General features: G+C 38.4%; 4 protein-coding genes and 1 pseudogene across 8 annotated transcripts in view; 3 read left to right on the top strand and 2 right to left on the bottom strand.

The window, feature by feature from the left end:
* Positions 1-809: 809 nt before the first annotated feature.
* On the top strand, positions 810-39,363 carry LOC146455020 (uncharacterized; annotated as a pseudogene). The gene is made up of 4 exons (XR_014859095.1): positions 810-4,790; positions 6,947-7,061; positions 17,946-22,418; positions 39,267-39,363. The product of XR_014859095.1 is annotated as an uncharacterized LOC146455020 (transcript).
* On the top strand, positions 29,403-39,393 carry LOC146455021 (uncharacterized). Its single transcript, XM_085094648.1, has 3 exons — positions 29,403-29,483; positions 34,072-38,784; positions 39,267-39,393. Exon 2 carries the CDS (start codon positions 34,091-34,093, stop codon positions 38,780-38,782), a length of 4,692 nt encoding a protein of 1,563 aa, XP_084950774.1. The 5' UTR covers positions 29,403-29,483; positions 34,072-34,090; the 3' UTR covers positions 38,783-38,784; positions 39,267-39,393.
* Positions 39,394-54,441: 15,048 nt separating this feature from the next.
* LOC146455022 (uncharacterized) lies at positions 54,442-60,285 on the top strand. 2 transcript variants are annotated; one of them, XM_085094700.1, is made up of 4 exons: positions 54,442-54,782; positions 55,747-56,124; positions 56,495-56,554; positions 58,866-60,285. In XM_085094700.1, the coding sequence occupies exons 1-4, from the start codon at positions 54,477-54,479 to the stop codon at positions 59,259-59,261; spliced, it is 1,140 nt and encodes a 379-aa protein (XP_084950826.1). In that variant the 5' UTR covers positions 54,442-54,476; the 3' UTR covers positions 59,262-60,285. The 2 variants fall into 2 exon arrangements, with proteins under 2 accessions (XP_084950826.1, XP_084950827.1); XM_085094701.1 differs by lacking the exon at positions 56,495-56,554.
* A 1,476-nt stretch (positions 60,286-61,761) lies between these two features.
* On the bottom strand, positions 61,762-67,732 carry LOC146455023 (uncharacterized). 2 transcript variants are annotated; one of them, XM_085094707.1, is made up of 5 exons: positions 67,579-67,732; positions 66,006-66,091; positions 64,516-64,695; positions 63,233-63,364; positions 61,762-62,129 (listed from the first exon to the last, which is right to left on the bottom strand). In XM_085094707.1, the coding sequence occupies exons 2-5, from the start codon at positions 66,070-66,072 to the stop codon at positions 61,771-61,773; spliced, it is 738 nt and encodes a 245-aa protein (XP_084950833.1). In that variant the 5' UTR covers positions 66,073-66,091; positions 67,579-67,732; the 3' UTR covers positions 61,762-61,770. The 2 variants fall into 2 exon arrangements, with proteins under 2 accessions (XP_084950833.1, XP_084950832.1); XM_085094706.1 differs by lacking the exon at positions 67,579-67,732 and having other exon boundaries at positions 66,006-66,206.
* Positions 67,733-68,527: 795 nt separating this feature from the next.
* LOC146455024 (uncharacterized) overlaps positions 68,528-71,894 on the bottom strand; it is a 10,707-nt gene continuing 7,340 nt past the window's right edge. For both annotated transcript variants that reach the window (XM_085094713.1, XM_085094714.1), the window contains exon 2: positions 68,528-70,705. In XM_085094713.1, coding sequence (XP_084950839.1) covers positions 68,954-70,657 — 1,704 coding nt within the window. In that variant the 5' untranslated portion in view covers positions 70,658-70,705 and the 3' untranslated portion in view covers positions 68,528-68,953. The remainder of the gene's footprint in view (positions 70,706-71,894) is intronic.

The raw sequence follows: 71,894 nt of genomic DNA on the forward strand, positions 1-71,894 counted from the left end.
GGGTAATTTTTTTAAACGAGCTCTTTTTTTTTGGGGGGGGGGGGGGGTAATTTTTTACCGTGTACGAAAAGTGAGGGGGGTAAAATTACTAAATGTATTTAGCAATCATTCTTCTCATCAATCATAGAGTTTTTAAAATCGACTAGATACTTCTCCATATCGCTATTATTCTTCAGAGCGACAAAGATCTTGCACGTAATAGGTTGAGTAATGACATAGACAGGCAAACCGTGTATTTCATCAAGCAGTTTATCTCTGAAGGCTTGTTTATCTGGGCAAAAAAATTGACCAAAAGACGAATAAAGATGGTAGGCTTCTTCAAAATCTATAAATCCACACCCTTGATCCACATCCATGCATCAAATGCTCCTGTACTGCTCTCAAACCCCGAGCTGCCTTGACCTTCTGTGTACCTTCTTTTGACGACTGAAGAATAGACTCCAGCAATAACAAAACATCGTTATTATCAAGACATTGAAAAGATTGAAAAGATATTCTAACGTACGTTCCCTTACTTGAATTTCGCCTAACTTACGATTGTTTCTCTTGCCAGTTCAGATTCAGAGAGCTAACGATTTCCGCATGTAACCAAGCGTTGTGCCCAAGAACTTCTCAACAATTCAACCCCCAGGCCAACCATAGGGAGGGGGGGGAGTGGGGTAAAATTTTCAAACTGTCATTGCAGTGGGAGGTAAAACGTTTGTTTGAAAGAATTTTTGAGGGGGGGGGGGGGGGGTAAAATTTTCATACTCTCGATTTTTCAGAAAACTACTTTTGTTTTCTTTCTCAGGTTGTTACTTAAGACCGCCATGGACAACACAGACAAAATTATGTGGATCTTACTCGTCGGATATTTTTTACTTAATACAAGTCGAGTTCTACAAGCAACGGAGTTGTGCCTGGAATGTTTGATTCTTCTAAGCAACACAGCTACCCAGGAGCAAGTCATCGAATTTGCATACCCACGCATATACGCTGTGTTGTTTCAAGCGTATCGCCTTCTTAACGATCACACAAGTGCAATTAACTGCGGAAGAAAGGTTTTGGACTTTCTTTGCGGCTTTGGCTTAAGAGCCGAAGAAGGCAAACCAACCTTTCAACTTGCAGAATTATATCAACTTCAGAGCAAATATAAAGAAGCAAAAGAACTTTATGAGAAAGCAATAAGCATTATGATAGAAACAGGCAACAAAGAAGGAGAGGCCGCGTGTTATGGAAACCTGGGAAGTGTCTCTGAATCTCTTGGTGAATATGCAAAGGCTGAAGAATACCAAAGGAAAGCAAATGCAATAAGAAAAGAAATTGGCGGCAGAAAAGGGGAAGCTACATGTTATGGAAATCTGGGAACTGTGCATCATTCCCTCGGTTATTATACAAAGGCTGAAGAATATCTAAACAACGCACTTGCAATGCAAAGACAACTTGGCAACAAAGAATGGGAGGCTGCGTGTTATGTAAACCTGGGAAGAGTCTCTGAATCTCTTGGTGAATATGGAAAAGCTAAAGAATACCAAAGAAAAGCACTTGCAATAAGAAAAGATTTTGGCGACAGAGAAGGGGAAGCTACATGTTATGAAAATCTGGGAACTGTGTATTATTCCCGTGGTGAATATGCAAAGGCTGAAGAATATCTAAACAACGTACTTGCAATTCAAAGACAACTTGGCAACAAAGAATGGGAGGCTGCGTGTTATGGAAACCTGGGAATTGTCTCTCAATCTCTTGGTGAATATGGAAAAGCTAAAGAATACCAAAGAAAAGCGCTTGCAATAAGAAAAGATTTTGGCGACAGAGAAGGGGAAGCTACATGTTATGAAAATCTGGGAACTGTGTATTATTCCCGTGGTGAATATGCAAAGGCTGAAGAATACCAAAGGAAAGCACTTGCAATAAGAAAAGAAATTGGCGATAAAAGAGGAGAAGCTACATGTTATGGAAATCTTGGAACTGTGTTTCTTTCCCTCGGTGAATATGCAAAGGCTGAAAAATATCTAAACAATGCACTTGCAATGAAAAAACAAATTGGTGAAAGAAATGGGGAAGCTACATGTTATGGAAATCTGGGAAATGTGTATCATTTCCTCGGTGAATATACAAAGGCCGAAGAATATCTAAACAACGCGCTTGCAATACAAAGACAACTTGGCAACAAAGAAGGAGAAGCCGCGTGTTATGGAAACCTGGGAAGTGTCTCTGAATCTCTTGGTGAATATGGAAAAGCAGAAGAATACCAAAGGAAAGCACTTGCTATAAGAAAAGAAATTGGCGACAGAAGAGGAGAAGCTTCATGTTATGGAAACTTGGGAACTGTGTATCATTACCTCGGTGAATATGCAAAGGCTGAAGAATATCTAAACAACGCACTTGCAATACAAAAACAACTTGGCAACAAAGAAGGAGAGGCCACGTGTTATGGAAACCTGGGAAGTGTATCTGAATTTCTTGGTGAATATGGAAAAGCAGAAGAATATCAAAGGAAAGCACTTGCAATAAGAAAAGAAATTGGCGACAAAAACGGAGAGGCCGCGTGTTATGGAAACCTGGGAAGTGTCTCTAAATCCCTTGGTGAATATGGAAAAGCCGAAGAATACCAATGGAAGGCACTTGCAATAAGAAAAGAAATTGGCGACAGAGAAGGAGAAGCTGGATGTTATGGAAACCTGGGAACTGTGTATCTTTTCCTCGGTGAATATGCAAAGGCTGAAGAATATCTAAACAGCGCACTTGCAAAACAAAGACAACTTGGTAGCAAAAAAGGAGAGGCCACGTGTTATGGAAACCTGGGAAGTGTCTCTCAATCTCTTGGTGAACATGGAAAAGCTGTAGAATACCAAAGGAAAGCACTTGCAATAAGAAAAGAAATTGGCGACAAAAGAGGAAAAGCTGCATGTTATGGAAACCTGGGAGCTGTGTATGATTCCCTCGGTGAATATGCAAAGGCTAAAGAATATCTAAACAACGCACTTGCAATACAAAAAGAACTTGGCAACAAAGATGGAGAGGCCGCGTGTTATGGAAACCTGGGAAATGTCTCTGAATCTCTTGGTGAATATGGAAAAGCAGAAGAATACCAAAGGAAAGCACTTGCAATAACAAAAGAAATTGGCGACAGAAGAGGAGAAGCTGGATGTTATGGAAACCTGGGAACTTTGCTTCTTTCTCTTGGTAAACATCCTGAGGCTAAACAGTATCATGAGAAGGCACTTGCCATGAGTAAAGAGATCAATGACATAAGTGCAGAGGCTACGTGGCACCTTCAACTTGCGTACGATGTCATTTCAGAAGGAAATAAAGGTTCACAACATGAAATATTTTCCAATCTCTTTGAAAGCATTAACAAGTGCGAGAAAATGCGAAGTTTTCTCGGACGCAATGACCAATTCAAGATATCGCTTTTAGAACACCGAAGTGGTCCCTATCATTTACTCACCGAAATACTTTGTGCTGAGGGAAGGGACAGAGATGCAGTTTGTGTTCTAGAACTTTCACGAGCTAGAGCTCTGGCAGACTTAATCTCAGTGCAGCATTCTGCTCAACAACAATTATCAGTTAATCCGCAGTCATGGGCTGATATTGAAAGGATCCTGAAGAAAGAAAGCAACTGTAGTTGTCTATACATTTCATATCTTGATGAAATGATGTTTTTGTGGGTCCTGAAAGGAAACAAACCAATTCATTTTCGTAAAATAGACGTCAACGAATGTTTTGTTAACAAGGGATTGAGGAGAAATGCCGATCAGGTTTTTAGTGAGGAAAGCTTTAGAAGGTTGAATGTTCTTTCTCAAGAGCAGTGCGAAGATCGATCATTGTCGTTTATAAAAGCGAACGGCTCAGCACGAGAACTAGCCGAGGAAGGAAGCTTGACAGTTTACCGCCCAGTAGAGGAGGAAGAAGAGGAAAACCTGGAACCCCTTCCTAGCCTAGCCGAACGTTACAAAATGATTATCGCTCCTGTGGCTGACTTTCTCGACCAACCTGAACTTGTGATTGTTCCCGATCGCGTCTTGTACAAAGTTCCATTTGCAGCTTTAATGGATGAAAGTGGAAATTACTTATCAGAGGATTACAGGATCCGCATTGTTCCATCTTTGACGACTCTCGGGCTCATTCAGGACAGTCCAGCAGATTATCACAGTCAGACCGGAGCCCTGATAGTGGGCGATCCAGACGTTAGGGACGTGTATTACAAGGGACGCTTTGGGGAACTTTCCCGTTTGCCATCTGCCAAAGAGGAAGCGGAGATGATCGGACAACTGATCGGAGCTGAGCCTTTGTTAAGGAAGCAAGCAACTAAGGAAGCGGTTCTTCAGAAAATACACTCTGTAAGTCTTATTCATTTTGCTGCTCATGGTGATGCCGAAAGAGGAGAAATTGCTCTTGCTCCTAAAAGCTCAATTAAGCCGGGGACTGCGACCGAGAAGGACTACCTGTTGACAATGGCTGACATTTCAAGAGTTCAACTGCGTGCAAAACTTGTAGTACTCAGCTGCTGTCACAGCGCTCAAGGGCATGTTAAAGCTGAGGGAGTTGTTGGAATCGCTCGAGCTTTCTTAGGAGCCGGTGCACGCTCAGTGTTGGTTGCCCTGTGGGCCATACCAGACGAAGCAACAAAGAAACTGATGAGTCGTTTTTATCAGCACCTTGTTCGTGGGGAAAGTGCTAGTGAGTCTCTTCACCAGGCCATGAAGTGGATGAAAAATAATGGCTATCCTGATATAAGGGACTGGGCGCCTTTCATGCTGATTGGAGATAACGTGACGTTTGATTTCCAAAAATAAAGGTAACTTTTGGTATGCAGTTATATTATTAGGGGGGCTGAATGAATTATTCTTTTTTATCCAACAATTATTTATTATTTATTGTCATTTACTCCAACAACGGAATTAATAAAAAAGAGTTGTGATTAAGTCATTTTGTGCTTAATAATGCGTGTGGGAGACCCAGGAAATAGTCAGGTTGTCGACTTCCTGATCATGTGATTACGCAGCAGTCTGTTGTAAGGCTGTTTGCTGGGTTCTGTGTCTCGATGTATACCAAGAAGAATTAATTTTGATTTTTATCAACCTGCAAGTCGACTAATGAACATGTTCATTAAGTTTGTGCTGTTGTTATCAGTCCAACTATTCGTTTAGGAAGGAACCTGGTCCTTTTAGCACGGTCTTGGCTTTGAGGGTGGGTGTCCTGTGACATTCGCACACCGGGGGGGAACTTGGTGTCCCCCCCGGTCTTGTTCAAGTCAACGGTACCTCCCCTTTCGTTAGTTAAGCGCAAGGGGGAAAATTTTGTCCAAGAAAGACTGCTTGTAATATTGACCCTAAAACCGATTACGTTTGTCATTTGCAGGTGTGACTTATCGTGACCGAGGAATACCTAACAAGTTGGAACTTTGCAAGAGGACATCAGTACATCTAACAGTAAACCAAAGAGGACTTTGAACACTCAATCACTTGAACTGAAGGCAATAACTATCAGACTCTTATTACTAAGAATTTAATTTTATTGATTGCTTGGAAATTTATGTAAGGTTGTCAGCAAGCAGCTTTAATTTGGCCAGCATGAAATAGATAACGTTCTCTCTAGATTCAAGAGCAGACTATTTTACAATGAGGTGATGGGTTTAGTGCTGTTGGGAAATTTTTTCCTTGAAGGGGGACCCATGTATAGTAAATCAAAATGGGTAATCGTCGTACCCTTTAGGAGTCTAAAATGGGTTTTTTAATTTGGTACCGTCACCACTTGGAGTTCTCAAAATTTGCACAGTCAAATTTGTTGTTTTTCTGTGTTAGAAGGTGTAAATAAGGTAGACACATTGGTTTTTCAAACCCTCACAAATGAATGTGTTTGTTAATCGTCAATTATGCAAAAACAAAAGGAGATGCTAATGGCTCTAAGTTTTGCTGCTCCTTTTTATATTTCCAACAGTTCGTCGTGTGTTTATTTGTAATTTTATTTAAAACGATGATGAAGATTAAGTTTGTACATATTGAGTATGACGGTTTTCATTTTCCAAAGAGGACTAATTATTGTAGATTTTCAGTGTTAGTCGATGGGTTATTTTTTAGCCGTTTTGTTTTTAGTAAAACGAAAGGATGTCACCTGTCACTATCAAATACAGGACGCAGAAGTATTTTACACTTCTGTGTTAAGTTTGATTTGATGATCCTTTGGAATTCCAACGTTGCCTCAGTCATCTTCAGGCTAGAGCTGTCTGATATATTCAGTTCGTCGTTAGTACATTTTGACGTTCTTTACCAAGATTTTTTGGTAAATTTTGAATATTGCAGTTTTTATTTCATAAAAAAACAGATTAGTGTAGATTTTCAGTGTTAGTGGATGGGTTATTTTTGGCCTTTTTCTTTTTTCAGTAAAACGAAAGGATGTCACCTGTCACTATCAAATACAGGAGGCACAAAAAGTATTTTATACTTTTGTGTTAAGTTTGATTTGATGATCTATTGGAATTCCAACGTTGGAGCAGTGATCAACAGACTAGAGTTGCCTCAGACTGATCTTTATTCAGTTTGTCATTAGTACATTTTAACGTTCTTTACTAAGATTTTTTGGTAAATGTTGAATAATGCAGTTTTTATTTCATAAAGGAAACAGATTTGTGTAGATTTTGCAGTAGATTGGTTTGCTTACATTTTGCTGAGCTTTTTAAAAAGAAAGGATGTGTAGCTCCTCTCTCAGAAACAGGGAGCACAAAAGCATTTTTTATAAATGCCAAGTTGCGTCATTAACGTTCTATGTTATGCTGTTTCCTTAAAAACCCTCTTTAGTGCTAGTCCGGAAAGTTTACATGAAGCATGTGTTGACCGTAACCAAATGTTGATCGTCGAAAACAATTATCTTTTTAAACCTTAGTCTTTTCACTGTAGACTGCGTGTCACTGTTTCCATTTTTAATGGACCGTTTATAAGCTGTTATGTAAATGGTCACATTGTAGACCCTAGCCGGAATCTTGCTGGGTTCGGCTGGAAGAAATACCCGGTGTTTCATGATGAAAAGCTTGTACTTGAGCTAAAGAAAGCAACAGGTTGTTTTCAAACAGCTGCTGTAAAGTAAGCAAAAGAGCGTTTTTCAATGACCTGTACGGATGTTAAAATGTAACATTTATAAATATTTTTGGCAACTCTGCGTGCAAAAGTTTATTAGAGAAAATGCGCAAACAAACGCGTTCGTAGTCTTCTCATAAGAATGCCTAAAATAATGTTTAATTTAGATTAACTGATAAAAATTACTGTAGCTAACAGAAGTAGTTGTTTGATAGGTTTATTTCATAATAAATATTTGTCAATTGTACGGCTGCCAGAAAACCAGTTTACTATGATTTTGCTGAATGAGGTAGAATCTCATGTGCTGCTTATCAAAGTTAAGGTATAGTAGGAAAATAAAAAAAGATCTTATTGACTGATTAACTGACTGGCTGTCTTTAATACACTTGAAAATATAGAACACTGAAGCCGGGGATGGGGGGAAAGCCATAAATCCTTCGGAGCACCAGTCCCCGCCCTTGACACTGCAAGCGGGCTTTTCCCCAATCATCACGATCATAGAGTAGCTTACAAAGTTGTATATGCTCTTGCCTTGTAAGCAAGGTGTTCACCGGAAACAAGGATCAATCAAAGGAAGTCTGGCACACCGCCGAGTCGGGTTTACCTAAAATCAGGAATCCGGAAACCGGAATCCGGAATCCGGAATAAAAGAACAAAAATGAAAATTTCAACGAAGGTTAAAGTCACTTGGGAAACAGTTTTTATAGCTCTTGAAAAATTGTAACATCAGTCAGGAGCCCAGTGAAATTTTCAAAAGTTTGCCTAAGATTTCGATTGCTGGAGTTAAGCCTATGGTGTTAGTATTCTGAGGCAGTCCCTTTAAAGCGTAAAACTTTAAAACACACCAGAACGAAACCTATCTATGTTTATAAAAACAAATATACGGAATCTGTAAATCAGGAAAGACTTCCTTTTCTTTTTATTTTTCTTTTTCTGTGTAACTTGCCGTATGCTGATTGGCTTGTGAGTAGGGGATTTTCGTTCTTTCGGAAGAGCTAGGGGCTAGAGATGTGTACGATTGGTGGTATTTTGACAGGTGCAGTAGGCAAATTAACGCATTCACGATGGTGACGATGCCGAATATATCTTTACACGTGTCATAACATTGCGACTAACGTATATTACGGCTCAACAAATTTTTGGGGCATAAGGGTGGGAATGGGGCTTAAAATATTTAGACTTATTACCTCTAAATTTAAATTCAATAGATCTACAGCTTCCAAGGTATCTGGAATTAGAGGATATAAAATAATTTGTTATCTACATCCTGCTATTGTGATTACTAAATTATGGGAAATCGTTCACAGACTCCTGAAGTTCTTACTGTATTTCAAAAAAGGCCATCGACATAAAGCGTTTCCTTTGTACCGGCTCGACATTCTTTTCTAAAAAGGTAGATAAATGAATACAAACATACATGACTGAACGTACGAATGTATGCCGGCAGGCATGACAGAACCAGGAGCAAGTGAGTGACTGAGTGAGTGAGCGAAGAAACGAATGAATGAATGAACGAACGAAAGAACGAACGGATGAGTTAATAAATGAATAAATAACTTTGCCCGCTGTCTATCCAGGGTCGATGCCAATTCGAAACTTTTTTTTTAGATGAAGTCTAAGCCAACCCCCCCTCCCCCCCTATACGGACTTGTTTCAAGACCTTTTATATTATGCAAAGGTAGTTAGTCTTGCGAAGAGTTGATGAGTGATAAACGCAGCACTGACTCTTTTCTCTAGTTACCTTTCATTGACTCTCTACGTGCTACGGCAGGAGGAAACGTTAACGAGTAGGAAGAGGTGTGGGGGTATTTAAGAGTACGTTTGAAGATTGGGAACTTTTATTTCAAATGAGTGGCTCCACTGGCTAAGCAATTGAAATCTAAGGCAAACGTCTGAAAATTTCACTGGGCTCCTGGCTCATCGTGATTGTGAGTGACTTTAACCTTCGTTGAAAGTTTTGTTCTTTGACAATGTATTTTATTTAATTTTAAGTAATATTATAATATCTGTGATTGAATTCTTATCGGTTGGCGACTGAAATCAATTGAAAGTTTCTCTATTAATATTCTCTCATCTTTCTGAAGTTGCCCATTTCTAACAGAAAATTTTTTTGTGACTTGGCTAAAAACAATCTAATTTTAAATGGATATTTAACCTTGACCCCATCCCCATTACAATCGATTACCCTTTCCCAGTCTTCGGGTAAATTACATCTTTCAAAATCACCCCTATCTAAAAAAAAATGACCCCTTTTCCCTTCCCTCTCTTCCTTTACCATAAAGCAAAAAACGAAAACAATCATGATTAAAGTCCAAAATGGCATTGCATCTACATTTGCTTTTTAACTTTGACAGAACTGATAATCTAAAGCTATCCGGCAACCTAACTCATTAACCTTTCTTGGTTTCGCTTGGCTTTTCATAGATTCTATAATGAAAGAACACTGCACGAAAAAACGCCTTTGCGCAACATCAAATGTGTGGTCAAAGAATGTCAAAGGCCACCTTTGATTTGAATCGCAGGTGACAAAGGCCGCATTTGATTCACGCGCGTCAAAGGTGGAGTCAAATTTGATTCGAATCAAAGATACTTGTAAAGATATCACATATTTGATCCACCTGTGATGCGCGTCATAGGCGGAGTCAAAGTTGTACTACATTTGACATCACCTATTTGATTTCAATTTGACGCGCGTCAAAGGTAGGGTCAAAGTTGTTAATACATTTGAACTCACTTCTGATTCGAGTCAAAGGTATATGCAAAGGCGTCACATATTTGACATATTTTTGATGCGCATCAAATGTTTTGTCAAAAATGTTATTATATTTGACCTCATCTTTGATACGAATCAAAAAAAGAGCAAATCCGATTTTTCGTGCAGTGGAAAAATTGACTCCGACGTGAAAACAGTGTGAGAGAGGTTGCACATAAACAAGTAATAGTAAATACTGGAAGCACTACAATTTCAAATAAAGAGAAAGTAGCAATTACTCCACATCGGATTAGAAAACAACTTAATTAGGCATATATTTATATATGTAAGTTTATACGAGTGTATCCTTTTTATTTAGTATTTGAGCAGCTTCAATTAGAATGGTAATTTAAGTACAGTCTTACCGGCTTAACTAAAATGGTTTAATAATAATACCTAACAAGACCCAACTATTATGAAACCCGCTATATCCTCTCCGTCTCACCAAATATTGAACCTGAAGATTGTTATTTCCAAACTTAAGCACGCAAGAAAATTGATAACACAAAGCGAGTCAGGCGAATCTGATAAGAGACTCAACGTTCCATGCCTCGTTTTCATCAATGGAAATATTCCAGATTTCCCCCAAACAGCTTCAGTAGTTCTCTAACGGGTTTCTCTATGGATGTATAAGCTAGAATAATACAATGTACTTGTGTAATAAAACTCTGCTACTGACATGCGTCTCTGAATCAATTTTTTACTTCACAGCCAGAGGCCCTACCATCAAAGTTATATCTTGGGGAACGGGGAGGAGGGAAGGGGGGGGGGGGGGGGGTGGGGGTTTATTTTAAGGTCGATTTTCCTCTTCTTTTTTTCTTTTTTTTTTTTTTTTAATTTCTCAGTACTTGTTACTTTGTTTGTGGGTTCATTTGTTTTTTGTCTTGTTTTGGCATCCTGTTGGAGCACCGTTGGCTAGTTTTGGAGCTGTAAAGTTACACTTGTAAGGCTTCATGGATCAGCATCATTAGGCTGATTCAGCAACAGAACGTCAGTTGACAACAGCGCGCGCATCAAGAATACCCATAAGAAAGTCGAAATAGACTCGCGTCCAGACTATTCCGCGCGCTCTTGCGTTCTAAAATGACCTTCCTGTTCTGTATAAACTTGAATGTATTTGTTCCTAAATTAGCGTATTGTTACTGTTGGTGTTACGGTGATTCCATTGGATTACAATGCGCATTATAACTGCGCATACTTTCTTCCGCCATTAGCACGTGCATATAGGAACATGTTGATGCTAAGCCCAACCAATTACTAATGTTTTTTTTTTTTTTTTCGTAAACGAAAACCTGATGACCCTTTTTTATCTCGTTATTTTATCTTGGCTATCCTCTGTTTTACGATAAAAATGATTCATTTTAAGAAACGCAAGTTTGTCCTTCACTTGCGGGCATTAATGTAAACAATCAGTGAAAGTTTGGGGAAAGTCTTAGGACAACTTTTATTTCGAGGAAATCACCTTAAGAACGGTGCCTACTAACACCAAATAATCTAAAAAAAGAGCAAGGCTGATTTCACGGTCAGGGAAGTTCATTTCCAATATTTCGAAAGGCACGGCCTTTCTTCTTCAGGGTATGTTTGAGACTGACCCTGTGGCAAGATTAACCTCGTTCCCAGGGTCGGAGAGGACCCTGGGAACGAGGTTGTGACAAGATACGTTACATTATTATTCCACTATTATGTCATTTCACCAAATAAGGTCAAGAGAACGCGCAAAATATGAGACCGTAATACACTGTAGTGTCCCGGTTTGACCGGTTTACAACAGAGCGAATACGGACGGAAAAGGCAGAAAAAAGGCGCAACAATGTCCGGACTGGACGAAGAATAGTTTTTGAAACGATGCAGACTCGAAAACAAGTTTTTAGCATGCCAATCACTTGTCATTTATCTTTTCATTTTATGTAATCAAATTAAAGACATTTAACTGGCTTTCTGTGTTGTTTACATCATTCGTACGCGCCATATATACCGATGGACAGTTAATGCCGGGTGTATTTGAAAACTGTTACCAAAACAGAGAAGCCAAAATAACAAAATCTTTTTATAGTGGAATAATAAATCTCTTATTCGATGGTTTTACATATAATACTCGCGGACATTTTGCTCATTGCTCGTATTTTTCCTCGCCCCTTCGGGGCTCGGAAAAATACTACGCAACTCGCAAAATATCCGCGCGTATTATATGTAAAACCATCGAATAAGATATATATATTAAACAGTTACAATAGATACCTGAAAAACATAGGCCAAAGTTACATAAATAAAAACGTTACAATTAGAAATTTGAAAATACAACTGGTAAATAGGTATAAGCAAAATAGCTAACGTTACAACGTGGAAGACGAAAACAAAATAAAGACGGGGAAAATGTACATGTCTCATCTCTCCTATTAAGGGCGTGAACGAAGCAACGTGTGGTACGCAAGACTGGGTCTGATAAAATGGCTGAAGTATAGCCCTCGGAAAGCGTTGAGAGGAAAACTTCTAGTCAGATACCAAGGTCTGACCTTGAGGCTTGCTGTAAATGTAGACTTTTCATTTTTGAACAAATTATATGGATTAAAAATTGACGATAAATAAGTGTAATTTTTGGTGTTGTTATTTGGCCAAAAAATTGGCATTTTCGGCTTTGTTGCCAGACGAACGGTAATATGCAGCGAAAATCGGGAGGTGTAGTCGGTTTGTTGGGTGTGATGATGGCAATATACATCAGCTGATGCGATTCCCAGATTATCATGACGTTGTAGCTTAAGTTTATCAAGAAGCAATTCATAGAAGAGAGAAAGGTGTTTTCCACGCAAATATGCGTTGTTAGGATCCAAAGGGTTGAGGTTACCCTATACCTTCAGAGGTGTCTTCAGAGGTGTCTCGCGTCCAAGCGATGTAGCGCGTTCGGTTTAAACTGTAGATCCTGCTTAACCCTTATATCAAATTAAAGCTTATAGAGCTGGCTATAAAACTAAACCAAGAATTTTGAAATAAAGTGAATTTGCTGAATTTTTAGCCCTGTTTTCTCGAGTCAATTTTTTCGCTTGGAGGAGCCACTTCAAAGAGCTAAAACTCAAAAGGAATTTGTTCTTTTGCCTTCAAATTTGGACAGTAGCTAGTTTAACATATAAACAACAAAAATGTGTCTGCGAATTTTTTCTTTCCAAATATTTTTTCTCCGAAAGCGATTTTTGTACGATCATTCCACATTTTTTTTATCCTATTTCGAAAATGCTCTATAACTTATCATTACGATTGAATATAGCAAAATGCAAACACGCTTAGCGCTTTGGGTCCGGAAACTGAGGAGCAAATTAAATTAGCCAAAAACAAAATTCGCTTTGACTTGTAGCTTTAAGAAGGTAATTCGGACGCTCGCATGTAGAGGTGGTGAAAAATCCGACAATTCATTTTATTTCAAAATTCTTGGTATAGTTTGATAGCCAGCTCTATAAACTTTAATTTGATATAGGCGTTCAGGTATCTACAGTTTAAACTGGACGCGCTACATCGCTTAAACGCGAGACACCTCTGAAGGTATAGTAACCTTAATTCATCTGTCTGCATTTAATCTGATCTGATATTAGTTGAACAACCCGAATAAACCAATGAACGTTTCATTTTCGAGTCTCAGTCGCTTCGTTTTCGAGCTTTCGTTTTTCGTACCTTTGTTTACGATCGTTAGCTGGTACTGCAGAAACTTGTTTATCCCGCTACTGTGTCAATTCCGCTCATTCACGATTGCGACCGTGATTTGATAAGTGCAAGCGGTATTAAGGTAAGGACAAATAATTTCTAAAGCTTGTTGTGTTGTATGTTTTGTATATATAACCTTAGCGTTACAGCGGTACAGCTGGTTTATTTTCAAGGTGCGCATATATCCTGGCTTAGTAGTTTCAGGGGTTAAGAATGTTTGTTATCCTTTTTAACTCGTGAATATGTGCGCAATGAACGAATTATTGCTGTGGGCTGAATGTCACTCGCTCGCTCGATAAGCTGTAAACTTTATATCAATTTAATCGGAATTTAATCAAAAGTCAAAAGAGCGTCTGCGAAAGAGGCTACACTTCGATAGGCGGAACTGCTCGTTTTAGCAAACATCAAATGCAAACATGAAAACCTAAAAATCCGAGAAAACGACTTAAGGATTCAAGGCAATTCCGTGGGTGAAAGGCTAAGGGTAACATAGGAAACTAAAACTTAAGCTTCGCAATAAATTTCATCTGGGGTCCAGTGTGAGCGATAAGATCTATTCACCAGAAAAAATGTGAACACTGAAAGTTTGCTAATGCACAGCGACAATCAGCGCAATGCTTGACGTATTTCCATATTTACGTTCATTTGGATAAAGCCTTTTTGAAACAAGATTGAAAGCTTCTTCCGATGTTATAAAACGTTGACAGAAGCCGCCGTTTGAACGTAGAAAGGAATATTACCATACTGAAAACAGCAAGATTTAAGTAACGTGCTTGGTAACCAAAATCATTCACATGTATCAAGTTTCATTCCGTTAAGAACACAACGCGAGGAAAAAACAGTTACGGAGATTCTTGAAAGAAAAACCGGACGCTTTTTTTTGTCGATTGACAACCACGTAAAACCACCAAGAGAACGTGTACGTCCACCTTTGCGTTGCATCGCGTGTGTAATTTAATTGTTTTGCGTGTTAAGCAAATAACATTATGTACATAATGCATCCCGCAATGCGGTATGGTGTCCACGAATTCTTGTAGCTTAGTTTCATGGGAGTACCGCTTTTAACACGGTTACCAGGCTATTCACATCTGCATTCACGAGTTGGCTCACAGGAGATTTAATTTGATGCTCTGTGTTTGTGTTTTGTTTGTTTGTCTTTAATACGTGAAATTCGCCCCACTAGTTACCCAGTAAAACATACTGAACATACTGTTCACGGAAATCACAATTTCAGTTTCAATGTTCTTCATGCAAACAAATAATAGCTTTTTCTAAATTTGAATACTGTGATTTTCCTTTTTCCTTCTTGTTTGTTCACACAACATATACAAAACCACTCGATTAAAGTTGATTATGATCAAGACGAAGCATCGAATAGTATAATATTAAAGTCTCAAAAACCTTTTTAACAACTGTTTCATTTTCGAGTTAAACAGCTGACTTTTCAGCTACTTCATTTTGTATTCGAATGTAATATATGTTCTTTGTCAAACTACAAAACAGACCGTATTTTTGTTTTGTCCGTCGTATGAACATCCGCAGTCTTCAAACGAAATTCTGATGCGAGTGGTGCTCCCACGCGAGAATCCACCCATTTGACGCCTTGCGCCTTCGGTCATTCGCGTCTACCGCCGGAAATTTCAAGAGAAAAAAACTATTTTTTTCAGCTTAGAGTACTTCGGTTTCAAGATACGCTTTACCACTGATTTTTGTCTCTCTTCTATTTTTAGTCATTTTTTTTAATAATTTCAAGGTGGAAGCTTTGTAAATAAATAAAATTATATATGATAAGTAAATTTCGTCTAGTATTTGTCAACCCTATCACTATTCCTTATTCTATAGGATGCCGATTAATGTGCGGCTAGGATGCTTTGTTTCTCGAGTTTTCGGTGCTTCGTTTTCGAGCCATTGATAGGCATTTCGTTTTTCCACTTTTAATGACATCATTTGCCATCATTGGGCTTTCCTTTTTGAGTTTACCGCGTTTTGTGTTTCGAGTTCTCAGTATTTACTGCCCACAATAATAAAATCCCCTTTTTCGCCACCACTGTTAACATTCCGACGACTTCGCAAGGCGACGCTTTATCACAGTAAGTGGCGTCGTGGTAAGTTTCAATATTTTAAACCCTCGTTTCCTTGTATGCCCTTTATTTATACCATTTGAATATTTAACTATAATTTCCATTCTATCGTTACCGTCAAATAGCAACGCATTTGTATCAAAATCTCTGATGTGTTTCTCTGCAGAGGGCGGTTTGGTCGTCATTTCTCGAAATTGTTAGTTAGCTTCCTTAAATTATTTTGTTATTGTAATTTGGTACTTTTTAACTCCTATATAATATATTCTTCTTAATTTTTTTTTTAAAATTGGTTTTTAGCTGTTGAAATACTTCAATTACCAAATACTTGTATAAGAAAACGTTGAAATGCGCAGAAATAGTATGGAACTACACAGTTTTTCGTGCCTTCCATTAATTAGAAATTTGGAAATCATAAGGTGAATATATATGCAATATAATTATTGTCAACCCTTAAGTAACGAAACTCGTGGTGACGTAATGTAACAAAATACTGGCGAAAAGGAACCGATGTTCAAATAATATATAGTTTCCTTTATTTTCGTTGCACTGAATTTCAATCTATATGATTTTGAAAAGTTCTTGCTCGATAAAAACCAGGGGGCTTGTAAAAATTTAAGCTCCCTCCCAGAGAAATAAAGAAGTTGTGACACAAACAAGATCAGACAGATAAGGAGATACCATGTTATGCAAAATCGTAAAAGTAATTAAAATAATCCGTTAAAAGTCAACATGATGCCTCAGAGGCAGCCACTTTAACTAAATCCTGTAGTATTGGCGTGACGTGGTAGAACCAGGGGTTGGAGCATACTCAAGGGAGCACGTAGGTATTTTGAGATCCCTGAAGCTTCCAGATGACACTTTTTGTAAAGTCGTAAGCAAGGAAAATGTAAATATTCCAAAGCTAGGTAAATTGGCCTCTAAGCCCGCCCTCCCTTTCTCTGAGAAAGATATTGCGTGACGAAGATTACGTAACCAGCCAAAAGAACGTCTGAGAAAGAGGCAAAATTAACGGGCAATCCAAAAATGCTTCAATAGGCCAGTAATGTAAAACCTTGGAATGCTTAAAGGGAGACATTTTTGAGTTTCATGATTTTAAGATTTTGACAGAAATTGACCATAACTAAAATTGCTATTTTAGGTCGATAAATAACAAATGGACATCTTTTCTGCCTGCTTCTAGGTCTGAAAAAGTCTTTTTCCCGATTAGTTTTTCTAAAAAATATTTTCCAACTACCCCAACAGCCGCACCCGACATTTTTTGAACGAAGGAGTTATGAGTCGGCATGCGTTTTATGGTGGATAAGGGGAAGATTCCCAATTCATACTTGAATCACACGACGATAATCATGGATCATGCCAAATTCAGATCATGATTTAGGAGATTGTATAATATTGACAAGCTGACAGTCTGGCTATTGAAGTCCAATTATTATCTACCGTAACCTGATCTGGTCGAGTCCTAAACCCTTTTAACCTCACCCATCTGCAACTGTCCATTCAGTTCGTTTCCAGCATAGCCTGGTGAGTTTCAAATTAGGTTCTTTAAGACTCTGCTCTCCAAAACATAGCAATATATTGGGCTTATACAAAACTGTTTCAGTCACGACTTCAACTATAGGATAACAAATAAAGTATCCACTTCTATGGTCTCTAATTCAAAAAAGTTCAGAAAAGTTCAAAATAAAATTTAAAAAGATGAATGAGCTAAGTTTGCCTTTCATCAGTTTAGTCTGAAGTTTACACAATCTGCTCCCACGCATCGCATGGAAAGAAGTTTCGACTCTTTTCCGTTTGAATACATAGAGCTTAGTATTTGAAGAAGTTCGAATTAATTTGTAAAAAAAGAAATTGTTAGTTCATTCCCAAAATGAAAGCCTTTCTTTAATACCTATAGCTTGAAAATCCTATCAAAATGTTTATCTTACAAGATGGAAGTGTAAATTTTGAACCGTTCGGTTGTACTTATCCTATATTCTGCATCAACCCATTGAATTAGCCTACACAAGCACATACCAGTGTGTTGTTTCAACCCTTTCTTTGACACCTATGGCTTCAAAATCATATAGAAATGTTCATGTTGCAAAATGGAAGTGGAAATTTTGTACCATTTGATTGTACTTATCCCATTTTGTACATCAACCGATTAAACTTCATTGACCGCCATGCAAGTTTTGACCCTCAGCACTCTTGAGCTCGCTCGACCCAATCTCACTCCGCATCAAAGCCCAGTTGCCGTTTCAACGCCCCTTCATTTGCCTTTATAAAACTCATGTCGTTACTATCCACTTTTAGAAAACATGATTACCGCTCAACACTGGTTTGCCGGTATAAGAAAAAACTCCAGACTACTTTTGTTTTCTTTCTCAGGTTGTTACTTAAGACCACCATGGACAAAACAGACAAAATTATGTGGATCTTACTCGTTGGATATTTTTTTCTCAATACAAGTCGAGTTCTACAAGCTACGGAGTTGTGCCAGGAATGTTTGATTCTTCTAAGCAACACAGCTACCCAGGAGCAAGTCATCGAATTTGCCTACCCATGCATATACCTTATGTTGTTTCAAGCGTATCGCCTTCTTAACGATCACACAAGTGCAATTAACTTCGGAAGAAAGGTTTTGGACTGTCTTTGCGGCGTTGGCTTAAGAGCCGAAGAAGGCAATCTAACCTTTCTACTGGCAGAATTATATCAACTTCAGAGCAAATATAAAGAAGCAAAAGAACTTTATAAGAAAGCAATGAGCATCATGATAGAAACAGGCGACAGTAAGGGAGAAGCTTTGTGTCATGGAAACCTAGGAACTGTGTATCGTTCCCTTGGTGAATATGCAAAGGCTGAAGAATACCAAAGCAAAGAACTTGCAATAAGGAAAGAAATTGGCGACAGAGAGGGGGAAGCTACTTGTTATGGAAATCTGGGAACTACATATTATTCCCGTGGTGAATATGCAAAGGCTGAAGAATACCAAAGGAAAGCACTTGCAATAAGAAAAGATATTGGCGACAGAAAAGGAGAAGCCACATGTTATGGAAATCTGGGAACTGTGTTTCTTTCCCTCGGTGAATATGCAAAGGCTGAAGAATATCTAAACAACGCACTTGCAATGCAAAAAGAAATTGGCGACAGAAAAGAGGAAGCTACATGTTGTGGAAATCTGGGAATTGTGTATCATTCCCTCGGAGAATATACAAAGGCTGAAGAATATCTAAACAACGCTCTTGCAATACAAAAACAACTTGGCAACAAAGAAGGAGAGGCCGCGTGTTATGGAAACCTGGGATGTGTCTCTGAATCTCTTGGTGAATATGGAAAAGCAGAAGAATACCAAAGGAAGGCACTACCAATAAGAAAAGAAATTGGCGACAGAAGAGGAGAAGCTGGATGTTATGGAAATCTGGGAACTGTGTTTCTTTCCCTCGGTAAATATACAAAGGCTGAAGAATATCTAAACAACGCACTTGCAATACAAAAACAACTTGGCAACAAAGAAGGAGAGGCCGCATGTTATGGAAACCTGGGAAATGTCTCTGAATCTCTTGGTGAATATGGAAAAGCAGAGGAATACCAAATGAAAGCACTTGCAATAAGCAAGGAAATTGGCGACAGAAGAGGAAAAGCTACATGTTATGGAAATCTGGGAGCTGTGTTTCTTTGCCTCGGTAAATATGCAAAGGCTGAAGAATATCTAAACAACGCACTTGCTATGAAAAAAGAAATTGGAGACAGAAAAGGAGAAGCTGGATGTTTTGAAAACCTGGGAGCTGTATATCATTCCTTCGGTGAATATGCAAAGGCTAAAGAATATCTAAACAGCGCACTTGCAATACGAAGACAACTTGGCAACAAAGAAGAAGAAGCCGCGTGTTATGAAAACCTGGGAAGTGTCTCTGAATCTCTTGGTGAATATGGAAAAGCAGAAGAATACCAAAGGGAAGCACTTACAATAAGAAAAGAAATTGGTGACAGAAAAGGGGAAGCTACATGTTGTGAAAATCTGGGAACTGTGCATTATTCCCGTGGTGAATATGCAAAGGCTGAAGAATACCAAAGGAAAGCACTTACAATAAGAAAAGAAATTGGCGACAGAGAAGGGGAAGCTACATGTTATATAAAACTTGGAACTGTGTTTCTTTGCCTCGGTGAATATGCAAAGGCTGAAGAATATCTAAACAACGAACTTGCAATACAAATACAACTTGGCAACAAAGAAGCAGAAGCCGCGTGTTATGAAAACCTGGGAAGTGTCTCTGAATCTCTTGGTGAATATGGAAAAGCAGAGGAATACCAAAGGAAAGCACTTACAATAAGAAAAGAAATTGGCGACAGAGAAGGGGAAGCTACATGTTATAAAAATCTGGGAATTGTGTATCATTCCCGTGGTGAATATGTAAAGGCTGAAGAATATCTAAACATCGCACTTGCAATGAAAAAAGAAATTGGCGACGGAAAAGAGGAAGCTACATGTTATGAAAATCTGGGATTTGTGTATCATTCCCTCTGTGAATATACAAAGGCTGAAGAATATCTAAACAACGCACTTGCAATACAAAGACAACTTGGCAACAAAGAAGAAGAAGCCGCGTGTTATGGAAACCTGGGAAGTGTCTCTGAATCTCTTGGTGAATATGGAAAAGCAGAAGAATACCAAAGGGAAGCACTTACAATAAGAAAACAAATTGGCGACAGAAAAGGAGAAGCTGGATGTTATAATAATCTGGGAACTGTGTATTATTACCGTAGTGAACACGCAAAGGCTGAAGAATACCAAAGCAAAGAACTTGCAATAAGGAAAGAAATTGGCGACAGAAAAGGGGAAGCTACATGTTATGGAAATCTGGGAGCTGTGTTTCTTTGCCTCGGTGAATATGCAAAGGCTGATGAATATCTAAACAACGCAGTTGCTATGAAAAAAGAAATTGGCGACAGAAAAGGAGAAGCTACATGTTATGGAAACCTGGGAGCTGTGTATCATGACCTCGGTGAATATGCAAAGGCTGAAGAATATCTAAACAGCGCACTTGCAATACAAAAACAACTTGGCAACAAAGAAGGAGAGGCCGCGTCCTATGGAAGCCTGGGAAGTGTCATTCAATCTCTTGGTGAATATGGAAAAGCAGAAGAATACCTAAGAAAAGCACTTGCAATAAGAAAAGAAATTGGCGACAGACAAGGAGAAGCTGGATGTTATGGAAACCTGGGAACTTTGTTTTTTTCTCTTGGTAAACATTCTAAGGCTAAACAGTATCATGAGAAGGCACTTGCCATGAGTAAAGAGATCAATGACATACGTGCAGAGGCTACGTGGCACCTTCAACTTGCGTACAACGTCATTTCTGAAGGAAATAAAGGTTCACAACATGAAATGTTTTCCCATCTCTCTGCAAGCATTAGCAAGTGCGAGAAAATGCGAAGTTTTCTCGGACGCAATGACCAATTTAAGATATCGCTTTTAGAACAACGAAGTCGTCCCTATCATTTACTCGCCGCAATGCTTTGTACTAGAGGAAAGGAGAGAGATGCAGTTTGTGTTTTAGAACTTTCACGAGCCAGAGCTCTGGCAGACTTAATCTCAGTTCAGCATTCTGCTGAACAACAATTATCAGTTAATCCACCTTCATGGGCTGATATTGAAAGGATCCTGAAGAAAGAAAGCAACTGTAGTTGTCTATACATTTCATATCTTGATAAATTGATGTTTTTGTGGGTCCTGAAAGGAAACAAACCAATACATTTTCGTAAAATAGACGTCAACGAATGTTTTGTTACCAAGGGATTGAAGAGAAATGCTGATCAGGTTTTTAGTGAGGAAAGCTTTAGAAGGTTGAATGTTCTTTCTGCTCAAGAGCAGTGCGAAGATCGATCATTGTTGTTTTTGAAAGCGAACGACTCAACACGAGAACCAGCCGAGGAAGGAAGCTTGACAGTTTACCGCTCAGTAGAGGAAGGAGAAGAAGAAAACTTGGAACTCCTTCCCACCCTAGCCGAGCGTTACAAAATGATCATCGCTCCTGTGGCTGACTTTATTGACCAACCTGAACTTGTGATTGTTCCCGATCGCGTCTTGTACAAAGTTCCATTTGCAGCTTTAATGGATGAAAGTGGAAATTACTTATCAGAGGCTTACAGGATCCGCATTGTTCCATCTTTGACGACTCTCAGGCTCATGCAGGACAGTCCAGCAGATTATCACAGTCAGATCGGAGCAATGATAGTGGGCGATCCAGACGTTAGGGACGTGTTTTACAAGGGACGCTTTGGGGAACTTTGCCGTTTGCCATCTGCCAAAGAGGAAGCGGAGATGATCGGACAACTGATCGGAGCTGAGCCTTTGTTAAGGAAGCAAGCAACTAAGGAAGCGGTTCTTCAGAAAATACACTCTGTAAGTCTTATTCATTTTGCTACTCATGGTGATGCCGAAAGAGGAGAAATTGCTCTTGCTCCTAAAAGCTCAATTAAGCCGGGGACTGCGACCGAGAAAGACTACCTGTTGACAATGGCTGACATTTCAAGAGTTCAACTGCGTGCAAAACTTGTAGTACTCAGCTGCTGTCACAGCGCTCAAGGGCATGTTAAAGCTGAGGGAGTTGTTGGAATCGCTCGAGCTTTCTTAGGAGCCGGTGCACGCTCAGTGTTGGTTGCCCTGTGGGCCATACCAGACGAAGCAACAAAGAAACTGATGAGTCGTTTTTATGAGCACCTTGTTCGTGGGGAAAGTGCTAGTGAATCTCTTCACCAGGCCATGAAGTGGATGAGAAATAATGGCTATCCTGATATAAGGGACTGGGCGCCATTTATGCTGATTGGAGATAACGTGACGTTTGATTTCCGAAAATAAAGGTAACTTTTACTATGCAGTTTTATTATTAGGGGTGCTGAATGAATTATTCACTTTTATCCAACAATTATTTATTATTTATTGTCATTTATTCCAACAACGGAATTAATAAAAAAGAGTTGTGATTAAGTCATTTTGTGCTTAATAATGCGTGTGGGAGACCCAGGAAATAGTCCAGTTGTCGACTTTCTGATCACGTGATTACGTAGCAGTCTGTTGTAAGGCTGTTTGCTGGGTTCTGTGTTTCGATGTATACCGAGAATAATTAGTTTTGATTTTTATCAACCTGAAAGTCGACTAATGGACATGTTCATTAAGTTTGTGGTGTTGTTATCAGTCCAACTATTCGTTTAGGAAACAACCTGGTCCCTTTAATCGCTATGCCCTGACCCCTTTCGTTAGTTACGCGCAAGAGGGAAAATTTTGTCCAAGAAAGGCAGCTTGTAATATTGACCCTAAAACCAATTACGTTTGTCATTTGCAGGTGTGACTTATCGTGACCGAGGAACTTGGCAAGAGGACATCAGTACATCTAACAGTAAACCAAAGAGGACTTTGAACACTCAATCACTTGAACTGAAGGCAATAACTATCAGACTCTTATTACTAAGAATTTAATATTATTGTCTGGTTGGAAAGTTATGTAACCTTGTCAGCAAGCAGTTTCAGCTTGGCCAGCATGGCAAACTATTTTAAAATCACGTGATGAGTTTAGTGCTGTTAGGAAATTTTTTCCTGGAAGGGGGACCATGTATATAGTAAATCAAAATGGGTCATCGTCCTACCCTTTAGGAGTCTAAAATGGGGTTGTAATTTGGTACCGTCACCACTACCAGTTCTCAAAATTTGCACAGTCAAATTTGTTGTTTTTCTGTCTTAGAAGGTGTAAATAAGGTCGAGACATTGGTTTTTCAAACTTTCACAAATGAATGTGTTTGTTACAATAATGCAAAAACAAAAGGAGATGCTAATCCCTCTAAGTTTTGCTGCTCCTTTTTATATTTCCAACAGCTCGTCGTGTGTTGATTTGTAGTTTTACTTAAAACGTTGATGAAGATTAAGTTTGTATATATCGAGTATTACAGTTTTCATTTTCCATAGAGGAGTAATTATTGTAGATTTTCAGTGTTAGTCGATGGGTTATTTTTTTAGCCCTTTTTTTTTTAGTAAAACGAAAGGATGTCACCTGTCACTTTCAAATAGAGGAGGCACAAAAAGTATTTTATACTATTGTGTTAAGTTTGATTTGATGATCCTTTGGAATTCCAACGTTGCTTCAGTCATCTTCAGACTAGAGCTGTCTGATATATTCAGTTCGTCGTTAGTACATTTTGACGTTCTTTACTAAGATTTTTTGGTAAATATTGAATATTGCAGTTTTTATTTCATAAAAGAAACAGATTAGTGCAGATTTTCGTGTTAGTCGATGGTTATTTTAAGCCTTTTTCTTTTTTAAGTAAAACGAAAGGATGTCACCTGTCACTATCAAATACAGGAGGCAAAAAAAGTGCTTTATACTTTTGTGTTAAGTTTGATTTGATGATTCTTTGGAATTCCAACGTTGGAGCAGTGATGAACAGACTACAGTTGCCTCGGACTGATCTATATTCAGTTTGTCGTTAGTACATTTTAACGTTCTTTACTAAAAGTTTTTGGTAAATATTGAATAATGCAGTTTTTATTTCATAAAGGAAACAGATTTGTGTAGATTTTTCCGTAGATTGCTTACATTTTGCTGAGTTTTTTAAAAAGAAAGGATGTGTAGCTCCGCTATCAGAAACAGGGAGCACAAAAGCATTTTTTATAAATGTCAAGTTGCGTCATTAACGTTCTATGTTATGCTGTTTCCTTAAAAACCCTCTTTAGTGCTAGTCTGGAAAGTTTACATGAAGCATGTGTTGGCCGTAACCAAATGTTAATCGTCGAAAAAAATCAAACCCTAGTCTTTTCACTGTAGACTGCGTGTCACTGTTTCCATTTTTAATGGACCGTTTATAAGCTGTTGTTTAAATGGTCACACTGTAGACCCCAGCCGGAATCGTCCTGGGTGCGGCTGGAAGAAATACTGGTGTTTCATGATGAGAAGCTTGTACTTGAGCTAAAGAAAGTAACAGGTTGTTTTCAAACAGCCTGCTGTAAAGTAAGCAGAAGAGTGTTTTTCAATGACCTGTACCGGGATGATAAAATCTACACATTTATAAATATTTTTGGGAACTCTGCGTGCAAAAATTTATTAGAGAAAATACGCAAACAAACGCGTTCACAGTCTTCTCATAAGAATGCCTAGTAAATTTGAAGTTTAATTTAGATTTACTGATAAAACTTACTGTAGCTAACAGAAATAGTTGTTTGATAGGTTTATTTCATAATAAATATTTGTCAATTGTACGGCTGCCAGAAAACCAGTTTACTATTAATTTGCTGAATGAGGTAGAATCTCATGTGCTGCTTATCAAAGTTAAGGTATAGTAGGAAAATAAAAAAAGTAGTTATTGACTGATTAACTGACTGGCTGTCTTTAATACACTTGAAAATATAGAACACGGAAGCCGGGGATGGGGGAAAGGGATAAATCCTTCGGAACACCAGTCCCTACCCTTGAAACCGCAAGCGGGCCTTGCCTCAATCATCACGGTCATAGAATAGCTTACAAAGTTTTATACGCTCTGGCCTTGTAACCAGGGTGTTCACCAGAAACAAGGATCAATCAAAGGAAGTCTGGCACACCGCCGAGTCGGGCTTACCTAAAATCTGGAATCCGGAATCCGGAATCCGGAATCCGGAATCCGGAATCCGGAATAAAAGAACAAAAATGTAAATTTCAACGAAGGTTAAAGTCACTTGGGACACAGTTGTTATAGCTCTTGAAAAATTGTAACATCAGTCAGGAGCCCAGTAAAATTTTCAAACGTTTGCCTAAGATTTCAATTGCTGCAGTTTAGCCAATGGTGTTAGTACTCTGAGGCAGTCCCTTTAAAGCGTAAAACTTTAAAACACACCAGAACGAAACCTATCTATGTTTATAAAAACAAATATATGGAATCCGTAAATCAGGAAACACTTTCTTTTCTTTCTATTTTTCTTTTTCTGTGTAACTTGCCGTATGCTGATTGGCTTGTGAGTAGGGCATTTTCGTTCTTTCGGAAGAGCTAGGGGCGAGAGATGTGTACGATTGGTGGTATTTTGACAGGTACAGTAGGCAAATTAACGCCTTCAAAATGGTGACGATGGAAATACATCTTTCCACGTGTCATAACATTGCGACTAACGTATATTACGGCTCAACAGATTTTTGGGGCATAAGGGTGGGAATGGGGCTTAAAATATTTAGACTTATTACCTCTAAATCCAACTTAATAGATCTACAGCTTCCAAGGTATCTGGAATTAGAGGATATAAAATAATTTGTTTTCTGCATCCTGCTATTGTAATTACTAAATTATGGGAAATCGTTCACAGGCCTCTGAAGTTCTTACTGTATTTCAAAAAAGGCCATCGACATAAAGCGTTTCCTTTGTACCGGCTCGACACTCTTTTCTAAAAAGGTACATAAATGAATACATGCATACATGACTAAACGTACGAATGTATGCCGGCAGGCATGGCAGAGCCAGGAGCGAGTGAGTGAGTGAGTGAGTGAGTGAGCGAAGAAACGAATGAATGAACGAACGAACGAACGAACGAACGGATGAGTTAAAAAATGAATTAATAACTTTGCCCGCTGTCTATCCAGGGTCGGTGCCAATTCGAAACTTTTTTTTTAGATGAAATCTAAGCCAACTCCCCCCCCCCCCCACCCATACCAACTTGATCGAAGAGTTGATGAGTGATAAACGCAGCACTGACTCTTTTCTCTAGTTACCTTTCTCTGACTCTCTACGTGCTATGGCAGGAGGAAACGTTAACGAGTAGGAAGAGGTATGGGGGTATTTAATAGTACGTTTGAAGATTGGGAACTTTTATTCCAAATGAGTGGCTCCACTGGCTAAGCAATTGAAATCTAAGGCAAACGTCTGAAAATTTCACTGGGCTCCTGGCTGATCGTGATCGTGAGTGACTTTAACCTTCGTTGAAATTTTTGTTCTTTGACAATGTATTTTATTTAATTTTTAGTAATATTATAATATCTGTGATTGAACTGTTCTTGGTTGGCGATTGAAATCAATTGGACGTTTCTCTATTAATATTCTCTGATCTTCCTGAAGTTGCCCATTTCTAACAGAATAAGTATTCGGTGACTTGGCTAAAAATAATCTAACTTTAAATGGATATTTAAGCTTGACCCCATCCCCATTACAATCGATTACCCTTTCCCAGTCTTCGGGGTAAATTACATCTTTCAAAATCACCCCTATCTAAAAAAAAATGACCCCTTCTCCCTTCCCTCTCTTCCTTCACCATAAAGCAAAAAACGAAAACAATCATGATTAAAGTCCAAAATGGCATTGCATCTACATTTGCTTTTTAACTTTGACAGAACTGATAATCTAAAGCTATCCGGCAACCTGCCTCATTAACCTTTCTTGGTTTCGCTTGGCTTTTCATAGATTCTATAATGAAAGAACACTGCACGAAAAAACGCCTTTGCGCAACATCAAATGTGTGGTCAAAGAATGTCAAAGGCCACCTTTGATTTGAATCGCAGGTGACAAAGGCCGCATTTGATTCACGCGCGTCAAAGGTGGAGTCAAATTTGATTCGAATCAAAGATATTTGCAAAGATATCACATATTTGATCCACCTTTGATGTGCGTCATAGGCGGAGTCAAAGTTGTACTACATTTGACATCACTTATTTGATTTCAATTTGACGCGCGTCAAAGGTAGGGTCAAAGTTGTTAATACATTTGAACTCACTTTTGATTCGAGTCAAAGGTATATGCAAAGGCGTCACATATTTGACGTATTTTTGATGTGCATCAAATGTGTTGTCAAAAATGTTATTATATTTGACCTCATCTTTGATACGAATCAAAAAAAGAGCAAATCCGATTTTTCATGCAGTGGAAAAATTGACTCCGATGTGAAAACAGTGTGAGAGAGGTTGTACATAAACAAGTAATAGTAAATACTGGAAGCACTGCGATTTCAAATAAAGAGAAAGTAGCAATTACCCCACATCTCATTAGAAAACAACTTAATTAGGCATATATTTATATGTGTAAGTTTATACGGTTGTATCCTTTTTATTTAGTATTTGGGCAGCTTCAATTAGAATGGTAATTTAAGTACAGTCTTACCGGCTTAAATAAAATGGTTTAATAATAATACCTGACAAGACCCAACTATTATGAAACCCGCTATATCCTCTCCACCCCACCAATATTGAACCTGAAGATTGTTATTTCCAAACTTAAGCACGCAAGAAAATTGATAACACAAAGCGAGTCAGGTGAATCTGATTAAAGACTCAATGTTCCATGCCACGTTTTTATCAATGGAAATATTCCAGATTTCCCTCAAACAGCTTCAGTAGTTCTCTAACGGGTTTCTCTGTGGATGTATAAGCTAGAATAATACAATGTACTTGTGTAATAAAACTCTGTGAATAAAGTTACATACAGAAAAACGTTACAATTTGAAATTTGAAAATACAACTGGTAAATAGGTATAAGCAAAATAGCTAACGTTATAACGTGGAAGACGAAAACAAAATAAAGACGGGAAAAATGTACATGTCTCATCTCTCCTATTAAGGGCGTGAACGAAGCAACGTGTGGTACGCAAGACTGGGTCTGATAAAATGGCTGAAGTGTAGCCCTCGGAAACCGTTGAGAGAAAAACTTCCAGTCAGATACCAAGGTATAACCGTGAGGCTTGCTGTAAATGTAGACTTTTCATTTTTGAACAAATTATATGGATTAAAAATTGACGATAAATAAGTGTAATTTTTGGTGTTGTTATTTGGCCAAAAAATTGGCATTTTCGGCTTTGTTGCCAGACGAACGGTGATATGCAGCGAAAATCGGGAGGTTTAGTCGGTTTGCTGGGTGTGATGATGGCAATATACATCAGCTGGTGCGATTCACATATTATCATGACGTTGTAGCTTAAGTTTATCAAGAAGCAATTCATAGAAGAGAGAAAGGTGTTTTCCACGCAAATATGCGTTGTTAGGATCCAAAGGGTTGAGGTTACCCTATACCTTCAGAGGTGTCTTCAGAGGTGTCTCGCGTCCAAGCGATGTAGCGCGTTCGGTTTAAACTGTAGATCCGGCTAAACCCTTATATCAAATTAAAGCTTATAGAGCTGGCTATAAAACTAAACCAAGAATTTTCAAATAAAGTGAATTTGCTGAATTTTTAGCGCTGTTTTCTCGAGTCAATTTTTTCACTTGGAGGAGCCACTTCAAAGAGTTAAAACTCAAAAGGAATTTGTTCGTTTGCCTTCAAATTTGGACTTTAGCTAGCAACAAAAACGTGTCTGCGAATTTTTTCTTTCGAAATATTTTTTCTCCGAAAACGATTTTTGTACGATCATTCCACATTTTTTTCATCCTCTTTCGAAAATGCTCTATAACTTGTCTTAACGATTGAATATAGCAAAACGCAGACACCTTTTTTTCGGCGCTTTGGGTCCGGAAACTGAGGAGCAAATTAAATTAGCGAAAAACAAAATTCGCTTTGACTTGTAGCTTTAAGAAGGTAATTCGGACGCTCGCATTTAGAGGTGGTGAAAAATCCGACAATTCATTTTATTTCAAAATTCATGGTATAGTTTGATAGCCAGCTCTATAAGCTTTAATTTGATATGGGGTTTAGGTATCTACAGTTTAAACTGGACGCGCTACATCGCTTAAACGCGAGACGCGTACCTCTGAAGGTATAGGGTAACCTTAATTCATCTGTGTGCATTTAATCTGATCTGATATTAGTTCAACGACCCGAATAAACCAATGAACGTTTCATTTTCGAGTCTCAGTCGCTTCGTTTTAAAGCTTTGACGTTTTTAGTACTTTTGTTTACGATCGTTAGCTGGCACTGCAGAAACTTGTTTATCCCGCTACTGTGTAAATTCCGCTCATTCACGATTGCGACCGTGATTTGTTAAGTGCAAGAGGTATCGAAGTAAGTACAAATAATTTCTAAAGCTTGTTGTGTTGTATGTTTTGTATATAGCACCTTAGCGTCACAGCGGTACAACTGGTTTATTCCCAAGGTGCGCATATATCCTGGCTTAGTAGTTTCAGGGATTAAGAATGTTGGTTATCCTTTTGTTTTTGATTCGTGAATGCGTGCGCAATGAACGAATTATTGCTGTGGGCTGAATGTCACTCGCTCGCTCGATGAGCTGTAAACTTTATATCAATTTAATCGGAATTTAATCAAAAGTCAAAAGAGCGTCTGCGAAAGAGGCGGGACTGCTCGTTTTAGCAAACATCAAATGCAAACATGAAAACCAAAAAATCCGAGAAAACGACTTAAAGATTCAAGGCAATTCCGTGGGTGAAAGGCTAAGGGTAACATAGGAAACTAAAACTGAGGCTTCGCAATAAATTTCATTTGTGGTCCAGTGTGAGCGATGAGATCTATTCACCAGAACAAATGTTAACACTGAAAGTTTGCTAATGCACAGCGACAATCATCGCAATGCTTGACGTATTTCCATATTTACGTTCATTTGGATAAAGCCTTTTTAAAAAAAGATCGAAAGCTTCTTCCGATGTTATAAAACGCTGACAGAAGCTGCCGTTTGAACGTAGAAAGGAATATTACCATACTGAAAACAGCAAGATTTAAGTAACGGGCTTGGTAACCAAAATCATTCACATGTATCAAGTCTCATTCGGTTAAGAACACAACGCGAAGAAAAAACAGTTACGGAGATTCTTGGAAGAAAAACCGGACGCTTTTTTTTGTCGATTGACAACCACGTAAAACCACCAAGAGAACGTGTACGTCCACCTTTGCGTTGCATCGCGTGTGTAATTTAATTGTTTTGCGTGTTAAGCAAATAACATTATGTACATAATGCATCCCGCAATACGGTATGGTGTCCACAAATCCTTGTAGCTTAGTTTCATGGGAGTACCGCTTTTAACACGGTTACAAGGCTATTCACATCTGCATTCACGAGTTGGCTCACAGGAGATTTAATTTGATGCTCTGTGTTTGTGTTTTGTTTGTTTGTCTTTAATACGTGATATTCGCCCCACAAGTTATCCGGTAAAACATACTGACTTCATGTTCACGGAAATCACAATTTCAGTTTCAATGTTATTCATGCAAACAAAAAATACCTTTTTCTAAATTTGAATACTGTGATTTTCCTTTTTCCTTCTTGTTTGTTCACACAACATATACAAAACCACTTGATTAAAGTTGATTATGATCATGACGAAGCATCGAATAGTATAATATTAAAGTCTCAAAAACCTTTTTAACAACTGTTTCATTTTCGAGTTAAACAGCTGACTTTTCACCTACTTCATTTTGTATTCGAATGTAATATATGTTCTTTGTCAAACTACAAAACAGACCGTATTTTTGTTTTGTCCGTCGTATGAACATCCGCAGTTTTCAAACGAAATTCTGATGCGAGTGATGCTCCCACGCGAGAATCCACGCATTTGACGCCTTGCGCCTTCGGTCATTCACGTCTACCGCCGGAAATTTCAAGAGAAAAAAACTATTTTTTTCAGCTTAGAGCACTTCGGTTTCAGGATACGCTTTACCACTGATTTTTGTCTCTCTTCTATGTTTAGTCATTTTTTTTTAATAATTTCAAGGTGGAAGCTTTGTAAATAAATAAAATGATATATGATAAGTAAATTTCGTCTAGTATTTGTCAACCCTATCACTATTCCTTATTCTATAGGATGCCGATTAATGTACGGCTAGGATGCTTTGTTTCTCGAGTTTTCGGTGCTTCGTTTTCGAGCCATTGATAAGCATTTCGTTTTTCCACTTTTAATGACATCATTTGCCATCATTGGACTTTCCTTTTTGAGTTTACCGCGTATTGTGTTTCGAGTTCTCAGTATTTACTGCCCACAATAATAAAATCCTCTTTTTCGCCACCACTGTTAACATTCCGACGACTGCGCAAGGCGACGCTTTTATATCGCAATAAGTGGCGTGCTAAGTTTCAACATTTTAAACCTTCGCTTTCTTGTATGCCCTTTAATTTTACCATTTGAATATTTCACTATAATTTCCATTCTATCGTTACCGTCAAATAGCAACGCAGTTGTATCAAAATCTTTGATGTGTTTCTCTGCAGAGAGCTGTTTCGTCGTCATTTCTCGAAATTGTTTGTTAGCTTCCTTAAATTATTTTGTTATTGTAATTTGGTACTTTTTAACTCCATTGTAATTAAGTTTTTTTTAAAATTGGTTTTTAGCTGTTGAAAGACTTTAATTACCAAATACTTGTATAAGAAAACGTTGAAATGCGCAGAGATAGTATGGAACTACACAGTTTTTCGTGCCTTCCATTTATAAGAAATTTGGAAATCTGAAGGTGAATATATATGCAATATAATTATTTTCAACCCTTACGTAACGAAACTCGTGGTGATGTAATATAACAAAATACTGGCGACAAGAACCTGATGTTCAAATAATGCATAATTTCACTTTACTCTCGTTGCACTGAATTTCAATCTATATGATTTTGAAAATTTCACTCTAGACATAGCAGATTCTAGCTTGCGTAGCAGTCGTTTCCGTTTCCTTCAAGCCAAGCGGGGCAAGCGCGCGAGGGCATTGCTCCTTTTTTGCCCAATGCCCTGGCGCGCTTACCCCGCTTGGCTTGAAGGAAACGGAAACGACTGCTACGCAGGCTAAGCAGATTCTTTCGGTTCTTGCTCGATAAAAACCTGGGGGCTTGTAAAAATTTAAGTTCCCTCCCAGAGAAATTAAGAAGTTGTGACACAAACAAGATCAGACAGATAAGGAGATACCATGTTGTGCAAAATCGTAAAAGTAATTAAAATAATCCGTTAAAAGTCAACATGATGCCTCAGAGCAGCCACTTTAACTGAATCCTGTAGTATTGGCTTGCTGTGGTAGAACCAGGGGTTGGAACATACTCAAGGGAGCACGTAGGTATTTTGAGATCCCTGAAGCTTCCAGATGACACTTTTTGGTAAGTCGTAAGAAAGGGAAATGTAAATATTCCATTACCTCGCCACCAGTAACTAAGCAAAGCTAGGTAGTTTGGCCTCTAAGCCCGCCCTTCCTTTCTCTGAGAAAGATATTGCGTGACGAAGATTACGTGACCAGCCAAAAGAACGTCTGAGAAAGAGGCAAAATTAACAGGCAATCCAAAAATGCTTCAATAGGCTAGTATGCAAGACCTTGGAATGTTTAAAGGGAGAAACGCGTAAAGGGAATGCTTAAAGGGAGACATTTTTGAGTTTCATGAATTTAAGATTTTGACATAACTGACCGTAACTAAAATTGCTATTTTAGGTCGATAATTAACAAATGGACATCTTTTCTGCCTGCTTCTAGGTCTGAAAAACTCTTTTTCCCGATTAGCTTTTCTAAAAAATATTTTCCAACTACCCCAACGGCCGCACCCGACATTTTTTGAACGAAGGGGTTATGAGTCGGCATGCGTTTTATGGTGGATTAGGGGAAGATTCCCAATTCAGACTTAAATCACACAACGATAATCATGGATCATGCCAAATTAATGATTTAGGAGATTGTATAAAATATTGACAAGCTGACAGTCTGGCCATTGAAGTCCAATTATTATCTACCGTAGCCTGATCTGTTCTAGTCCTAACTAAACCCTTTTAACCTCACCCATCTGCATATAAACACAACTGTCCATTCAGTTCGTTTCCCGCGTAGCCTGGTGAGTTTCAAATTAGGTTCTTTAAGACTCTGCTCTCTAAAACATAGCAATATATTGGGCTTATACAAAACTGTTTCAGTCACGACTTCAACTATAGGATAACAAATAAACTATCCACTTCTATGGTCTCTAATTCAAAAAGTTCAGAATAAGATTTAAAAAGACGAATGAGCTAAGTTTGCCTTTCATCAGTTTAGCCTAGCTGAAGTTTACATGTACACAATCTGCTCCCACGCATTGCATGGAAAGAATCTTCGACTTTTTCTCCGTTTAAATACATAGAGCTTAGTATTTGAAGAAGTTCGAATTAATTTGTAAAAAAAGAAACTGTTAGTTAATTCCCAAAATGAAACCCTTTCTTTAATACCTATAGCTTGAAAATCCTATCAAAATGTTTTTCTTACAAGATGGAAGTGTAAATTTTGAACCGTTCGGTTGTACTTATCCTATATTCTGCATCAACCCATTGAATTAGCCTACACAAGCATATACCAGTGTATTGTTTCAACCCTTTCTTTGACACCTATGGCTTCCAAATCATATAGAAATGTTCATGTTACAAAATGGAAGTGCAAGTTTTTTACCATTTGATTGTACTTATCCCATTTTCTACATCAACCGATTGAACTTGATTGACCGCCATGCAAGTTTTGAACCTCAGCACTCTTGAGCTCGCTCGACCCAATCTCGCTCCGCATCAAAGCCCAGTTGCCGTTTCAACGCCCCTTCATTTGCCGTTATAAAACTCATGTCGTTACTATCTACTTTTAGAAAACATGATTACCGCTCAACACTGGTTTGCCAGTATAAGAAAAAACCTCCAGACTACTTTTGTTTTCTTTCTCAGGTTGTTACTTAAGACCACCATGGACAACACAGACATAATTATGTGGATCTTACTAGTTGGATATTTTTTACTTAATACAAGTCGAGTTCTACAAGCTACGGAGTTGTGCCAGGAATGTTTGATTTATCTAAGCAACACAGCTACCCAGGAGCAAGTCATCAAATTAGCCCACCCAGGCATATACGCTGTGTTGTTTAAAGCGTATCGCCTTCTTAACAATCACACAAGTGCAATTAACTGCGGAAGAAAGGTTTTGGACTTTTTTTGCGGCTTTGGCTTAAGAGCCGAAGAAGGCAAACTAACCTCTCAACTTGCAGAATTATATCAACTTCAGAGCAAATATAAAGAAGCAAAAGAACTTTATAAGAAAGCAACGAGCATCATGATAGAAACAGGCGACAGTAAGGGAGAAGCTTTGTGTCATGGAAACCTAGGAACTGTGTATCGTTCCCTTGGTGAATATGCAAAGGCTGAAGAATACCAAAGCAAAGAACTTGCAATAAGGAAAGAAATTGGCGACAGAGAAGGGGAAGCTACTTGTTATGGAAATCTGGGAACTACATATTATTCCCGTGGTGAATATGCAAAGGCTGAAGAATACCAAAGGAAAGCACTTGCAATAAGAAAAGAGATTGGCGACAGAAAAGGAGAAGCTACATGTTATGGAAATCTGGGAACTGTGTTTCTTTCCCTCGGTGAATATGCAAAGGCTGAAGAATATCTAAACAACGCACTTGCAATGCAAAAACAAATTGGCGACAGAAAAGAGGAAGCTACATGTTGTGGAAATCTGGGAATTGTGTATCATTCCCTCGGTGAATATACAAAGGCTGAAGAATATCTAAACAACGCTCTTGCAATACAAAAACAACTTGGCAACAAAGAAGGAGAGGCCGCGTGTTATGGAAACCTGGGATGTGTCTCTGAATCTCCTGGTGAATATGGAAAAGCAGAAGAATACCAAAGGAAGGCACTACCAATAAGAAAAGAAATTGGCGACAGAAGAGGAGAAGCTGGATGTTATGGAAATCTGGGAACTGTGTTTCTTTCCCTCGGTAAATATACAAGGGCTAAAGAATATCTAAACAACGCACTTGCAATACAAAAACAACTTGGCAACAAAGAAGGAGAAGCCGCGTGTTATGGAAACCTGGGAAATGTCTCTGAATCTCTTGGTGAATATGGAAAAGCAGAGGAATACCAAAGGAAAGCACTTGCAATAAGCAAGGAAATTGGCGACAGAAGAGGAAAAGCTACATGTTATGGAAATCTGGGAGCTGTGTTTCTTTGCCTCGGTAAATATGCAAAGGCTGAAGAATATCTAAACAACGCACTTGCTATAAAAAAAGAAATTGGCGACAGAAAAGGAGAAGCTGGATGTTTTGAAAACCTGGGAGCTGTGTATCATTCCTTCGGTGAATATGCAAAGGCTAAAGAATATCTAAACAGCGCACTTGCAATACGAAGACAACTTGGCAACAAAGAAGAAGAAGCCGCGTGTTATGAAAACCTGGGAAGTGTCTCTGAATCTCTTGGTGAATATGGAAAAGCAGAAGAATACCAAAGGGAAGCACTTACAATAAGAAAACAAATTGGCGACAGAAAAGGAGAAGCTGGATGTTATAAAAACCTGGGAACTGTGTATCATAACCTCGGTGAATATACAAAGGCTGAAGAATATCTAAACAACGCACTTGCAATACAAAGACAACTTGGCAACAAAAAAGGAGAGGCCGCGTGTTATGGAAACCTGGGATGTGTCTCTGAATCTCTTGCTGAATATGGAAAAGCAGAGGAATACCAAAGGAAAGCACTTACAATAAGAAAAGAAATTGGTGACAGAAAAGGGGAAGCTACATGTTGTGAAAATCTGGGAACTGTGTATTATTCCCGTGGTGAATATGCAAAGGCTGAAGAATACCAAAGGAAAGCACTTACAATAAGAAAAGAAATTGGCGATAGAGAAGGGGAAGCTACATGTTATATAAAACTTGGAACTGTGTTTCTTTGCCTCGGTGAATATGCAAAGGCTGAAGAATATCTAAACAACGAACTTGCAATACAAATACAACTTGGCAACAAAGAAGCAGAAGCCGCGTGTTATGAAAACCTGGGAAGTGTCTCTGAATCTCTTGGTGAATATGGAAAAGCAGAGGAATACCAAAGGAAAGCACTTACAATAAGAAAAGAAATTGGCGACAGAGAAGGGGAAGCTACATGTTATAAAAATCTGGGAATTGTGTATCATTCCCGTGGTGAATATGCAAAGGCTGAAGAATATCTAAACATCGCACTTGCAATGAAAAAAGAAATTGGCGACGGAAAAGAGGAAGCTACATGTTATGAAAATCTGGGATTTGTGTATCATTCCCTCTGTGAATATACAAAGGCTGAAGAATATCTAAACAACGCACTTGCAATACAAAGACAACTTGGCAACAAAGAAGAAGAAGCCGCGTGTTATGGAAACCTGGGAAGTGTCTCTGAATCTCTTGGTGAATATGGAAAAGCAGAAGAATACCAAAGGGAAGCACTTACAATAAGAAAACAAATTGGCGACAGAAAAGGAGAAGCTGGATGTTATAATAATCTGGGAACTGTGTATTATTCCCGTGGTGAACATGCAAAGGCTGAAGAATACCAAAGCAAAGAACTTGCAATAAGGAAAGAAATTGGCGACAGAAAAGGGGAAGCTACATGTTATGGAAATCTGGGAGCTGTGTTTCTTTGCCTCGGTGAATATGCAAAGGCTGAGGAATATCTAAACAACGCACTTGCAATGAAAAAAGAAATTGGCGACAGAAAAGGAGAAGCTACATGTTATGGAAACCTGGGAGCTGTGTATCATGACCTCGGTGAATATGCAAAGGCTGAAGAATATCTAAACAGCGCACTTGGAATACAAAAACAACTTGGCAACAAAGAAGGAGAGGCCGCGTCCTATGGAAGCCTGGGAGGTGTCATTCAATCTCTTGGTGAATACGGAAAAGCAGAAGAATACCTAAGAAAAGCACTTGCAATAAGAAAAGAAATTGGCGACAGACAAGGAGAAGCTGGATGTTATGGAAACCTGGGAACTTTGTTTTCTACTCTTGGTAAACATTCTAAGGCTAAACAGTATCATGAGAAGGCACTTGCCATGAGTAAAGAGATCAATGACATAAGTGCAGAGGCTACGTGGCACCTTCAACTTGCGTACAACGTCATTTTTGAAGGAAATAAAGGTTCACAACATGAAATGTTTTCCCACCTCTCTGCAAGCATTAGCAAGTGCGAGAAAATGCGAAGTTTTCTCGGACGCAATGACCAATTTAAGATATCGCTTTTAGAACAACGAAGTCGTCCCTATCATTTACTCGCCGCAATGCTTTGTACTAGAGGAAAGGAGAGAGATGCAGTTTGTGTTTTAGAACTTTCACGAGCCAGAGCTCTGGCAGACTTAATCTCAGTTCAGCATTCTGCTCAACAACAATTATCAGTTAATCCGCCTTCATGGGCTGATATTGAAAGGATCCTGAAGAAAGAAAGCAACAGTAGTTGTCTATACATTTCATATCTCGAGCAATTGATGTTTGTGTGGGTCCTGAAAGGAAACAAACCAATACATTTTCGCAAAATAGACGTCAACGAATGTTTTGTTAACAAGGGATTGACGAGAAATGCTGATAAGGTTTTTAGTGAGGAAAGCTTTAGAAGGTTGAATGTTCTTTCTGCTCAAGAGCAGTGCGAAGATCGATCATTGTCGTTTTTAAAAGCCAACGACTCAACACGAGAACTAGCCGAGGAAGGAAGCTTGAAAATTTACCGCCCAGTAGAGGAGGAAGAAGAGGAAAACCTGGAACCCCTTCCCAGTTTAGCCAAGCGTTACAAAATGATCATCGCTCCTGTGGCTGACTTTCTCGACCAACCTGAACTTGTGATTGTTCCCGATCGCGTCTTGTACAAAGTTCTATTTGCAGCTTTAGTGGATGAAAATGGGAATTACTTATCAGAGGCTTACAGGATTCGCATTGTTCCATCTTTGACGACTCTCGGGCTCATGCAGGACAGTCCAGCAGATTATCACAGTCAGACCGGAGCACTGATAGTAGGTGATCCAGACGTTAGGGACGTGTATTACAGGGGATGCTTTGGGGAACTTTGCCGTTTGCCATCTGCCAAAGAGGAAGCGGAGATGATCGGACAACTGATCGGAGCTGAGCCTTTGTTAAGGAAGCAAGCAACTAAGGAAGCAGTTCTTCAGAGCATACACTCTGTAAGTCTGATTCATTTTGCTGCTCATGGTGATGCCGAAAGAGGAGAAATTGCTCTTGCTCCTAAAAGCTCAATTAAGCCGGGGACTGCGACCGAGAAAGACTACCTGTTGACAATGGCTGACATTTCAAGAGTTCAACTGCGTGCAAAACTTGTAGTACTCAGCTGCTGTCACAGCGCTCAAGGGCATGTCAAAGCTGAGGGAGTTGTTGGAATCGCTCGAGCTTTCTTAGGATCCGGTGCACGCTCAGTGTTGGTGGCCCTGTGGGCCATACCAGACGAAGCAACAAAGAAACTGATGAGTCGTTTTTATGAGCACCTTGTTCGTGGGGAAAGTGCTAATGAGTCTCTTCACCAGGCCATGAAGTGGATGAGAAATAATGGCTATCCTGATATAAGGGACTGGGCGCCATTCATGCTGATTGGAGATAACGTGACGTTTGATTTCCAAAAATAAAGGTAACTTTTACTATGGAGTTATATTATTAGGGGGGCTGAATGAATTATTCTTTTTTATCCAACAATTATTTATTATTTATTGTCATTTATTCCAACAACGGAATTAATAAAAAAGAGTTGTGATTAAGTCATTTTGTGCTTAATAATGCGCGTGGGAGACCCAGGAAATAGTCCAGTTGTCGACTTCCTGATCATGTGATTACGCAGCAGTCTGTTGTAAGGCTGTTTGCTGGGTTCTGTGTTTCGACGTATACCGAGAACAATTAGTTTTGATTTTTATCAACCTGAAAGTCGACTAATGGACATGTTCATTAAGTTTGTGCTGTTGTTATCAGTCCAACTATTCGTTTAGGAAACAACCTGGTCCCTTTAATCGCTATGCCCGGACCCTTTTCGTTAGTTACGCGCAAGGTGGAAAGTTTTGTCCAAGAAGGACAGCTTGTAATATTGACCCTAAAACCGATTACGTTTGTCATTTGCAGGTGTGACTTATCGTGACCAAGGAATACCTAACAAGTTGGAACTTGGCAAGAGGACATCAGTACATCTAACAGTAAACCAAAGAGGACTTTGAACACTCAATCACTTGAACTGAAGGCAATAACTATCAGACTCTTATTACTAAGAATTTAATTTTATTGTCTGGTTGGAGAGTTATGTAACCTTGTCAGCAAGCAGCTTTAGCTTGGCCAGCATGAAATAGATAACGGTCTCTCTAGATTCAAGAGTAGACTATTTTACAATCACTTGATGAGTTAGGTGCTGTTGGGAAATTTTTTCCTGGAAGGGGGACCCATGTATAGTAAATCAAAATGGGTAATCGCCCTACCCTTTAGGAGTCTAAAATGGGGTTGTAATTTGGTACCGTCACCACTAACAGTTCTCAAAATTTGCAGAGTTTGATCGTAGCACGAGTCAAGTTCGAGCCCGAGTCAAGTTCGAGTCACGAGTCAAGTGCGAGTCAATTTTTTTTTCACATTTTTTTTCCCAATAATATCGTTTCACTATACTGTAAATATTATCATATTGTCAAAAAAATGTCCGATAGTTAAAATAAACATCAGTAGTTGGGTTTTCAACAGGAGACAGTTTTCAAGTGGAGACAGATAGTTTCGCGCCATTTTTACATTTCAAGCATACACCCGCTGGCCCCCAGAGTTGCCGGATCGCTCGTTCGACAGGCATGGCTTTGAAAGGTAAGCAATATTTTTTCCTGTCGAATCCACATGCATCTAGTTAATCTGAGAATTAATCGTATCAATCATTCTAACCAAAAGCTTTTCAATAGTCTCAACGAATAATGCTTCGATTCTTAGGCATGTAATTTGGTTTGCTTTTGCAGGAAAAGACGAGTTGAAAAGTCTTGAGGTAGGAGCGCACACGAAATGTTTTGCAGTATAAGAATTTTGGTTCCTATAAAGTCTTCTGTTTTCGTTTCTCTTTGGATGTTTTGACGCCGAGAATGACTCAGGCAAACAACATGTCCTGGGCTAGAATTTTTATTTCTTTTGGATGGGATCCCTGTGGATGCAACAAGATGGCGTGCTGATATGATTTTTGTACTTGACGAAAACTTTCACGTTTTGTTGTTGACATGGAACCTCTGTCTCAGTTGTGTGTAATTAATACAGGTAGGAATCTGTGTGGAAAATTAATGGATGCCGAGGAATGTTTACTTCTTTGAAAAGCAGCTGCGAACCAAATTTATGCAGGAATAAACTGTCGTAATCGACAGTGAAAAATAAACAACAACAAAAAAAAAACAGTAGAATCTTGCTGTCCTTGTACCTCTGGTACATTATTTTCACACAGCAATTAAAAACAAAACTGCTAAAAAAAAAGGAAAATTTAACTTGACTCGAACTTGACTCGTGACTCGAACTTGACTCGGGCTCGAACTTGACTCGTGGTACGATCAAACTCAAATTTGCACAGTCAAATTTGTTGTTTTTCTGTCGTAGAAGGTGTAAATAAGGTCGAGACATTGGTTTTTCAAACTTTCACAAATGAATGTGTTTGTTACAATAATGCAAAAACAAAAGGAGATGCTAATCCCTCTAAGTTTTGCTGCTCCTTTTTATATTTCCAACAGTTCGTCGTGTGTTGATTTGTAATTTTACTTAAAACGTTGATGAAGATTAAGTTTGTATATATCGAGTATTACAGTTTTCATATTCTAAAGAGGACTAATTAGTGCAGATTTTCAGTGTTAGTCGATGGGTTATTTTTAGCCGTTTTTTTCTTCAGTAAAACGAAAGGATGTCACCTGTCACTATCAAATACAGGACGCAGAAGTATTTTATACTTATGTGTTAAGTTTGATTTGATGATCCTTTGGAATTCCAACGTTGCTTCAGTCATCTTCAGACTAGAGCTGTCTGATATATTCAGTTTGTCGTTAGGACATTTTGACGTTCTTTACTAAGATTTTTTGGTAAATATTGAATATTGCAGTTTTTATTTCATAAAAAAACAGATTAGTGTAGATTTTCAGTGTTAGTGGATGGGTTATTTTTAGCCTTTTTCTTTTTTCAGTAAAACGAAAGGATGTCACCTGTCACTATCAAATACAGGAGGCACAGAAAGTGTTTTATACTTTTGTGTTAAGTTTGATTTGATGATCCTTTGGAATTCCAACGTTGGAACAGTGATCAACAGACTACAGTTGCTTCGGACGGATCTATATTCAGTTTGTTGTTACAACAATTTAACGTTCTTTACTAAGATTTTTTGGTAAATATTGAATAACGCAGTTCTTTATTTAATAAAGGAAACAGATTTGTGTAGATTTTGCAGTAGATTGCTTACGTTTTGCTGAGCCTTTTAAAAAGAAAGGATGTTTAGCTCCACTATCAGAAACAGGGAGCACAAAAAGCAATTTTATATATGTCAAGTTGCGTCATTAACGTTCTATGTTATGTTGTTTCCTTAAAAACCCTCTTTAGTGCTAGTCTGGAAAGTTTACATGAAGCATGTGTTGGCCGTAACCAAATGTTGATCGTCGAAAAAAATCATTTTATTAAACCCTAGTCTTTTCACTGTAGACTGCGTGTCACTGTTTCCATTTTTAATGGACCGTTTATAAGCTGTTGTTTAAATGGTCACACTGTAGACCCCAGCCGGAATCGTCCTGGGTGCGGCTGGAAGAAATACCCGGTGTTTCATGATGAGAAGCTTGTACTTGAGTTAAAGAAAGTAACAGGTTGTTTTCAAACAGCTGCTGTAAAGTAAGCAGAAGAGCGTTTTTTAATGACCTGTACAAATGTTAAAATAAAAACATTTATAAATATTTTTGGCAACTCCGCGTGCAAAGGTTTATGAGAGAAAATGCGCAAACAAACGCGTTCATAAGCCTCTCATAAGAATGCCTAAAATAATGTTTAATTTAGATTTACTGATGAAACTTACTGGAGCTAACAGAAGTAGTTGATTGATGGCCTGTTTATTTCATAATAAATATTAGTCAATTGTACGGCTACCAGAAAACCAGTTTACTATGATTTTGCTGAATGAGGTAGAATCTCATGTGCTGCTTATCAAAGTTAGGGTATAGTAGGAAAATAAAAAAAGTAGTTATCGACTGATTAACTGACTGGCTGTCTTTAATACACTTGAAAATATAGAACACGGAAGCCGGGGATAGGGGAAAGCGATAAATCCTTCGGAGCACCGGTCCCCGCCCTTGATACTGCAAGCGGGCCTTGCCCCAATCATCACGGTGTTCACCAGAAACAAGGATCAATCAAAGGAAGTGTGGCACACCGACGACTCGGGTTTACCTAAAATCCGCAATCCGGAAAGCGGAATCCGGAATAAAAGAACAAAAATGAAAATTTCAAGGAAGGTTAAAGTCGCTTGGGAAACAGTTGTTATAGCTCTTGAAAAATTATAACATCAACCAGGAGCCCAGTGAAATTTTCAAAAGATTTCACTTGCTGGAGTTAAGCCTATGGTGTTAGTATTCTGAGGCAGTCCCTTTAAAGCGTAAAACTTTAAAACACACCAGAACGAAACCTATCTATGTTTATAAAAACAAATATACGGAATCCGTAAATCAGGAAAGACTTTCTTTTCTTTCTATTTTTCTTTTTCTGTGTAACTTGCCGTATGCTGATTGGCTTGTGATTAGGGGATTTTCGTTATTTCGGAAGAGCTAGGGGCTAGAGATGTGTACGATTGGTGGTATTTTGACAGGTACAGTAAGCAAATCAACGCATTCACGATGGTGACGATGGAAATATATCTTTACACGTGTCATAACATTTTCGCCCAGTTTCGCCCATATTTCATATTTGACGCACGAACAATAGTTCTGGCAAGCGAAGCGAGATAAGGGAATTTTCATGGAATATTTCAATTTTAAGCACTTTTGTAGCTAAATCTAATTTTGTTTGTTTGTGAAATGATCGACGACGTCCCACACCAATCGATCAAGAAAGAAATGGTTCGCATGGCTCGCTCGCACGGTGGCTCGCATGGTTCGCTGACTCGCAGATTTGGCAGACCCATAAAAAAAACAGGTAAAAATTCACTCGATGTAATCTGATGCAATGGCCCATGCGTGATAGGAATTTTCTTTGATTTGCAAGCGCTCATTTCAAACCGCTGATTGTCACGGATTTCTGGCCATCGGTGACTTAGAATCAAACTCTAAAGTTTGATTCAAAACTGCGTTGCCATCTAGCATCATCAAATCCTTTCTGGCTGTTAGGCAGACAGTAAATGCTCGCTCCCTCGCGACATACCCTTTATACCCTGGAACACGTGAGTTCGTTGTCAGGCTCCTTAGTAGTTGACATTCCAACAAATCTGATATGATTATCGTCAATTCACGTGTACGTGCACGTGTAAGGGATCGTACTGGAGATGTTGAAAGCTAACCCATAACCAAACCTTTCTGGCCTTTCTTATAGCCGTAGTAAATATTGCCATCTTATAGGCATCTTATAGCCAATTGTTAATATTGTAGTTTTCGTCTTTTTATTCCATAGTAATTGTAATGTTAACGTGTTCTTATTATTATTGTTATTTTTTTCTTTTGGATTTTATTGTAATGTCTGTAATGCGCATTTGATTATTTTTATAGAAAATTCGCAATATAAATATAAAATATTATTATTATTATTATTATTATTATTATTATTATTATTATTATAATATTATTATTATTATTATCAAAGTTCACTCCGAGTCAGGCTCGCAAAAAATCTATGCTCGCGGCATACACTTTATACCATATAATAATAATAATAATAATAATAATAATAATAATAATAATAATAATAATAATAATAATAATAATAATAATAATAATAATCTTTATTGAGGAAACTTTTTCACAAAATTTGGTTTTCGAAAAGGACCCTGGAACACGTGAGTTCTTTGTCAGGCTCCTTAGTAAGTTGACATTCCAACAAATCTGATATGATTATCGTCAATTCACGTGTACGTGCACGCGTAAGCTGAAAGGCGGGATCCTACAGGAGACGTTGAAAACTAGTTAACCCATAACCAAACCTCCATTCGTGAAGTGACACCTTGCTACGCGAGTATAGGATCATAACAGTGAATATTGTCGCTGACATAAACGCAGGTAAGGGTGAAACTGATAATTAACATCCCCATTCGACCCTTGTATATCCTGGGTTATGAGTTTTCGTTCCCGCAGTAAATGCCGAAGGATAGAAGAAAACAGTGAAGAAAAAATACCATGAATTTAGCTTTAGTGTCATTATTTAGTTTAGTAATACAGACTGCAAAAGTTTAATTAGTGAACAATATTGCATAGATGAAACTTTGCGGAGCTTATTAAAGAATTTTAAGCTGAGGAAGCTTAACTAAGCAGGAAAAGTCTGAAAACAATTCAAACTCCGGTTACGAAGAACAGCCTGCATTTCTAACTGCTTGGTGGCATTAAACCGTCCAACGATCGAGGTTAAAATATCTCTAGTGCAGTTCACAAAAGCATGTGGGGCGAAAGTCGGATCAGGCGAAAGATCCAGTTTTAAAGTTTCAAGTTTTGATTATGACGTGATTCTGTCCAATGCCGCTGATCCCAAAATGCTGGAAAATACTGCAAAACAGGTCCTTGGTACCTAAAGATGGTGCTGAGTGTTCCAAACCTTAGTCTGGACAGCCCCAGTTCATCCTCAAGAAAACGAAAATCTTTGTTTCCCGACCCTTTGTAAATGTTGATACTCATAAAAATATCTTTCTGCGCACTAGTGTAGGAAATATAGATTTGCACGTAGATTTAATATCCTTCCACAGGTCAACGAATACTACAAAGTAAAATCATATTGACACGGGTTAGCTGTTGAAACACAGTCGCTGGTGGAATAGCAAGTGAATGACATTAGATTTGAGATTTTTCTGGCATTTTCGTTGGAAAAGAAACGTTTTACATTGTAGATAGCAAAAACAATAAAGAGCCATATATATTCAGTGAAAAAACGCTGTTGTTCAAGATCACAGATAGAAATGACATAACAAAGTCCCATTATGCTCAGTCCACACAATTAAATCAGCTAACAGAAAAAAGAACTATTAAAAAAACGGGACTTTCTTAAATTTACAATCTAGTAACTCTGGCGGGAATGATTAATCCAGATTGTGGCCATAACTTAACGAGCATTCGTAAAATTTCTTCGTTTCCACTCCGCTTGTACTCTTGCGGAGGTCAGCGACTATAAGGTTAACATTTGCCGTTGTAAAATAATGCACACCAAATGCTACGTGGTTTTCTTCGATGAAACCAACTCAGTCAAAAACAAAGGCACCAACAGGAGCCTAGCAGGTTTTTAAGTTATCAAGGAAGTAGCTATTGTAGTTATGTTAAGATGCCCAACACATCTTCGAACATTTTGATCTTGTGAGGGAATTTTACATTCCAGTCTTGTCCTTACTCGATCTTGTCTGTACATGTTGGCTTCTTCAATGGTCGGAATAATCAAACCTTTTGAGATCCCGGCTACCAGTGACAACCATTTCCCGGTGACAGAGCTTTCAATTCTTAGCGCCAACAGTCCATAAATGTTGTTTCGGAGCCGAACCCCTGGCTTTCTTCTCAAACACCACTGTAGGCTCCACACAACGTTAAACGAAAGAATCGAATGAGACGATCAATTTTAGCGTGAATTGACCTTCGCGAAATTTTTAAACTTTACATCGTTAGTTCAAATTGGCGCAATCAACGTTTGTAGCGAGTTTTTTTTGCCAGTTGACTGGAATTATTATTCTTATTTGAACTTTGCTGTGCCTCATGATGTCAAGGATTGCGGAATAATAAATTATTTGTTATCCTTGAACCAGGCCTCACAAAGCTTAAAAAAATGCGACCCTTCTTCCTCCTCGTCCGTCCGTCGCTACAAAGGTGGCTGTATGTGGTACAGTTACGCAGCAGCACTGATTTTGTCCCTTCCTAAGTTCGGGCTGTTAAATTTTAATAGTGCACCGCCACCTAAAGTACAATAAAATATACTCTACTTAACCAACAATATCAAGGACTGAAAAAAAAAACCAAAAAAACGGCAACTAAAATAAATTAATTTAACCCCAGAAAAAAAGTTTCGACTTGCTTAATCACGCAAGCTAGAAAATGAAGATGCAATTATCCAGACAATCTTTCTCTACAAAAGGTGAGTTCGATTATCCCAGTTAACGTCGGGATTCAGATAGACTATTTGACTGTGCAAATTCTACAGGCTACAGAAGCTTCAGAACCGTGCCACTCGCGCTTTAACCTTTTCTAGCTATGATGCTGACGCTAACCGTTTAATTAAACAACTCGATTGGAAAGACTTGAGCACTCAATTTGAAATACAGAAAGCCATAATGGTATACAAGTCTTTAAATGTTCTTGTTCCTGAATATTTATCCTCTAAATTTGTTAAACGAAATGAAACGCGTTACTCCCTGAGGGACTCTGTTAACAAACTATTTGTCCCGTTTCCGCGAACTAATTTCATGAAAAACAGCTTTAGTTATAGCGGAGCAGTTCTCTGGAACAGCCTGCCCTGTGATGTGAGAGAAGCTAAATCTCTTAGTCAATTTAAAAGATTAGTTAATGTTCATTTTTAATGTTAGAGTACTAGTATACACGGCATTCATGAAAACCAGATTTTAGTTAGATTAGTTGTAGTTAGGTATTGAATTTTGTTTAGGATAGTTAGATTATTTCTAATTTTCATACTTCTGATGGATTTTACCGTGTTTAAATAAAGATTTATTGATTGATTGATTATTGATAGAAAAATATATATTCACATACAAGGGGGCAAGCTCACAGGCTGCGTCTACCAGATGATAAATCACTGAGGTTATTTGAACTACTTAAGATGTTCTGATTCAGCAATACCAACTGATCATCTTAAATAAACATAAAAATCGTGTCTCTTTCAGATCGTTTTCAAAAACTGGTTCTTCGGCATTAAACACATAAAGTCTGGTTTGTGTTATAAAACCTGGTGCTGTCTTAAAATTAAAATTAATTGTTGTCTGTATATAGAGTGAGGTTAATAACAAGAACAAACGGCACCCTTCTCAGCATTACAAAATGGTTATAAACCATCAATGAAAGTCTTGTAATTTCCATCAGGCTGCGAGAGTGGATATTGCTCTCAGTTGTTTTAGAAATATTTGCTCACCTTCGCGTAGGTTATATTTCGACGCCGGACATCTCAAGTGCTGTATTCAAAGCATCCACCATTTTAGTCTTCCTCTCTCTAATAAGAAAGAAAGAGCTTATTGAGTCGAGAAATCTGTCGTCTGTTGTAAAATTGAACTTTGTCCGTCGGATTACACACATGGGGATGAGACAAGTGACGTATTTTCTATCGTCAGGCTGTACCTACACAAAGGATATGGACACCAATAGGCTCACTAACCTAAAATCCAACCAAGTTTCCATCATGAATGGAGACGACATCACAGCTTCAGGGTTAAATAACGAATCTGTTTCATTGTTAATAACTGCACGTGCAATATCAAAAGAAAATAGTCAAGCGTAAAACAAACCAAAACCAAAATGCTAGAAAGTTTAAATAACCGTGAAAACAGCCTTCCAAGCTGATGCTTAATTTCAATGAATACTTCAATTATTGCTTAAATCCTTTCGAAGTCAGATTTTATTAAGTCAACACTTAATGGGCAATCAATGTAAAACATTGTAGTCTTACATCGGTTTGCTATATTACGGCAACATTCCGCAGATCGATCATCAAAGCAAAAATATAATGAACTAATATGGAATTCGTCAATGAAGCTAGCTATATCCTGAAAATCTAACACATGGAAAAAAACTCATAGAGAGCTTCACTGAATGGAATCCTGGTTGGTTCTCCATTTAAGATCTTCAACTTGAAATTCAACGATTGGAATACATGCCCCGTCCGCGGCGCCTTCACCTAAATCAAGTCGATTTAGCTACTCCAATAAACAAAGGAGAAACGAGTGATTGAAAGTACGAAATAATGAATACCGCCGCAAGGGAATTTCCACCCGAACATGAAGATTATAACCTAAGAAGAATCGTAATTACATCCTCCTTTTAGAGCCAGGTGATCCTGAGAAGAAAGTTTGCTTTTGAGATAAAAGAATCCTCTTTGTCCAACATCAATTGACATGAACTTTAAACCACGCAAGCGACAAATCGTATACCCAACAAACAGTCCTAATGAAAACTAGTTTTATAATATGTTTTCCTCTAATCCTGATTATATGTTGTCACTTCACGGCAGGCTCTTCACGCAGTATTCACTTACTTCTTAATATGAACGTTGCCAACCATCTCACTATCTATATAAACACCACTGAACAAGACCATGGGGCATAAACTACCTGTTTTCTTTGGGCCTTAATTTGTGTTACATGGAGCCCGTACAGCGACAACACTGTACTGAATATGAAGACCCGGAAATCCTTCTCGGGACCGTTTGAGAGAAAAATCTCGCTTCTACTCTGGAAACGTTTAAAGGTGTCCGTTTTTAAAATAATGTTGCGGCAAGGTTCAAGTCTTCGCATACTGGATATATCCTACATTATACGGAGCCCGGATACCTTTCACCGTGGTAGTGGATTCTAGGCCATAAATTGGCCCAATTCGGCAATGTATTATATAACAAGAATTAACGCTCCGCATTTTGCCGACAATATCATTGCTCTGGTGGTGTACGTTTACCGGACAGCCAAAGACATCTGACTTTGAAAATAACAGCAATATTTTATGCAGTCAAAGCCAGTGTGCTTTAATTCTGATCATTCTTAAATTCATCCAGTCATTGATACCAGAAGTCTGCAAAGAGCAAATAAACCTTGTACTTTAGATATTCCATTGCTTTACATAAAATCTGTCAGCTTAAAATCTAGCATAGCGGGCCTACAAAGTTTTAACATTTTAATGGTAACTAAGTCCAATCAATTTAAAACAACTCTTAAGTAGTCCTAATTACAACTCGCTGTTTTCTGCATGACATACGCCATGTTGTCCAAAAACTGTCCTCCGGCATTCCGGAAATAGAACTGCTCACCTACACTATCGATTTGTTATGTTGAGAACTTGGTCAACTGTTTCGAACTAAACTTCATTTTGCGGCGTCGCCTAGATCAATGTTGCTGTTGAGCTGCCAGCCCAGCAGCAGCAAATCAAGTTACGGCATTTGGAAACATTTCTGCCATGATACTGCACTGATTCAAGGGATTCGATGATAGATTACACTCTGCTATGATAACAATGTTAATGTTTCTACAGTTAGTCATAAAATCATGACTTTGTTTACATGCTATATAAAGAAAGCAGGACAGTTGTAGCCGATAGACCATGTTAAGTTTTCGATTGAGTGCAGAAGAAACCTGTTTGATTGTGATTCTTTTAGTAGTTGCTGCAGCTCACAATCATTTGACTGATTTGAAATTGGCAACACGGTCAGAAGGGTAAACACCATTGATTAGTACGAATTCTTCAAATGAAAATTACTATAAAACGAATAAAAGTTAGCAGTTGTAGACCGACATGAAATGTTTCAATCAAACATGCCAACACACCAGTGTGCAATCACACTTTTGAGAATCAGGTCTTGGTGTCCTAACTTTGGCATCACAATCCGTAAATATATAATATATAAGTCGATGCTAAAGTCTCAGGAGTATTCATGCTATACACTTCAGTACTAGCTTCTCAAAAAATATCCCAAAACATTTGTAGGAGTCACCCCGCCATTAGTCACTGAACGCTAGTACTTGTTCAACTGAATATTACCGAAAAATTCGGTGGTCTATGCTTTTCCTCCCAAATAATAAATACTGTTAATAAAAAGCCTATAAATACTGTCCTTGTGCTCATGACCCAAACGCTATTTGATAAAGTGCGCAAAACACAGTCATTTAAATAGAAGTCAACTGGCAAAAATTTATGAAGTCACACAACGAATGATAAAGTTTAACAAAGTCAAAAAGCGAGCAACAGTCGATACTACCGAAGCAAGCTCTCTATTCAATAATCTATCTATACTCCTACATTCAATTCATGGCATTTGATTTCTTGTAACAGTACTAGCTAATGAGATGTTTTCACCTCTGCAAAGTTATCTCGAATCGTCCTTCTTCTTCTATAAATCGTGACTTGTAAACATAGTTGCTGAAGTTTATTCACAAAAGACGACTGAGAATTCTACTGTAGCTATAATCGCCCGCGAAAAAAGGTGAGCAATAATACTACCCCCCAGGTTTATTTCCCCTTTTTATATAGACTTCCAACTCAACCTTGTACTGGCTGAAGAATCAAATTCAAGAATTCGATAATCAAACAGCTAATCATATCCTAGAAATAAATACCAGAAAAAATTTCTATAAATTTCCATCCATTTGTAAGCCTAATATGCAATTTTCATTTCAACGTCTTAGTCAATTTCCGGGGGAAGCCTTTATTGGAAATATCGCGCAAGTTTGAACTCTACACAAATCAAAACATGTCGCTTTTTTGTTACATAACTATCATTGTTACACGCATTTAATGGGATCAGTGCTTTAGTGAAGGCACAAACTCAATAATATAAGTAATCAGGGAAGGTTAGGGAATTACAGAAAATTATGATTCGGATCACCATACAACGTGAAAAGCTGTAAAGGAAAACAGAGGAACTTTTTTCTTTCAGAGCTCTGTAAATAGCCCTCTTGACCTGTCGTTCATGCCGGACCAACTCTGTATCAAATCCGCAAGCTGTCTTTGTGTCCCAGTCTTTGTCAGAAGAATTTTTAACGTCAAATTTCCGGCCTGTTTTTTCAGACTAAATTATAACAAAATCCTCATAAGTACAAACATGTCAATCACCACAGCTAATCAATGGCCAGCAAATGGAACCATTCTTCAACAACAACATTCCATTACAGATACAGAATGATTCCTAGATCCTAGCCGGGCTACCTTCGTTTTCAACTTCCACAAAACTTGATCTCGATGTGGTTACAATTTATCTCCAATACACACTTTTGTCCAGAAATGCACCTAACTCTGAATTTGGGTACTTAATATAAAACAGACCTTTTTGTCGTTTTCATATGACTTCATGTTTGACAGAATTATTTGTTTTTAAGTAGGAATTAAGGTTAGGGGACACTTTGTGATGTCTATCATACATTTCATGAATCACGCATATTCACCGGTTACTATTTGTTGTTCTGCGACTATCCAACAAAACATGCAGCAAAATTCATTTCAAGCCGAACGCTTCAGAACAACAATCTTCTGGGCTCTATTTATTAATTTTTTTCTACACAATTTCTTGCCTTAAAATATAACGTTTGCGAGAACTGTCAACTTCGAACGAGGTCTAAATTCTGCCGGAGTTCACGGCCTTCACTGAATCGGTCTAGAAGTCTGTGTCAGTCACGCCGTATAGCTTCAAAGAAAGTGGAGTAACCCGCAAAAAGATAAAAAAAAATTCTGGTCGATAATTTTGAAACCCTTATACAAGGTCTTTTAGTATTTTAATAGAACAAGTTGCAACTGCCAAAATGATCATAAACTCAGTATGTTTTAAACTTATCTTTACTTCATCTTTATCTTTTTTTTTATCATTTTTGTTTTATTTTCCTCTTGCGCTGTTGCTCTGTGAGGTAGATCTCTTCCCGTGAAGTCTGCTTTCGAGTTCAAAACACTTAGTTAATCCTGGTAAGCTTTTCTGTTTTGAAAGAAAAGTTTTGACAGGCAATAGTTAGAAGCTGAATAATTCAGAACTGTCTCTCTTACGAGGTCATTTCGGCATCAAGCAGTGATCAGTCACAAATTACTCAGTTGCATTTCTAATTTCGGCTTTGATTTTCGAATGAGGTCATTTGAGTAAATAAATCTGCAGCATTTTGTGAAAGTGTAATCAAAAAACCATAAAGTATGAATTAAAAACTGAGATGAAACAAATAAGTTCACCCATTAAAAACTACTATGGCCAGATGCATTTGAATGTTAACATTCAACAAAACGAGTACTGATTGCCGGTCTACAAGTGAGAAGAGAAGAAAACGTATATCTGCTTACTTTACAACAAAATGATGCCATGTGGTGACTGCAGCTTCTCTGCTAAGCTTTTTCCAAGTTGCATTTCTGTTGCTTTCGCTGTTCCAACTCTCGTATTCTGTTAACAGTGCCAAGCCAAGCCACGTGCATTGAATAAACTGATGTCAACCACAACTTTGGAAGGTTGCCCGACTCTTTCCACGCGATATCTTCAAAGCAGCCAAATTGTTCGTATCGACTAGCAACAAATGCTCCAAATGACGTTAAGCCATGTATTACTGGCTAGGTCGAGGCAACACCCGACTTCAGTTGCCATTTCGCTGGCAAGCAAGCTTCCAAAGTAGACATGTTACTTTAGTTAATATTCGATAGAGACAAGGTGACTGATTCAGTTGCCCGGCAACTGAAAATCAGTTAATTTGTGCTTTCTATTTGCACTCTTGTGGTTAGCTGGTCAAACCGGCATCAAGCTTACGGCGAGATATACTTGTGTGTATGGACGCCGGGCGTTAAAGTACTCCTTTCAGTTATCCGGAATACGAAATCCTGGTACAAGTCTATAAGATCCGTATATTTTCTTGCCCTTATGAATATGCCATGCCACGTCCTTATATTTTTCGTATATAACTTAAAGTAAGCGTATGATGATCATTTCAAGCAGAAGCAAGAACATGCTTTTTGTAGTGGTCCAACGACTGCTCATCGTTCTTTGCGTTCTCTGGGCTGGGCCGCAATAGTGATTAGCATCAGATTTCTCCCTAAGACATTACTACTTGATCAAACATGTATTTAGTGGGAATGAAAGGTATAATCAACAAAAACATGAAATGCATGGGTATTTAAGAAATTCTCCCAACTGGTACCAAAGGGAATATATGTGGAATATTAGGAGAATTTGGATGTTGATACTAAGAGTTTCACATGAATAGAGCGCACACAACTGATCCTTTTGTCTGATAATGTCAGTGCCAGAAATTCGCAGCCACGACCCGGTATCTTTTAAGTTTCCGTGAGACAAAACCTTGTTGACACGACCCTGCTTCGAATCACGAAACAAAACGGGACATCAATAATGTAGAAGGACCCTATTGGATGTTAGGAAATTGGAATTATCGGACTTTGACTTGTTTAGCCATCTATTAACCATTGCCGAAATCATATCACGTAGTGACATGAAATTTATTTTGAACTAAGCCGCTAACTTAACCTTGATCAGCTTTTGCTATCTTGGAAGCCTCGATTTCTTTAAAACTGGAGAAAACCATCCAAATTAATTCAAATTTCATGAAAATCAATAAATAAATGCTAGAAAGCTGGTAGGTAGATAACTAGGTAGGTCAAATAGCAAGAATCCAAATTTGTAAAACTGAACAGCAATCGTTGACAAAAAAAAAAAAAAAGGATACAACGAGGATTTAAATGAACCGCTGGAATATGTACATGTACCGGGACTCATATGAGGACTATCGGCCAGTGACTGAGCAAAATACGCTTCGGATAAGGAATTCTTCAGGTCAGCACACTGATGTACTTGTTTTATTTAATCCCTATTCAACAAACCAGATCTGATCATGACGACAGCACACAATTCGGTGGCCATTTTGACCATGTTTTTGACGCATGCGCTTTTAGTACCGGTCAAATAAAAATCTGGTTGATCAGATTTCATCATTCTCTTCCCAGAACGGCGACCCTTCTGGCCAGCGGAACAAATAGACGTTCGTGGCGCTGGCCAATCTCGTACCCAGGTTCCTCAGGCTCTTAGGCTAGCGGTTCGTCGCCAGGAGAGACCCTGAGGTGCTGGAATTTTATTACCGGATTTCTGCGGTAAAACAATGCAAGCTGTTACGGGACAGCCAATCAAAAACTTTATCTATTTATTCATTTTTTTATTTTCTTTCTTTCTTTCTTTCTTTCTTTATTTATTTATTTATTTATTTATTTATAGTTTTGATTCTCTCAAGTCTCTCCTGGAGACCAACCGCAAGCCAAAGAGCCTGAGGACTCTGGGTACGAGAATTGGCGCTGGCCAAAGCGATCGCGGTACTGGGGACGAAAATGATGACATGTTATGGATGGCTATTTGCAATTATGATTGATTGATTGATTGATTGTTTTTTAAATTATCTTTTACAGACTTTTGTATTTTTCAACACTTTAACGCTTTAAGGCACACCAGGTTGAGATGTTCTCTTTTAAAGAGTTACTTGATCGTAACTGGAAGATGGACGAAGACACTACTGAAAATAACCAGCACTACCCATTAATGTTTACAAGTGGGACGCCTGTGCAACAGAACAAAGGAGAGTCATTCTCCCAAGCAACCTCTCATCACACCGCTCCATTGCCACAGGATCCCAACCGCTATACAGACCCTTTGGGTTCTATAAAAATAACCAATAATGTCTTTGTTCAACTGCCACCGATGACAGAAGTTGGTACTAGGACCAGGAAGCGCATTTTCAGGTCAATGTACCCTGTAGAGATAAAGGTGAGAATCTTATTCAAGTGCTTATGTTTAGCTCAATGAAATCACCAGGAACAAGGTCCTGAGATGACAGTGGAGTCCGCCAATGCGTGGTTATTTCTCCAACTTTTGTAGCTACCATTTCATTGTAGATACTTTAGCTTAAACGTTTTTCTCTACAGTGAACAACGTATCATTACCGTTACGTTAGGGTGTTACTGCTCCTGGACAATATCTTCTCTCCGTGCTATGCAACCCACATCTATCTAAAGGAAGAGTCATTGCGCTTCAGCATTTTATGGAGCATGAAAATTGTTCCCGTACTTGATTGATTGGTTGGTCTATTGATTGATTGGTTGACTGGTTGATTTATTGATTGATTGGTTGGTTGGTTGATTGATTGATTGATTGGTTGGCTGGTTGATTGAATGATTGATTGGCTCTTTTAGTTACACTCCTAAGGCGTTCTCCTTCCATACAGAAATAGACTCGTATAATTTCTAAGAAAACAGCAAGTTATGTAATTCGGTAAGACATGTTATAACGACCTTCTGACACCTGTTTTAAAAATACAGTTAAATAGAAATTTCAGCAGCTTAACAAAAAAATGCAAAACGATAAGAGAAATATTTCCGACAGAATTAAAACTGTGGTTGTCTTTTTATGGAAAAACTGCGGTCAACTTTTTACTGGAAGGCAATATAACTTTATCAATTGAAGTTATCGTAACTTTTCACGAAAACCTCTAATTGCACAAATGTTACAAGAATGTGAATTTAAGGCAAGAAAACTTTGGGTGTGGACGATTTAATCCAGGAATAAAATTAGCAGGCCTGAACTGTATGATTATAATTTAATTACGGTTCAGTTGTAGTTGAACTGTATCAAGAGTACATGAGAAGAGTCTTGACAAATCAATCAGTCAATCAGTCAATCAATCAATCAATCAATCAATCTGGTTCCAACTATTTTATCGTTTCCTGTGTAGGAAATCGTGTCTAAAGATAAAGACGCTCCAGTAATTCATGTGACTTGTAAAGCCACATTGCCTCTCTACCACTTAAGTAACCAGATGCAAACAACAAGCTTCCAGATGCAAGGCATGGAAAACAGTGCAGCACAGGCGGTCTACCAACCCGTATATAATTACAGTGGTGGTTACCGTCCACAGGAATACCAACATGATCCACAGCAGTTGATTCACGTTCCAATCAGTAACGCTGAAGCCTACAGCTGTCCTGCCAATTGCCCCTGTGTTTGCCACATGCCAGACTTTGATGAGGAAAACCAGCGTCCCAATGTAATTATGGCACCCATGAACCGAGGAAATGAAGCCCCTTCGATTGTGACTCATGTCCCTTTACAGGTAAAGGAGCCTGAGAAATATTTCTTGTTAACTGTTCACAATGAAATAAAATTAAGGAACAAGAAGGAAGACTTGTAAGCCAGCACAAAAAATATCTCACCCTAAAAATGGTTGCGTGGAAGCCGGAAGGTAAACCTACAATCGTTTTTGTTTGTTTGTTGTGTTTTTAATTTCGAAAAACCAATGTTAAGGCCATAAGAAAGACCAGCAATAGCTGTTCAGTAGCTTCCAGCCAATGATCACGCTTAACGACTTTATGTACAGATCCGGCAAAAAAACACCGACTGCCTCAAAATTTGACTCTAAATGATTGACAGGATTGTAACAGTGCTAACTCAAATATATTTTAAAAAAACGTTATTTTAAACAGGTTGGTGACCACCTTGTCAAGCCCTCGAGAATCTACACGGAACGGAGAACTAACCAATTGGTAAGTACTGGAAAACTAGATTTTTCTGTTGTCTCCTCCACGGTGAGCCGCTGGAGCAGCGAGAAGCAACCCTGTGATAGACCAGCAGTTCCTCCAGGGCGATTAAGTACCTTAATCCTCCTAACTCTACAGAACCCTACGTTTACAGCTAGTTACGCCGGTTGCGTAGTCCTTGCGCGATTTTCCTTCTTTCTTGTTGTTTGTTTGTTTTGTTTCGTTGACTTTCCCGATGCAGGTTATTACCTCATCTATTGCTTTAAAAGTCGGAGGGAAGAAAACAAAACCAGTAATGACCAGATTTGCTTATTATCGATTGTCAAACACTTGGTATGAGCCCAGATCTCAGTATACCGGGGAAAACCCGACTTACGTTCTTAGTCAGGATACAAATAAGTCCCCATCCATACTAATGCGTTTTCAAAAGTGTCCGTTTTCTTCACGGCAAAAACGTCGAAGCAAACTAGTGTTTTCGTTTCGTTTTCACCTATCCACACTCAACGATTGAAAGCGGTGAAAACGACTGGGACCTGGGATTGCGCATGTGTTAACATCACAAGACCCTCCGCTACCTTGCATGGATAGATGCTCCGATTTGGACTGGAACCGATGGCATGTGACGCTTTTTGTGTCACCATTTTCAAAAGTATCCGTTTTCACCCGTCCACACTAGAAACGAAGCGTTTTCAAAACGGTGCGTTTTCAAAAGTCTCTACTATTGAAACCGTTTTTTAAAGTCTTCGTTTTCATCGGCGTTTTCGGTCGTTTTAGTTTGGTCGATAGGTGAAAACGCATGAAAAGGTATGCGTTTTAGGGTTAGGGTTAGCACCTACCACCGTTTGTACAACAACGGTGTAATCAATAACATGTGAATAATGAATCTAGAACCATGGGTTATAGGAAGCATGTAGTTCGAGTAAGTTAAGTTTAATTTTTCTCAAATAAAGTTAAATTAAACTCACGGTGAAGTAATGTGTTCTTTTTCGTCGTTTCTTCCCTATTCATTTCTTAAATAAACAGTCCTGTCTTGGTAACCAAGCGCTTTCTTCGGACACAAGGGGCGGTGGCTAAGCGCTTGGTGTTATCCCTCCAAAAAACGACTGGGTGGAAAACGGTTAAACTGTTGCTAGGAGATTATGGCTACTGGCCAATCACTGGGCGTAAAATACAATAGACATTGTTTTTCAAATTCGTCCCCAGCTGGTAAGAGCAACACTGAACTCCTTCCACCCCTTGTTAGTTGCAAAATGTGACAAAAAGATGACTCTCCCCACAGGGAAGGAGTCCAAAACAGTTTTATTAAATATTGAAAAAAATATGTATATATACAATTTTGAAATAACATACCTATGACTCGACTGATACATTTGGGCTTTGAAATATGCTTAGTTTATTGGATTGCTGTAGGGCTAACTGTTTTCTGAAATCAATGACAAATGTTTTCAGTCGGATGCAGTGGGTAGAAGCAAACAAACAAAGCAAAGGTTTGCATACATAACATTTTATTTAGAACTATCCCAAACATTACTTGTTGAATTTCCGTTTCTTCTCAGCTCGAGAGAGCGCCAACTCCGGCCTCTTCGGATGGCTTCAATGTCGGATGATGTTCGATTAAGCGGTTTGGTGACTGGCACCCAGATCTTAATCCAGTCTTTCTTTTAGAAACACAACTGTGGCAAGCGATCGCCAAAACCTTTCACTAACTGTGAAACAATAGAGCTGCGTGATAAACAGGTCCAATGAAACAAGAAATCCTAAAGAGTTGTGTGCTATCTCAAAGTCGCGCCTCTTCCCCAAGCCATGAGAAGAAAATTGAACCAAAACCAATCCCTATTCTCACTGTCTAAATAACCACGAAACTAGCCTGCGCGCAACGCTGGCATGTTTGTAACTCCTCGGTGTTTTAAAGTCAATGCCACCCGCGTCTCGTGATACTTCATCTGCCTATTCAAGGAAACTATTCCTGCTCTTTGGTCCTTCTCGCCAAGTTACGCTGTTCTGGGATTTCAGAATGCTTTTTTACCCACCCACCTCCCCCTCGCCGACGCGTCCTACCTTTCCTTTCTCTGTCTTACGACCCTCTATCTTTGCAAAATCTCGTCTCCCATATCTTAATTCAGCAAATGCGGTGAGTGGTTGTAATGACATTGAAAATGGTTTACGCTCTTGGCGTCAGTTACACGTGCTTGCTTCGAATTCTGATTGGTTTATTGCGTAGTAAGTGTCAAAGTAATTGTTTTGGCTTTGGTTTTACAACACTCAACTGAAAACTGCTCTGTACTTGATATTTATCAATTTGTGTTCTTTGCTATAGAACGAAGATGATCCAGACTCTGACTATTCTAAGGGAGAAAAATATTTCCGAGAAGTCATGAATGGGAAGCTGGCCCGATTCAAGCTCGCTAAGGAGGACTGGGATAGAATTTCCCTCAGTACTTTTCGCGGTGGGCGATTGCTGGCTGGGGACTGGACCCGAATCTTCTCCATCAAAGTGAAGAATAGTAACCCATGGTGCGATTTGCGCCTCAAGAACAACTACATGAGATCTACCAATCCTCGTAAGATGCACTCTGCACCGTTTTTCAGAGGGACTGGTGAATGCAAGCGTCCTGAATGTGGACTGAAAATTTCATTTGTCATTCAGGAAGAGAGAGGAAAATACGTGAATGTCAAGTACATCGGAAATATTTGCCACAAAATTCAGGAATGAAGTGACGTCACTGATGATAAGAAAGGAGCAAGCGAGATTTGTTGCCAAATCTTGAGATCGCACAACTGAATCGTAATCACAAACTTTTAGTGCGTTGATTCTTTTTTGCAATTTGTTATTTAGTGCATTTTTTTTTAGAAAAAAAAAAAAGGTTTAGTTACGCCATACTGACGTTCTAGTTTTTACTGTATTGTCCTTTAAGGCCATAAAGCAAAAAAAATGGTAAGTGTCTTTTGATTTTTAAGGAGAAAAATATACCAATAATTATAGCCAAGATGATAGCCCATTTAGGATAACGAAGACAGATGAGATATTGTCTGATCACAATATTTGTTTTAGCACAATATAAGGATCAGTTTTACTCAATCAACTGATGCACGCTTTACTAGAGCACAGTATGCTATGATAAGAGAATATTTCAATATAGAGAAAGTAAAGAAAATAGTGATAGCACGATTATTCAAAAATATATTCATTGTTACCAATTGTAGTATTTCATACAGAAATATTTGTTCAGATGGAAGATAACGCAAGATAATTTACTGTCGTCGAATGAGTTATTTTGTTTTTGTTTTGATTTCTGCTCTTAGCTACTTTGCACGGCAATGACAAAAATTTAAGGATAGTTTGAATTAGGCTCTAATTTCCATTTATATACTGGAAAAGACCATAGTTGCCATTGCTGAGCATAACAAGTGGAAGAATAAAGAGGCATACCTCATCGACAGAAGTCAAACTCTTGAACCCTTAGGTCTTAATAGGAGAGATGAGACGTGTACATTTTTCCCGTCTTTCGTCTTCCTAAGTTATGTAAAAAACTCATTGTGACGTATTTTGTTTTCGTCTTCCACGTTGTAACGTTAGCTATTTTGCTTATACCTATTTACCAGTTGTATTTTAAAATTTCAAATCGTAACGTTTTTGTTTATGTCTTTAGCCTATGTTTTTAAGGTATATATTGTAACTGTTTAAAATTGTAACGTATCTTGCCACACGGTCAGTCTTAACCATACCCTGAAGAAGAAAGGCCATACTTCCCTGATCGTGAAATCAGCCTTGCTCTTTTTTTAGATTATTTGCTTTACAATTTTTTTGCTGATTAGATCCTTCACTACAAGATCCGGTACTTTTATTTTGTCGTGGTGGTCCTTGAAAACACAGTTTATTACTGGTTCCTACTAACACCGAAGGATTTTTGCGTGGTTTATCACTTTCCGGGAAAAGCACAACAATTATTCTAAAAAGCGCCAAAATACGAAATAATGTTTAGAATTTTCTGTAGCAAATTGAAGCTTTTAAGCTAATTAGAATTATCTCTGAAAAATGCATGGTAACCCCCAATTTTCTTTTTGAGTTCCAATAACCCTTGCCGAGATCTGCTTTTCACTCGTAATTATAAACCGCGCAAGTACATCCCTGTTTTAGCTTCTTTCGACCGGCGCTAGATGCGCATAACGTATGCGCAGTGGCCGAGTAGGCAGGCGCATAGGTTCATTCTTTTGAGACGATTCTGGCTATTCTTATTCCGGTTCAGGAATAACAGAACAGACACTCGTCACTGCTGTATCCTCCCCACCTTCCCCCTTCCCCCCTTCCCCCCCCCCCCTCCGCTATGATACATCAATCCCGTTCCCAGGGTCTTCGCGAAATTCAAAATGGCGCCGCGGGACTGAGTGATCCACGCCAATGGTACGTAATGCAGGTTTTGGTGAAAGAAATTATGAAATCCGTTACGTAGCTGATTCACTTTGTGAAATTATTTTATATCCAAATTTTCTTCACCATTAGTACAGATAGTGGTCATGTCTGCAAGTCAAGTTTATGACTGATGAATCCATCCATCCGTGCCACTATTGGCACGCGGTCAAACGCGATGTTCTATTACGCGCTTTCAATCTCGTTCCCAGGGACAGTCGGCTGGGAACGAGGTTGACGCGCTTTGAGGCTGGGATGATCAAAGTTTGAAATCGACTGTGAAAAAATATTGCGACGCTGGTACGTTTTTCAGTACAATGAAAAAATGAGAAGAGTCTGCTTGTTCAGAGAATCATGTTTACAGTAAACAAAATACTTGCGTCTTCTTCTTTGGCTGGTACATGTACATACACTCAAAACATCCCATATGATTGTTTTAAACAGTTGAAACATCTCTCTCGATATTTAGGAGAAAAAAACAGAGAATCTTATTTAAAAAACAAATTAAAGGCGATTAACGAATGATTTCTTTGATTTTCTTTATTTCAAAAGGTGACTTATACTTATACTTCAAAAGGCGACCTTTGATGTCTAAACGTTGTCAGTGCTTTTAAGTCTGATTTTGAAATCTTCTTAAGTACAACAATATAACCGCATTAGCTTCCCTGTGTGTTAGTAAACGACAAAATATTTTGTTCACTTTTCAATAAAATTAAAATCGAGAAACCAAGAATTGGTCTTTTAGTCCAACCAAATTTGGAGTGAATAGTTAATGAGCTCTTTGGTAAAACGCAAACTGTACATATTAATGTATTTAGTCAACATCCTCGTCATCTTCGGAGCTGTCCGAGCTTTCCCAATCCCCTCCGTATTCAGAGAGGGTGGATTGCACTTTTTCAATCTTTTCTTCGTCCTCTTTCTCCTTTGATTTCCTCTTTCTCGCACAGCAACAGAACGCAACCAAAGCAATGATTAGGAGCGCGCCCCCTCCAGCTGCGCCCCCGATCATAATGATCAGCTTAATCTTCTTCTTCTGTTTATACACTTTGTCTACCACGCACTCAAAGCCGTCCCCAGCGAATCCCTCTGCGCATGAGCAGCTGTAGGATCCCCTCGTGTTTTTGCAAATGGCGTTCTCGTGGCATACTTCCCAAATATCACATTCATCAACATCTAAAATGGTTCCAACACAGACAGATTTAGATGTAAGCTGATCATCAAATACTTGATGCATAGATTGCTTTTAAAATGTATTAAGGACGGTGCCTACTAATACCGAATTATTTTTGCGCGGTTTATGACTATACGGAAAAAGCTGATCTCAGCAAGGGCTATGGAAATCCAAAAAGAAAATTTGGGGTAACCACACATTTTTTAGAGATAATTAAGCAACAATTATTCTAAAAAGCAGTAAAATACAAAGCAATGTATGTCTTTTTTTCCAAATTGAAGCTTTATTATCTCTGGAAAATGCATGGTTAACCCCAATTTTTTTTCTCCTCATAGTTTTAAACCGCACAAAAGTATCCCTGTATTAGTAGGCACCACCCATAGGAAACCCGAGTATCTCGAGATGCGCAGAACGTATGCGCAGTAACAATAGTAGGGTTCAAATACAGTCTTGCCTCGTTTCACCAGTTTTTAATAATAATCACCTCTCGTCGATTCTCGTTACCACTCGTCATTTCGGGCCGAGTCCTGTTGACTTTTGTCAATTCTTATCGAATGATCTTCAGCTTAGTTCATGCAGAATTCGCAACTCTTGCCTGCGTCCATGGACTGTCGTTAAGATTTGTCCACTCTGGTAATCTATCGTCAACTTTCATTAACTTCCGTCATGTTTCTTTCGGTATACGTCAAGTCTCGTTAGTTCTCGTCAACTCGTCGTCAATTTTCGTCAGCTCTTGTCGATTCTCGTCAACTTTAACTCTTGCCATGTCTTCAGTGTCAACTCCGGTCAATTCTAGTCATCTGTTATCATCTCTCATCAATTCCCGTCAGTTCTCGTCGACCGTCGTCAACTCTCGTCATCTCTCGTCATCTCTCGTCAACTCTCATCCATTCTCGTCCTCTCGTCAGCTCTCGCCAATTCTCATTGCTTAATCGTTTCGCTTAAAACGAGACGCTTTTCGGTGAGTTACCTAATGATTTCTTTAAAATAACACTTAAATTTTCTACAGAAAAATAATCTTAATCCCCAAATCTATAAAGTTCAGAAAAAGCAAAGTTCTTACCCCCCAAGCGACGTTAGTTTTTAATGTTCATAGATGCCTTACCTTCACAATGCTCCTCGCCCATCTCAAATCCTGTTTTACACTGGCATTTGTAAGATCCAGGGATATTTTCACACGTGGCCCCTTTCTGCTTACATTTATGTCGAATGTTTTTTTGCTTACATTCGTCTATCTCTAAATTGAAAGAGAACGAGTAATCCACAAATACAAGTGTTAGGACCCGAGGTACCCCCAACAAGTTTTAGAGTAAATGACTGAAATAATACCCAAAGGGTCAACTTTTTAATTTCATTTCGAAATATTGTTTTTCGCTCGTCACTTAAAAATACAAATTAACTTCAACTGAACAGCTTGCGATTTGTGGAACTCGTTTAAAGTGCGCAATGTAGTTGCTTTGAACCTCATTATGAAAGCGAGGCTAAGTGTATAGTTTATATTATGAAAGTTGGTTCAGTCATTCATATGCACACAATCAACAATTACTGGACTAGGTTAAGCAAAATATCGTGATTTGTCAGTGGCGAGCAGATCAAATTATTTGCTGAGGCCGAAGGCTGAGGTTAATAATTGATCTGCGAGACACTGGCAAATCACGATTCTTTGCGGCAACCGAGTTCAATAATTGTTTTATCATTCTTTGTTTTTCGTGATTATTTTGGGAAATCACTCCCTGACAGCTCAGGGAAGCGATCTGCCATTTTCATACAAGAGCGTGTTTTCAATTACGCATGAGCAGAATATTATTTGCAGCAAGAAACTTAAGCAAAACACAGTTGGACAGTATTGCGCATGAGCAGACCATTATTTGTAGGCAATTACTTGCAGGTCACGTGGTTTGCTCTCGGCCAATGAAAAAATACATCGAATGATAAAACTAATTGTCATATGAAAAGCTTTGCTCATAACGTGGTTCACAGCAACTCGGAAATGGCCCTGATGGCCGTACGCACAGCCTCATACATTAATAAAATGCATGCAGCACTGCCATACTAACCCTCTTAAAAAACACAGGGCATGAATAGAGTTTTTGTCGCAAAATGCATGCATAATTATGTATAGCGCTGTGCAGAAATCTTGCCGAATTAATTTATCAACGAATTGGGCAGGCAGAACGGCATTTAAGCTAAGAACGAGAAATAAAAAGTCACCATCGTGTGTTCAAATTCTCAAAAAAATAAAATAAAAAAAAAAACACCAAACTTTAATTTATCAGTTTTGCAATCACGTTGCTGTTATTGTTTTTCAAAGGACGGCAAGGCAAGGCAGTGTACCAATTAAAAATGCCGTACCACTCGTGAAGAGTCAGTTTTACTCATTCAATTTACCTTCACAAATATCGCCTTTAGAAACATATCCTGTGTCAGGACAGACACACAGAGCTTTGCTTCCTTTCATCTCACAATATTTGTTTCCCCCACACTGGTCATCTTTTCCACCCGGGGTGCAAGGAACGCTGTTGGCAGGCAGGGATTGGCTCGCTGAGGAACTAGTACTTGCGGCTAATACTTCAATGAAAGAAAAAAACATTCTCATTCTCTGTTAATTTCCAATACTCTCTATAACCTCTGCCTGTGACAGTACCCAATCATCGATCATTTACTTCAGTTTTTGTTTCACCACTCAGCAGCTTAAACTGTCATGCTACCTCATGGTGGATTTTTTAGAGAGTGAAACATATAGTTTGTTTTACGCAATATATTAAACATGAGGAAGAGGGCTAGTGTTTCATCCGATTTCCAAATACCAAAAAGTGGGTTGGAAGAACGAGGCGCAGCCGAGTTTCTTAACCAACATGTTCAAGTATTTCGGAAATCCTACGGATGAAACACTCTTTCGAGTGTTTGATATATTTTAAACCATGAATAATTCTTGGAGAAATTCAAAGCAAAAGAACAAAGATAACATTTGCGAACCTCCATCACCGTAGTGATTTCCCCTGTTAAACTGAGTATTTTACAAGCGAAACGGGAATATTTCTTTGCTTCTGATTTACCAGTAGACTATATTCGTAGTCTCGGCGGTATTGAACTGGATGTAGCTTGCAATCTGTGCAATAGAGGCTCTTGCGAGGGAATATTATTTAACAATTATTCCACGAGCACGCGTTGGATATGAGATGATAGATAGCCAACGAGGCGCTACGCGCCATGAATGGAATAATTGTTTATTAAAAACAACCAAGAAATATTGCTAGATCTTCGCTTTAATAACAATAACCAGAAGACAATTTAATGACCGCTATTTCTCGGGCATGGTATAATGGCTCATATACCATGGCCGCTAAGCCAATCAAATCCCTAGAATTGCATTATACAATGATCCAGCTGAGTAGTTTTGCTATCTGCTTCCGCAACTTTGCGCTACATCTAAAGATGCTAATCATTTTGTGTATATATTTGTTATATATTACTAGAAACTGGGCAATACGCCTTTCGAAATTTCCCTGGACCAAAAGAAGTACGGAGAAAATCTTTTTCGCCAATGAAATTTGAAACCACAGTTCCCAGATCGGATCACCGTCGTCTACTTTTTTGTTTAACAGCCCAGGAAAAGTTCACGAGGTTTCTTTTCAGTTCACCACTCACTGTTCCACAATCAAATAAAATGTCTTTACTTTACTGAAAAACTAGTACACGACTACAAACTTTGAAAACACAAGTATCCAGAGTGCTGGACTGCTCTAGCTGATGTAGTGGCTTTCAGTAACAAAATAAATAAGCAATAACTTTCGGGAAGGCTCGTTTTTGAATTTAAAATTCGGCAATCGACATTTACCCGTACGTGAAGTTATTTGGATCCATATTCAGTTACTTACCTTTAGAATCAGATTGAAGAAAAAGAAGATCAATTACAAGCAACGTCAACAACCAAGTCTTTCTCATATCTGCATTTTCAAAGTCTCTGTTTTGGAAGAGAAACATGAAAATAAAATATTGGTAACTTTCTTATTTTCTTCTTTTTCGTGATCGCTCGCTTTTAGAAAGAAAACCAAAAACCGTTTCAAAAGCCTTTTGTATACATTCGTCAGTCTGCGCGTGCGATAAAAGATGGCGGTTAATTTTTCGTCTCGTAGCGCGAGGAAGATTCGCAACTTCGAGAATGTGCGCGCGAAATTCGAAATTTGCCTGACTCAACAGAGTTTTGTAACATTTGCAAGTGTTGATATTCTATTTTTCTAATGTTTTTTCGTGTAACTTTGTAGCTAAGTATTGTAAAAACGTATATTGCGCGTTTCGTATTTTCCCTTTGCAAATGAACTTAAAAAAGTTTCGCCAATGTTACACCATCAGTCAAAATTTCCGGATACAAAAACCCTTCTCCATCATTCTACCTCGGAATTACTGTGGGCAAAAGTTTAGGGGAAGCCATTCGGCCAGAAAAAATTTAGAAGTTGCGAACGATGTAACATCAAGACCGGACCTGTCTACACAATCTCAAAGTGTACATCTGTGCACATCTTTTAAAATACGACTCTGCTGATCACCGAATTAAGTCTGCTCAAAATAATGAACATGAATCAGTGGTGGACACAACCTGAAATTTCAGTGAAACGTCAGTGCATAATGTTCCATTGTTCGCCTGTGTGGTCACCATTGGAATCATTGGAAATTCTTGGTCAAACGGAGTCAAAAGTGGACTTGGCCGCTTCTTGCGTGCACTTGCGAAAACTGCTTGTGTATACATTGATCCGTTAGACTCAAATTCGTAAGCAAGCTTGAACTGTTTTTTTTCACCCTTTTGCCAATCAGAGCAAACCAACCCAAGTTTCTCAGTTCCTGTACTGTTGCTGCTGCGCAAGGCTACACTGTCTTGCCTTTATTGAAACTAACACCTAAATCTTAAGCAATAATAACGTTTCCTCGTTGTACAAGGGCCTCTTTTTACTTTTGAGTCCATTTGACCACCCATCACAAGTCTGTATGCAAGTCACAAGATGATAGAGCGGTTTGCAAATGAGTGTTGAAAGTAATTTCGCGCTTGCTTTGGTTTTGCATTACTACACTCTGTGATTGGTTAACAAAGTTCGCGCCACTTTCTCATCCAATGGGAATCCAAACCAAAACCAATCGTGTTTTCGCCAAACGCGTCTTCCCGCGTTTGGCGCCATTAACATGTTTTTGCTTTGAATTCTGATTGGCTCGTTGTGTTGTTTACACCCGCTATACTGGCCAGAGTAATTACTTTGGCTTTGGTTTTGCGAGACTGAGTTGGAAACTGTTCTATCTTGCAAACTGAATGGCTTAGGCAAGGCTTTTTAAAATAATGATTGACCCTGCAACTAATGGTGGGTATGCGCGCTCTTCAATCTCACTGTGCGCGAGGCGTACCTGGGCAATAAATAAAAACTGATAGAGTTTGACAAAAATTAATTTTCGAAGCCACCATACCTTTGTTATCTTCTTTTGCCGTGAAATTAAAGATCAGAAGGTTTTCTTCTTTTTCTACAAACCACCTCATGTTCGTAAGAAAAACACGTCACAATAAATGATCATTAGCCATTAGAATGAGATTAAATATACTGTGCCAGTTCTAATGGCTTCAAAAGGATTAAACGCCATTGCGCTTATAAAACGAAGACACTTAAAATTTCGTTGAATTCGTGAATTATGCATGCGCAATGAACGAGTTATAGCAGTTGGGGGAAAATTCACTTGGTAGATCGATAGGTCGTAAACTTTATTAAAATGTTTCTCTTAGTCTATGCAATTACGTGTCCTTTTTACTTAATTGAAAATAGAAAAGGATGACGTCACAATCAAACATTTTTCTTCGAGAAAAGTGAAAAAGAATTGACCTTACTCCAAAATGACAACATTCTAACATTCTTTTGTTTGTATTTAAATTAGCCCCTATTACCTCGTTCTTGAACTCAAAAATCGAAAAAAAACCCATTTTATTTTGAACGAGGCAATACGGGATAATTTGGATGCAAACAACAGAATAGTAAAATGGAAACCATTTTGGAGTAATGCTTCGAGTTGACCGTATTTGTATTTTCGCTATTAAATTGGAAGTAGCTTGCCATGAGGATTAAGCTGGGGAATCATGATATTCCATGATATTCCCCCGCACGAGCCTCCATTGCAAGCTAGACCCAGTTCACTACCGCCAGAGAATACGAACACGTTCTGCTTGTGTCGGGGTAAAAAGTCACTCTCGTGCCCAGACTTGTAACCCCATTTTTTCTTTTCAATTTCTAATCACAAGACACCTGGAGGAGTTCACTCAGAGTAATTTGGTTGATGTAAGCATTAACTTTAAAATAACGCATGGCTTCCCACAAACACAATCTGTTTATACCTACAAATAAACAAAAATGTAAATGCAAACACTCAGTACAGTATCAAAAACTATGTTACTTTTACTGTCTCCAAAACATGATAACAGTATGGGGTTTGTATAACTGTCATGTATTAATTCTCTAAACTAGTTATAGCTATGGCATGGCAGCTAATGCGTACAATTTTCGCTTACCCAAACAATTTGAAATAATTTCTTATACAATTTGTAGAAGTTACAATAACACATTATTAACATCTAACATCAACATCACAGTAATCCTAAAATAATCCTTAGACTTTTAGTTAGAAAAAACCAAAAACAAAAAATAAAACAAAACCAATTATAACATAATTTCATGTTGCATAAACATTTTTAACTGGAAAAAAAATATGAAAAAATAATCATCATCACAGCAAAAACACTTCATTTAAAATGTAACAAAGTGTTAGTTATTCTTGACATCATCAACATAGAGAATAATCATTTTACTTTTAATTCAAGGAGAGCTTTGCTTCCTTTGCCGGCGTTTTTAAAATTATACTTTATATAATTAAGCTGGCTTTTATTAAAATAAGATTTATCCTTAGATAGTATTTCACATTCCAAAGCATCAAACAGAGCTTCAGCCTCCACAGGTGCCTTAGATAAACACCATGCTAAGTCACAAATTTCAACTTGAGTTAGATTACTAAAATCATTTGCTGAAAAGGAGCCAATTAAAAGTTTGAAGAAGTCTTCACTTCCACTCTTGGCCTCAAGAAACCCTCGCACGAGCAGACGTTTTTCTTTGGCAGTAAACACACTTGGGCCACGCTGAAATACTTCTGCTTCAATGATGTTGTAGAGCTTACTATCTGACCAACCTGCTCTTCCAAGAAACAAGGCAACTTGACACAAGTTATGATTATTAAACTGCTTGATATCCCTCAAACACAACTCACCATCAATTTCAGTAACTAAAATATCATCATGCCTTTCAGTGTAAACAAACGACCAGAGGATCAACACAAGTTCATCAGCTTTTAACTTACAAAGACCACGGTCTAAAACCTCTTTCTTAACAAGATCAAAAACTTTTGCTTTTCTCACTTGTCTCTTAGCAAAACACCAAACAATTTGAAACAACTCAAAGTTACTGAACCTGTTTACACCTCTAACAACAAGTTCGTTATCCAAAACATAGAAAAGTCGTTTGCTTCCTTTCTCAGCTTTGGCAAATGACCACAGTATGTGAATTGTCTCAGTGTTGTGAAAATTAGTTGTTTCACGCTCCAGAATTTCTGCTTCTATTCGGTCGAACAACTCGTCCACTTGGAACTTCATCATTGCAAATGGCCTCACAAATTGGGCCAAATCACGGATACCAACCCTTGACAAGTCGCGCGATAAAATTTCTTTCGAGACAACATTAAACATTTCAAGTGACCCATTTTCTGTCTTAGAAAATGACAACAACATTTCACACAGTCCACGATTGTCAAAATCTTTAATCTTTACCTGGCCATTTAAAATAGCTTCTTGCACGTTTCCAAATATGCCTGATGTTCTCAAGTTCAGGTTTGCACATGCATTCACAATCTGGCAGATGTGTGCATTGCTAAAGGCCAAGATACCAAGTGACAAAATCTCCCTTTCACATACTTCCATCAGCTTGTGTTTTTTCTCTTTGAGTTTTCCCAAAGCCCACAACACATTGGCAAGTTGCCGAGGCTGGCATTTGGAAATGACTGCTGTGATACTTTCCAGCAATTCCAAGTATGGACTGTTTTCCCTTTGTTGTTCCATTTTCAACATTTCCTTTTGTGTTTCATCTCTTTCAGTGATCTTGGCGATGCGGTAAAGCATGGTAACCCTGTTCACTACGTTTGCTGAATTCTTAAAACTGTGAAACAGTTCAAGCTGATCTTCAACTGTCTTCAGTGATACTATTTTCTTGCTGAGCTGAATATCATCTCGAGACAGACATGATGGCTCGGTAGAGTAATAAGTAGTCGAAAAGTTGATGTTGATGAGGCTGCTGACTTTCCTTGTTGCTTTAGGGATTCTAAGTAATGGCCACGATGAGCTGTACAAGTTATTGACCCCTTTGAAAGTGCCTGATGAAACCTTTTGACTCAAACAGGGATAAAGTCGCACAAAAGGAATGCTTGTAAACAAAGATCTCATTCCATAAACTGCAATCATGTTTGGCTTCTAAGAATTCCACCATACAATGAACTTTATTTTCCCATTCTGTAAATAGAAGAAAGGAAAGAAAAACAATAAACAATGTTATACATAACAATATAAATGTGTGGTGAACATAGGTGTGGCTTCTTTATTTACATCCCTTTTTGGAAATAAACTGAGAAATACCTTTCTTGTAGCTACCCTGTGATTTTGATTGAGTATCTACAGCTATTAACGATCAACTGTGAGTTCATACCAGTGAGAAAATCTCCAAGTAACTTTCATTTTGTGCGGCTTTTGAGGCCCAAACACGGGAGCTTGGGTCCAATCTAGAAATCAAAGGTTCCTGTGAGCCAACTCGTGAATGCAGATGACACATCAGTTATTGAAATTAAGACGGCTACGGAAACTTCCTTGAAAGCTAAACGAAATAACGTTTTGAACGAATGTAACAAATGTAACAGTACCATTCTTGTACTATAAATCAAATTATTCTCTACAGATTGAATAAGATTATTCTGATGCGTTAATAAAAAAAATTCATGTGTTGTTCATAGAAGCAGGCCACGTGCAGCTACATCATACAAAGTTGTGTCCGATAGTCCAGGGGAAGTGGATTTTGTGATCGGGCTAGTGGATTCTGACCAACACTTGCCCGAAGGGCAAGTGAAGTTTTTAGGGGAATTACTGTAAGGCATACTTTTTTTAACTTCCAGGTAGATTTGTGTGAACCGAAAGCTGTTATTCAAGCTGATCTCACAAAGGGAAATCTGTTGAACAAAGTATCACATTAATTTCATGCCCGACATAAATGCGTGAAATTTTTCCTTTGGAGTTCAGTCCCCGCAATCTTCAAGTAAGGATAATGAAATATAACTAACTCTTGCTAAATAAGAATTATTTATAGACCGCGTCCTTTTGCTTTGCCATAAATTACCACTTGTAAATTGCAAAAATTAAACATTTTTTCCCCCTGAAACCTCTATGAAAGCTGACGATCTAAAAATGTTCGTTTCACCAGAAATTTGCATAATTTTGTTTGCGACGTCACTGATGCGTGACATGGCACTTTTCGCTTTCGCATGAAAACTGACACTCAAACTAAGTTTTTTAGCAAACTAATCTACTTAATGTAATACTTTTGTATAAGAAGCAAAAATACAGTCGATTCCCGATGACTCGAACCTTCAAGGGAAATTGACAAAGGTTCGAGTTATCGGGAGTTCGAGTTATTGAGGGTAAAATTATATAG

Source organism: Pavona decussata, unplaced genomic scaffold (genome assembly GCF_977016875.1).
Source record: "Pavona decussata unplaced genomic scaffold, jaPavDecu1.1 SCAFFOLD_286, whole genome shotgun sequence".
NCBI lineage: Eukaryota > Metazoa > Cnidaria > Anthozoa > Scleractinia > Agariciidae > Pavona > Pavona decussata.

Bases quoted from the DNA above. Each gene is read 5' to 3' on its own strand.
- LOC146455021 (XM_085094648.1), top strand. From the start codon at position 34,091: ATGGACAACACAGACATAATTATGTGGATCTTACTAGTTGGATATTTT.
- LOC146455022 (XM_085094700.1), top strand. From the start codon at position 54,477: ATGTTCTCTTTTAAAGAGTTACTTGATCGTAACTGGAAGATGGACGAA. The intron at 56,125-56,494 runs GTAAAGGAGCCT...TATTTTAAACAG, and splicing joins TGACTCATGTCCCTTTACAG to GTTGGTGACCACCTTGTCAA. The intron at 56,555-58,865 runs GTAAGTACTGGA...TCTTTGCTATAG, and splicing joins AACGGAGAACTAACCAATTG to AACGAAGATGATCCAGACTC.
- LOC146455023 (XM_085094706.1), bottom strand. From the start codon at position 66,111: ATGTTTCTCTTCCAAAACAGAGACTTTGAAAATGCAGATATGAGAAAG. The intron at 64,696-66,005 runs GTAAGTAACTGA...CTTTCATTGAAG, and splicing joins TCTTCAATCTGATTCTAAAG to TATTAGCCGCAAGTACTAGT. The intron at 62,130-63,232 runs GTAAGGCATCTA...GAACCATTTTAG, and splicing joins GGGCGAGGAGCATTGTGAAG to ATGTTGATGAATGTGATATT.